Below are 72,089 nucleotides of genomic sequence, written 5' to 3'. Positions count from 1 at the left end.
GAATGGGCCACATGGGCACGTTGGGATGGATGTACACATGGATCGTATGCTATTGGTTGAGCCAAACCAGTCATGTATGCCCTTGGTCAACGCAGGTGTCCCCTCGGTCAAACGGTCAAGTTCCAAACGGTGGCATGGGAGCCGTGAGCAGCTGAGACACGGAACCATAGCTGGCACTTCCTCCACGCCACGAAGACAGCAAAAGACAGGATCCAAACATAGATTTACTTCCCATGATGACCGTTTCCTCCAAACGTGCACGGAGTTGCCTGCGTGTTGCTGCATAAGTTAATTAGTTAAGACTGCGTGTTGCTGCGTAGTTAATAAGTTAGGCTGTAGTTGCTTAGTTCACGCAGAGGGTAGTTTGCCCCTGTGCTTATAAATAAAGCGTGTGCCAACGCTTATAGATTAGCTTTTTGAATATTGTAAGTGTTGTGCTTATTTTGTTATCAAAACTCTGTTTTAGAAAGCTGTTTCTACAACACTTTTTCATTGTATTTTGACATGCTGGTTTTATAAAAGAAGACTGTTTCTGTTCACCTTTTCGTAGCTGATCTTTAGCTGGTTGCGTGGATGGAGGGCCCCCATCTATGACAGCCTATGTACATAGTGTTTGATTTCATTTTCCTGCCTTTCCTTATTTTCATTTTCACATGTACAATAATGTGTAGTTTGAATGCCAGCAATTTTTATTTCTTTCATCATGTATAATAGTGTACAGTTTGATTTCATGCCTTTACATTTCCAGCATTTATTTTAAACTGATCAGGATTGTTTTCTGCAGGTTTTAGCCCGGGATTGTGTGTCTTGTGTATTTGCTTTATCTCTGATGGTATTTTCAGTTGTCATATTCATAGTTGCTGCCTTTACTCTGTTTTTCTAGCTTAACTTCTAGCTTAGTTTCTCAAGCTGTATGCTATCACATTGATGGTCTCCTTATCATAAGTTGTTCATCTTTAAGAGATCAGAATACTAATAAATTACAGCTTGCTTTGATTAGCTTTTGGCTTATATCACTAACTCTTTCTTCACTTGTTACACATAACAATGTATGTTGGAAGCAGAATGCTGGAGAAAGGCACAGTGGTGTTATAATTTGTCATTTAGAGCTTTATCACTTTTTAGGCTTATCTCTAACTACTTCCTAATCGTGTTTTACATAATACTATATGTTGGAAGCAGAGAGTTAGGAAGAGATGAACATTATCATTGGTTTTTAAAGTGGTTTTCTTACCTTTTTATTTGCAGCCATTAGAAAGTGGTTCTTTGCTTTCAGTTCATTTCAAGTTATTTATTTCAAGCTCTTTCTTTGCAAAGTTTAGAAGGTAGTTAGAAACCACCAGCAACACACACTCACTCATTTAGAAATCACCTTACACACACTATCACTCATCTGTTTATAAAACCTCCATTCCATCTTAGGAAGATAGATTGACCACAAACAACACCCCCAAATGACAAAAAGATCTAAGAGGTTGCTTAAGTACATATAATACACCTTCACTTCATCAGCTTACAAGCCCCTCGTTGACAATTTATGATAGCAATTTAGACAACACTAAATTGACTAAACATCCTCCACACAAAGCAAACATCCTTGCAACATATGTAGAGCCTCATCTCCATCATGCTTCGACTTAGTGACTAACTGCCACCAAGCTCACAATACCAAGGTATGTACCTCAACGGTATGCTCTCCATCAGATGTCATCTCGATCCATGATTACTGACCTCCTGTCCTCATCATGTATCCTCATGTGAACTGCTCTCATGATACTCCAACATAATGCCAACACATCTCTGCCCACCGCATGCCCTCATGTCTCGAACTAGTCGGATGGCCAGTCCAACTGCCACGCTCAAACCATGAGAGTGAACATCCTCATGCCACCATCAATCGTTTCTCAAAACATCTTGTCACATCCTTGACTCATCAAGAATCTATCTCCATAATCCATGCTCAGGTCCATGGAATTCCATCCACCTCATCTGCAACATGTTGTCCATGATGTTTGGTGTCAATGTGCTATATGAAATCAGCCACATCTATCCCAACATCATCATGTGTGTGTGTCTCCTCCATATGAAGAGATCATCTCCTCAAACTGACTCTCGATGTGCCACATCTAGGTTCATGAAGCACTCCTTCATCATATCTACAATGTGTTATCCCTCAAGTCTGCCATCGAAACAAGTATGCACTTGTCTCATCTATCCATGTGCCAAAAGTAGTTGAGTCTCGGATCAACCCATGCCCAAGTCAAGGCATCATCATCATCGTAACTCCATCACTCCAAAGTGTCTCATATCGACCTTCTACATCAAGTCACTCTTCCAAGCCATGCCCATACCTGTACTTTGAAAGTATGCATCCCATACTGCATCAAAGTCTTCTGACCTCAGCTCCTCAATGCATCAAATCCTCTAAGTCCACCATGTATGAAATCCCCAAAAGTCATAACAATCTCATGTCATCATGAGTTCCATGGATCATCTCCAACCAACATCTCCATGTAATCTGCTCACAACTCCATCCAAGTCCATGGTCTTGTTGTACAAGAGTGCACAACCTCTTCATCAACTCATAAGTAGTAAGTCTCCATGTCACACCAGCAAATCCATCTACACAACATCCTTGTCTTGGCACTCCTCATTGGATGTCCATGACACCTCTATAAGTGCTCCCACACAATGTCCCTGCATAAGACTTCCATGCTCCATGCTTCCAACCTGATGTCCATGACTAAGTTGTCCATGTAGTCCCACCAAGTAGACTCATCACAACCATTGGTCATCCTCATCCAAGCTGCAATCTTCGGTCTAGTGAACTCGGTTACCCAACCATATCATCATGTCATATCGTGAGTCCCTTCCATCATAGCTCCTCCACCAAAGTGTCCACCAAGACTATCTCTTGGTCTCGGCCATGAGAAGTCCACCCAAGAGTGTGCCCTTCAATCTGTCCATGAGTCATGTTGGGCACTTAGCCATGTGGCTAAAGCATAACCCATTCATCCACAACGATCATCATGTTCCTCCCTTGTCAAGGGCCTTTGCACCTTGTACCATAAGGTCACAAACAACCCCAACAAGTCCTGCAACAATCGACAATCCTTGCTTCTCCATACAAGGTCCCATCGTAGACATCCATGGCAAGATCCTCCATAGCATAGGCAAACTGGCTTTGCCTCTCCCTACATACGGTCCATCCACCAAATGCCCAAATGAAACACAAGTATCAATACTTACTTCATCATCATCATGAGGCTCTTGCTCATTCTTCCATGTCCATAAACTACACGATCCTGGTCCAACTTGATCATCCTCAAGTTCATCCTCCATCATGGTCATGTCTGCAACATCTTCAACTGTCACGGCTTCTTCTTCCTTGTTAGCACAATCTGCATCTTCATCTTGCTCCATTGTCCAACCAAGTTGAAGAAGCTCTTCTTCAATATTCCTTTCCAAGACTTCAAGTTCTTTTCGGATCCGGGGCTTCTCTTCCTTCAACCTCTTCAACCTGTATAAGGTAAGCAAGATCTTCCCTTCACCTTCTCCCAAACTTGCCATGCCTTGTCGTTCAGCTTGGTCCAAGCACTAAGCTTCACCTCTGCTAAACCTGCTTCCACTGTCACGAGCAACCCTGCTCAAACCGAGTCTTGAAACTACCTTCAAATGCTTCAACACCTGAACCTTGTTCAAGTCTCAATATCACCTGTCATCAACTTCAAACCTTCACGAGAAAACCTTGCTCAACAGCTCCAACCGAGCTCTGATACCAACTGTCACGCCCCTACACATGCGGTAGTCTTCCAACCGCTTGTAGCAAGGTGCGGCACCACCGAACGCATTTTTTTCACCAATACTAACATTCGTGGACTATACCTACTTTCACATTAACATACTTAGCTTGTGTTTCGCAACTAAGTAAAAGCAATTATCCTTTATACTTAATGAAGCCCATACTCATTCATTATCATCATGCAATTAACCTAGAACAACAATTGCAACAAGTATAAAGGGGAGGGGCAAATCCCCGTAATGTGAGTCTGCGCGACAATATATTATATCAGTTTTTCAATAATACAATCATCAAGTATACTTGGCAAAACTCCAAGTCTATACTTAGAATGTTTTACAACCAAGGCATAGAACAGCCTTTTACAATCATGTGCACCCTTGCACAAAGAGAAGTGCTCACCTGAGCCACTTATACCTCTCTACCAAGTCCTGCACAAACAACCCGAACCTCGGCACGCTTGCCTACACTCCAACCGACATAAGAAAACCCAAATCTGCACCTTAACTAGCATGCGCATGAGATGTGCGTAGCTCTTCTTCCTCTTGCGTAGATCTTTACCCCTCTTATGCGTATAAGTGAATGAGATTCGATGCCTTACAAATGAGCTCATGCTCCTTTACTTATACACTCCTCACGTGGGATTACATGGGGTGTGTAGCCCCATGGCCGACCCCACAACCACTAACATAATACGCCCATATGCTCCATTAACAAGTTGGCTTCATCCACTTTTAACATCGCATATAAACCTCGCTTCAACACTTAGTCGAATTAAGTGTTTTCCATATTGTCGCATTCCGGCATATGTACCGTCGCACCTCGTCGCACGTTTCCTCCGCTCGCCCGCGCGCCCGCTCTCGTGCACGACTCGTCGGTGCCTGTCACACTTATCTCCTGAAGGCCTTACACCCGTCGTCCTCCCCCCCCCCCCCTGGCCCTCACCTCTCCCCTCCCCCCACGCACCCCCCTCCCCTACCTACACAGCCAACGACCTCTTGGGGCTGGGTGGGTAGGAGAGGGGGTGCGCGGGAGTTGAATGGGAGGAGGGGAGGGGAGAGGTGAGCACCGAGGGGTGAGGAGGCGATGAGTGGGGGAGCGAGGGTGAAGGCCGAGGGTGGGGAGAGGAGGGGAGAGGGGAGCGGGCCGGAGGGGGGTGAGGAAGGGTAGGGGATGGGGTTTTAATTGTGTTTTTTTTAATTGTTTTTTTTATTTACTTTTTAAAATTGTTATTTATTTATTTATTTTATTTTATTTTTAATGTTTTTTAATTGTTTTTTTCTTTTCATTTTTAAATTATTTATTTTTTAAATTTAATTGTAATTTTTTTTTAATTTGCTTTGTTTTTTTTTTTAAATATGTTTTGAATTATTATATTTTTTGTGGTTTTGTTTTTTTAATATATATATATATATATATATATATATATAATTTTTTTTTTAAATTTGGTTTCTTAATTTTTATATTTTTTTTCTTATTTTTTGTTTATTTTATTTTATGTTATTTCTTTATTTTTTTAATTTAATTAAAAAAAATAATTCTTAAATTTATCAAAATCAAGCTTTTGTGATCCATATCTTAATGTATAAAAAAAATTCAAAAGAAATCACATTGAAGATTTTGGTCAACGTGTTTCGAATCAACAAGTATGATTCATCTTCAAGACAAATATTTTTAAATTCTTTTGAATTTTTAGATATTTTTAATATGTTTCGAATTCTTGAATTTTTATTTTATTTTATTTTTTATTTTGTTTATTTAGATTATTTAATTTAAATATTTTTTAATTTTACTTAATTTTCTAATTTTAATTTTTTTCCTTAATTTTTTTTTTGTAATTATTTTAACTTTTCTTTTTTTTCTTTTTTAACTTAAAAAAAAATAAAAAAAAAATTATTTTTAGAATTTTTTTTGTGGTTCAATTTGTTTTCTTTAAATTATATATATATATATATATATATATATATATATATATATATATAATTTGTTTTTCTTTTTTTACATTTTTATAGGTTTTTTGTTTTTTATATATTTTTTGTATTTGATTTTTTTTTTTGGTCATGTTTTTTTTATTTTTATTACTAACATGAAAATCACCAAAATAAATAAATAAATAAATAAAAGTCCACACTTAATTGATTAGAAAATTTAAAGTGTAAAAACTAAGCCCTTTAAACAAAAAGGGTTGATGCTCATCAACATTTTTCAAAAACAAGATGAAAATCACTACAAAAGAAAATGTTCATACTCGATACAAAAAAAATAAATAAATAAAAAATAATAATAATAATAATAATAATAAATTAAAGTGTCAAAAATAAGCCCTCTAAAAAAATGTGTTGCATCAACACTTTTCAAAATTAGCATGAAAATCACTAACATTAAAAAAATTGTTCACACTTGATACATAAAAAAATTTAAAGTGGAAAAAATATGCTAAAAAAAAAGTATTCTGAATCACCATTTTTCAAAATCGAGAGATTTTTGCTACCTCAAAAAAACGGGTACTAGGTCATTTTCTCGTTTGGTCGGTAACTATGTTTATGAAGTTGGTTGGGAAATGCATAAATATGATGAGTCAGTAAAGTCATGATCACATGCATCAATTATTCCAGAACCCTTCACCGATTCCCAATTAAAATTTGAAAACACTTTTCAGATCTAGTCTTTGTCTTGTATGTGCTTGCAAGTCCCCAATTTTAAGTTTTTCCTAAGTGAGGGAGCCCTCTCTAGCTAGAAAAGGTCAGTTTCTAGTTAAAAGTGATTTGTGGTTACCTTTGGGTTCCTCTCCTCAACCTGGAGGAATTACAGAGTGATAACACCTTGAAAGATTGAAGTCTCTCCCAAAGAAGGAAGTTTTTGAATGGAGAGGGAACTTTGATAAAAGAAAGGGTATATACCTTGAAGAGAAAATGAAAATAAAGAATGAATGAAAGTACTACAGATGGATTTGCAAACAAAAGATTTGAGAAGTATTGAGGTTGTATTTGGTGCTACAGAAGAAGTTGAAGAAGAAGAAATATTTCGATAAGTTGTAATTGGATAACTTGATGATGATATAAGTAGCATCAGAATGATTAAGGACCCTGAAGGTTTGTGTTTAATTGTATATATAATTGAAGGTTTATTACTGATTGGGGTTGTGATTGTGAAGGATCTCTCTGTAAAAGGTTGAACGTTTTGAAGCATGCTTGGATTGGTGGATTTATGTATATGATTCAGTTGATTGGGAGAGATGAAACATCTTGTGGCAGCAAGATGCATGGGAGGACATCTAATCGGCCTATTTGTTGATATATAGATCCTGAAGTAAGGAGAATGGCATTGGTCTTGGAGCTTTGGCCTTGGATACACACCTATATCCCTGGGTTGGTGCTAAAGCTTAAAATCCTAATGGTACCTATAGTGGATAAATATTGAGTACACCTTAGTCCAACCCGATTAGAGTACCCTGGTCAAGTATCTAATCTATAACATTATATGTGTTGTGACTCTTCCTAGAGCATATCATTTTGAGATATTCCATGTACCTTTATATATATGTAATTATGAATACCCCCCTAGTTAAGAGGGAGTGTTAAAAAATGTAACTAGTGTTGATCTTCATAATTGTATTTGAGTCATAATGTAATGAATTTGTCAAAAGAAAGAAAAAAAAAATTTATTATAAAAGAAATTGACTTATTAAAGCATGGGTTTCATGCTTGGATCAATGATTTTTAGGTCAAATCCTCCATTGTAGTCTTCTAGGGTTTATGTCGAGAGTCCTTATCCTTGTCATCATGTAAAAGACCCTTATTGGGCTTCATCTATTAAGAAATAAATTTATTTTGATGTAAATTAGGTATTATAGGTATCCTCCACCAAGTTGGCCTCATCAATGGAATTCAACCTCACATATTCACTATATAAAGGAAGAAACTCAACATCATTTGGAGCACACATCACACAAGTTTGATATACAATAGCTAGAGGAAGAACAAAGTGCGAAATCCCTAAGAATAAGGAGGAAAACCTAGCGAAGAAGAAGTCTTTGTCAAGCAAAAGAAGTCAAAATTTCTCTCTCTACTACCACACGTGCAAAGTTTCTAGGTTGTTGGAAGGGCCAAAATTGCAAAACTGAAGTTGGGTTGAAATTTTGAAGTAGTTGGGGAAAATTTCTGAAGTAGCTGGGCTGAAATTCTGAAGAAGTCGGGTCGAAATTATGTCTTTGATGTAGTGTTGATGCAATATTGTTGCAATTGATCTTTAGAGTTTGGAAGGACAGTTTGAGGGCTGGCTTGGTGGAGTGAGAACAATATTTTGGTATAAGGTCTTGGTCTATCTCAATTTGAATTACTAGTGGAAGGGTTTGACTGGGTTTTCCCCTATAGAGGGGTTTTAGCTCTGGCTGAGTACCTATATCTGGTGCCATTGATCTTTATGGTTGATTGGATGATTGCTTGATGAAAAGAAGATAAGATAAGAACATAAATAAAAGTTAATAGACTACACGAATATCAAAAGTAATTATCAATATAAGAGAATCTTTCTACCTTTTTTATTTTCTAACAGCCTGTCCACGAAACACACTGTGGAGTCAAGAGGCTTTCCACACCTCCACCCTTCTTTCTTAAGAACATTCAATTGCATCATGGAGTCCAGAGCTGTTCCACAACTCTACCCTTCTTGCTTAAGAACATTCAGTTGAACTAGAGAGTCCAGAGGTGTTCCACACCTCCACCCTTCTTGCTTAAGAATATCTAATCACATGCTTGTTCAGGTGTTCTAAAGGTAATCTTCCTCCACCTAACAACCATGAAGGATTCTAGAGACAAAATCTCTGCCCTCACTTGTCCCAGGGATTCTAGAGGTGTTCCTTCACCCTGAGATAGAATCTCCACCTGGAATTGGGAATCTAGAATGTATTAAATGAAAGTGAATCTGAGCAACATGAGGCCTCCACCCACTATTTGATGATGGATTCCATAAATACAATTCTCCACCCTTAGTCAATACATAACCCTAATAGGGCTAGACAATCACTTGTTTTTCAATGCGATACAAGGGCTAAGTTTATTACACAATTTTATGTGGCATGAAAATTATTCCAGGTGTCCACACCACACCTACTGGGATGTGGCTAAGCCACAAACATGACTGCAAATTTTCTATCTTCTGGAAGATATGACCAACCAAGTGTTTATAAGGTCAAGAGGACACAATTATAAGGTCCTTGACTAGTGAATGGGTTAATACTACAATTTTCATGTCTCTTTGTAAGATAATGGGCTTGGAACAAACCAGTCCCATCAAGCATAAGTTACCTATAGAAGGCAAGTCTTGGTTTGAGGGCAATTAAAAAATGGATTAGCAATGCTTGCACAATTATTCCAATCAGTGCAAAACTCAAAATTCCCCTTTTTATTCCCCATACAGAGGCATAAGCTATAACAATTACAATATGCTGAAGAAAAATCGGCAATGCAGAATCAATAGAAGAATTTCATGCAACTACTTAAGTATTGAAACCAACACTGATCTTTAGTCCTGGTCTAGGTCTGGAACCATGACAATTATTTTGTCAAGCCCTAAAAATTTGAAGGTCTAAGGACCAAACAAGATGTAAAAACTTACATCGGGGTTTGAATGGTGCAAGGTGAAAGAAATGAGCATAAAAAACCTTGCATGACTAATGTAAAATACCTAGGTTGGAAGTAGGATATCTTAAAGGCCACACATGTTACAAGAGAAAGCATTTAACATACTGCCTTTGATTCTACAACTCTATAGGTTTTAACCCCGTACAAAAATTACCTGCATACGAATTTTAAGAACAAAAAATAAACAATGCGAGAGCATAACACATAAAGCACATATACATAGAGATTTTCCCTTGAATCCCAAAACTAGGACTACCAGCTTGATTTTTCATTATGTTCCTTTCAATGTTACAATACATATTTATACATGCCGAAGCATCCAATACATTGGACCAAAAAACATCGCGTCCAAAACCATGGACCGAAAACCGTCACATCCAAAACCATGTGTGAAAACCACGCACAAAACCATAGGTAGGTCTGCCCAACCTAATATAGGGTCCAAAAAAAATTTCCCCCACGTAGGCTAGTCGTGGAAAGAATATAACACAACCCAACAAACTCAACCTGTTGTCCTTGTGGTGCATACCCTATGATTTCAAGTGTGACTCACTCCTTGTAGCAATGTCCCGCTAAACGCCCTTCTTGCCCTTAATTTTCCTCTCCCTTGTATTGCTTATCCTCTATTAACCTCCTCTTTCCTTCCCTCTTTCTTATTGTTCTCTTTTCCATCTTTCTCCCTATCCCCTTAGCTTGACTTCCTCCCTTTTTCTATTGTTTGAATGTTGACTCCAGGTAGTTAGAGTTTAGCCTCACTAGAACAATAGATAATTCACACTTGTCTCTCCTAGCACAGTCATTGTTGATCGGCCTTGTAGGCCAATCAGTGTTGGGTCATTTGGCGTCCTTCCTCCTCCACTACCTTCCATTTGTCTCTTTCCCTGAATTGGTTCTAGAACCCGAAGAATGTAAGAGAACAAAATTCCCCACCATGTGCCAAATTCCTGCAATTACCTGGGTGCACTCCTCGCCCACGACCTCCTTCCCTCTACATCCTCGATTTTCTTTTGAATGATTGTTTATGCACAGACCTCAATGTTTAGTGTGCATACCTTGGACATAAGATCCTTTGAGTTGAATGGTAGATTACAATTTAACATAATCCAAAGTTTAAGCAATCATGGGAAATATCCATAAAAGCCCATACTCTATACAAGGTTTTTGCTAGTGTCTACACCTACCCATACTAGGGGAATCATTTTATGAATGTTAGTTTTTTTTAAAGGTGAATCTATGAATGGGGTTATATTGAATTCCACAAACCTATCTACTAAGCCTTTACTGCTACAAGCCTTTTAAAACACATCATTTGTACTAGATAGATAAAAGTTTTGGCTTATGCTACTTACTTAATTTGTGTAACATAAAAGAACACAAGGCATATGTACAATTATTATTTTCAACATGTACGTAAGGAAAACTAAGGCAATATTTACAATAACCATATAAATGACACCTTTACATTATATACAGGATTGTATCATAACCAAGACTATCAACACAATATTTGCATATTTTTCAAAATGGTCGCGGTCATTGCACAACATCATTTGCAAGAAATTGACAACTTTTTTAGATGCACATGGAGATTTTTTTAAGGGTTTCCATGAAGCATTTGGTTTCTTGTAACATAAATATAGCAAAGTTTTTTTCTCTGACTTTGCAAGACAAAATTGTGTTGAAACAACATGTCACACCCAAATCTAAGAAAGTTCTAACACATGAAACTAGATCTCCTTTTAATGTGATGTGTATAATTAAGCAAATTTTTCTTTAAAAAGATTGCACGAAAAACAAAAGCTTTTTCAAGTGATTGACATATGACAAAAAATTTATACCAAATATATTTTTAAATGTGATATAGTGTATTGAATGTCTCATCCTATCATGTGACACATTGGAGTTTCTCAAACTTTCATTCATGAAAACAAATGGAGAATTCCTAAACTTTCCTTCACATAATCACACTATTCTTAATCTACTTGACCAATTTAAGAAAAGACAAGCAAACAAACATTTGAACTTTTCACTTTATAATGGTTTACATTTTACACTTTAAAACAATTACTAATTTACTTTATCTACATTTTTATATATAATTACTACTTTTGACTTTTTCAAATTTAATATGTTATTAACTCTTATCATCTAAGTTTTATTTTTCGAAGGAAAAAACCATCATCTTTTTACTAATAATAAAAAGTTGTTACATATAGCATATGTTTGGATATTCCCATTACGTACCATTAGTCATGACCACAAAATATAAGTGTCACATCCAATGCATGTTAACATGTTTACACTTATGCACCAAATAAGTTGTCTTTTGCCCAATTCCTATAAAAGGAAAAATACTCATACAAATTGAGATCAGTCCCTGAATAAAGCACATCCAGATAATAAAAAATGTGTACCCCACATCACACTTACTAACAAAAATAAAACAATAAGTGATGGAGAAAACAGAGAGACCAAAACCAATAGCAAGAGAGACCATGTAATGTGGATTTTCCCCAACTAACTCTTATCAACTTTAATTTTTCATATTTACTATTTCCTTTTTATTTTATTAACTTCAACGACTTTTTTTTTAAGAAACGGACAATTAATTTATAGTATAAGCAAAATTTGGTTTTTAGGCCAAAACCTTCATAGAATTCAACTTGCTATGATGTTGTATTATTTATACACGTCTAGAAAAATTATTTTCTATACCTACGAAAACGTTTAACTAATATCCGATAAAAAAATTTCCATATACCTTGTAACAAACTCCTAACAACAATGTAAATTTTCAAAACATCAACAAAGGAAAGAGCAGAGTCCAAATTATTTGGTAGTTGAAGCTCCAACTTCAGGACCCATTTTCATTTGTTCGACAACGTTATCCTTATCCTTTGTTTCTCGATAAGCAACGTTCCATGCCTTCTTCCTTGGTGGCTCCTCACTGATGTCCGGGTCGTCCTAGTGGCCCTTTGGCCCTCTACAAAAGTTTACTTCCTTTTTTCTCAGCCTATTGTCCAAAACAACCAGTTCATGCTCCATGACAACATGCATTTTCTCAAATTTCAATTGTATCAATTCATATTTTTTGTCCAACAATGCCCAATTTTCCCTCCTTTCACTATCTTCCTTGTTGTTCCTTTATGTCATGGCGTTTATGATCTAAATGTGTAAACTTGGAGATTTTTAACAATTTGCAAGTTAAATTTGTATGTGTTTTGGGTAGAGGATCAATTTACTAAACACATAAACAAGTAAATTTTAACCACAATTTACAGCCAAACAGAGACAAAATAAGCATATTGAAACACATAACATGAAGCATGATAAAGGAGTTCACTCGCTTGGGCTACATCTCCTGGTCCAACTTCCAATGTTGGGCCTCTTTCATTAAAATGCTCAAAAGTATGTTTACATGCTTTTACATAGCTCAAATAGAAAAATTGATGTCTCCAATGGATCTAACATTGTCAAAAACCCCCATTTTGGTTCTTTTTTCACCTCATTTGGCCAAAAATTGAGTAAGTTATGATTGTTTCAAGTTTTTCCCAAATTCTACAGCTAATCCTCCTCCAATTTGGCCCGAACCTGGATTGAGCACCCCAAACCAGAACTGGTGCACAATTTTGTCCTACATTCCTGCCCGACGGGCGAAATTGTAGGATGCTTAGTCCTCCCATTAACCCCCAGTTCCAAAAATCTCGGTCATGTGGCATGCATATGACCGCATAAGGGGGCAGAAAATCTAGGGCCTAACTCCAAGCCCCTTTTCCGTTGTGGTAAGGTTGCATGGGCATACATGTATCCCGAGGTTGGTCCCCTAGGGGCTGGCCCCCTCCGCACCCGCGCTCCTGGTTTTATGGCCGCCATATGGCCTTGGGGCTGGCCCCTTTCCACAAGCCTTCGATTCTTTAAGCGTTGGGCTCTATCGATTTGGGTCGCAAGTTGTGGCCGTGGGCTAGGCTAAGGCCTAGAACCTTGGTCCCCCTCCTGTGGTCCCGTGGCGCTGGGGTGGCCAGGGGCTAGGGCTTAGCCCGACACCCTCCCCCCAATGGTGCATTACAAAAACCTTAAATATAGTTTGTCGCCCATAATAATCAAGAAACAACATAGGCAGGTCGGTGAAGGGCTTGGCTGGCATGTGGTAGGTCTCACGTTCGAACCTTGCAAAGGCAGTTCAACCTCAACCACAATTTTACATGGCCAATAGGAGGACACGTGGCAGTCAAGGATTGGCCAACGTGGCAGTTAGGGATTGGCCCACGTGGCAACTCTTGATTGGTCCACCCAATCACCCCTTGAACCAATAAAAAGCCACCGAATCGAACCAATAAAAACATGCCACTTGTCCTCATCCCATTGGTTGATGGGAGGCATAGTCACCCTACCCAATCATTTCCCAGTCAATGTATGGATTATTGACTAAGCATCCTTGCAAACTCAATTTTTTTAAATTTTAGTTGTTTAGCAAATCGATCAGAACATGATATCGGGAGCATACAATATTGGTTTTGAGTGAAACAAGTTGCGTTGGATTCATATTTTCAAGATCTATCCAATCATGCAAGTTTTGAGTATTTTTTAGCACTTTGAATTTTGAGCACTAAATTGATCCCTTGGATCACTCCTCCCCATTGGAAGCTTTTGGACCTCCAAAAGACTACTTTCAGTCAACAAATAGATGAGGGTACAATTCCCTCACCCTTCCCTTCTCAATCCACTTGGATTTGCTTGGATTTGTGCCTTTGAGACCAACACGAAGGTACTCCACATTCCCTCGTTTTGAAATTCTTGTCCTTCTGTCAAGGATGGTATCATGTCGCAATTCTTCAAGAAATTTTAGTGATAAATCTTCTATTGAAGGAATCTAAACATGCTCTCCTTGATCATCAATCAAAGGAGGCTCATATAGTCTCAAATTCTCAACATTAACAATTGCATACATTTGCATATAAGGAGGCAAATCCAAATGGAAGGCATTGTTACCAATCTTTTCTAGAATCTTAAAAGGTCCATACCTTATTGGTTTCATCTTTTTACCTTCTCCTTTAAGCCTCTCTTTGCTAATGTAAAGCCAAACTTCATCTCCAACTTGGAAACTATGGTCAACATGATGCTTATCATGCCTTGTCTTGTACTTGGCTTGGCTCTTTTCCAATTGTTCTTGAACCATTTGATGCACCAATTGAACTTGCTCAATGAACCACTTGGCCTTATCAATGTCACTATGACCATCAATAACAACATCCTTCCCAAAGATAAAATCTAAAGGATATTTTGGTAAGTAACCAAATCATGCCTCAAATGGAGATGTTTGAGTCGATGAATGCTTTGCCTGGTTATAAGCATGTTGAATGTAGTGTAAGTGTTCATCCCAAAACTTGGGATGTTTGTTGCAATACCCAAGAATAAGATGTATTACGTTTTTGTTCACCGCTTTTGTCTGACCATCGGTTTGTGGATGAAATGTTGTGCTCTTTTTCAACTTGGTGTCCATAATCTTGACCAAAAGCTCCTGACAAATCAAGAATCTCGATCATAAATAATGGATTTGGGCAACCCAATATGTACCCATACATGTTGGAAGAACATTTGTGTAGTATGTTCAGTTGTAACATGCTTCTTACAAGGCATCAAGATACACATCTTGCTAAAATGATCCACCACAACATAAAGGTAATCATGATTTCTTTTAGACATAGGTAGTCCTCCTACAAAGTCCATAGAGACACTTTCCCAAGGACGGAAGGAACTAGAAGTGGAGTATAAAATCCTAACTTTCTATTGCTAGGCTTATTCATAGCACATAAAGAACATCCTCTTACATTTCATGATACACTTTCATTCATTATAGGCAAATAACAATACCTCTATAATTGTGTCACTGTCTTGCCTACATCAAAATGGCTAGCAATAAGAGAAGTATGTGCTTCCCTTATGATGTTGACTCTTTCACCCTGTGGAATGCATAGATTGCCAAGATGATACAAAATTTTATCATGCATATGTTAATCCAATTCCTCTACTTGGTTTCCTTGACACAAAGTAGCATATACATCCTTAAAATCTTCATCTAAAGCATATTGTTCAACATAGCCCTCATGCATGATAGAATTATGCTTAAGAATAATTGAATCACTAAAAATTGGTCTAGAAAGCATATTAGCAACCTTGTTATAGATACCTTATACCTTATCACTAAGTGGAATTGTTGCAAGAAACCCATCCATTTAAAGTGCCTTGCTTGTTGTAGCTTAGTTTGTGATTGCAAGTATTGCAATGGTTGATGATCAGTGTGAATGATAGTTTCCTTTCCCATCAAATAGTGTTTCCAATTTTTCACACTTTGCACCAATGCATACAGTTCCTTGTCATAAGTAGGATAGTTAACTACTACACCATTAAAAGTTTTAGAATGGTAACATATGGGCTTACCATGTTGCATCAAGACTGCTCCCATGGCATAGTCACTTGCATCTATTTGTATCTCAAATGGTTGTCTTAAATCAGGAAGTGAAAGAACTGGAGTTGTACTGATTCTCTCCTTCAATGCATCAAAATATTTTTTTTGCTTGCCTCCCCATTAAAAAACTTGTTTAATGCTTGTCAAGGCATGTAATGGAGCTGAAATTGAAGAAAAGTTAGAAATAACTTATCTCCAATATTGGGTTGCTCCCAAAAAGATTCTCACCTCATTTACATTAGTGGGCTTAGGCCAATCAAAAATGACTTTGACCTTTGAGGGATCTATCTTCAATTCACCCCCTCCAACAATATGTCCCAAATAAACTAATGAGGTCTTTCCAAACTCACATTTAGACATCTTTAAAAACAAATTTTCTTTCTTCAAGACATCTAAGACTTATTTCACATGCTTGACATGTTCTTCACGAGACTTGCTAAATATCAATATGTCATCTAAGTATACAATTATAAAATCTTCAAGAAAAGGCCTTGAAACATCATTCATAACTCACATGAATGTTGCAGGAGCATTACAAAGCCCAAATGACATAACCAACCATTCAAACAAACCTTGCTTTGTTTTTAAAGTTGTCTTCCATGTGTCTCCTTCAGCAATTATAATTTGATAATAACCACTTCTCAAGTCCAACTTAGTGAAATACACAACATATTTCAATTAATCAAGCAAATCATCAATTCAAGGAAGAGGGTAACGATTCTTTACTGTTATCTTATTCAAGGCTCTGAAATCTACACACATGTGCCATGTACCATATTTATTTGGTACTAACACAATTGGTGACCCACATGGTGATGTGCTTGGTTTGATTACCCCTTTGTCAAGCAATTCTTGTATTTGTCTTTTAATCTCTTCATTCTCCATAAATGACATCCTGTACATGCCAATGTTTGGAAGAGGACAATCTTGCTGCAATTGGATCACATGTTGGATACCTCTTTTAGGAGGCAATCCTTTGGGCTCCTGAAACATCTCATCATATGTGTTAACAACCTCGTACAAATCATATTTTAACTTTGCATCGCATCCTTGGAAAGATTAATTTTCAATGTTCTCTTTGGGTTTGATCATCAAGAGTACAAAGTTCTTACTACTTCTTGTTATGTTCTCTAACAATGTACTCAACTCCATTTTTAAACAAGTGATATTTGTTCTCATGGCGATGAAATATGGCTCTTCTATCATATAGATATGGGCTTCCCAAAACAATACCAAAAATATCAAGTGGAATGACATCAAGTTCTACCTCATCTATAAAGTTTGCAGTGATGTCAAACCTTAATTTACAACTTTTTGTCACATGCAATTTTGCATTGTTACATATCCAACCTGAAGGATATGGTTTAGGATGAGGAGTTGTTTTGAAATTCAATTTCTTGACAGTATCTTCAAAAATTAGGTTTGCTTGTGAACCACTATCAAACAATGTATCTATCTTTGTATGTTTTGAAATGAATCTAATGTGGAAAATCTCTATTCTTTCTTTTTCATGTTGAGTTTCATTAAGGCTATTACTTGAAGAACTAGTACTTGCAATAGAGTCCTTACTTTTGAACCCCATGGCTATGATCTTTGTTTCATCCCCAGAGTCCAATCCTAAATCATGTTGTGTAGTTGTAGCAGCCTTTTGTTTCCTTTTGTTGTTAAACTTTTTAGGTCTCATTTCAAGATGAAGTTTCCAACAATGATCTTCATCATGTCCTTCTTTTGAACAATGTTTACAGGTGAGATTTTCTCCCTCTTTCTTGACTGAAGCATTTTTCTTGCCTTTGCCTTTGAATTTCCCCTTTCCTTTGTCACCATTCTTGAATGGATTTTTGTTGCCCTCTTGAGGAATATTCTTCCCTCTTGCTTCTAAATGAGTTGCATGTACACAAACTTCATCTAGTTTTGAAGGGTTAAACATGAGAATTGTGTGTCTCAAATAATTATGCAATCCTCTAATGTATTTGAGCAAAGTATCATGTGAGGACAAATCTATACCCAAAATCAAAGCTCTTTTTCTAAATTCTTGAGCATAAGATTGCACATTTTCCCCCTTAGCTTGTCTAAAGTTTTGCCCATCCATAATAGCTTTATGCATGCATGCTAATGGATAAAATTTCCTTCTTATTGCAACAACAAAAACAATCCAAGAGGATAAAACCTTACCATGTTTCTTCGTGTCCTCATGAGTTTTGGCTTCCCACCAAATTATTGTTGCACCTTCCAATCTAAGAGAAGCAAGATGAATCATGGTTTCATCATCTTTGATTCTTTATATCATGCAATACACTTCAATTTGATGAACCCAATTATACAATCTCTCTGCATTTACCTTTCCATTGTACATAGGCAATTCAAACTTAATATCCAGCTTAAGAAAAGGAGTTTTACAATGACCCCTTAGAGAAATTGGAGGTGTTTGTGAAAGGGTAGAAGAAGTCGAAGATGAGGATGAAGATGAGAATGAAGATGAGAATGAGGATGGAGGTGAAGGTGGTGGTTTGTCACCATTCCTTCCATTCCCTTTTTCTTGTCTCCTTTTCCTCCATCTCATTTTGGAGGCTTTGAGATCTCTCTATACAATCTAGAATTCCTCTCCTCATAAAGAACCTTAACCATCTCAGACATCTCAAAGAATTATTTTCTGAAAGTTTTCTCATCTTCAGACATCCCTTCATGACCTTCTTCACATGCCATGATTATTGAAGCTTGAGGTGTGTTTGTTCTCCTTGAAACAATTTGAGATCTTGGCTCCACAAGTTCTCCTTCTCCTCTTTTGAGCTTCAACCTTGTAAGCATAAAAAAAACACTTGCAAACAAATCAAACCTTCACAATAACTTGTTTCTTTGATACTAAAATGATTTGAATGTGTAAACTTGAATATTTTTAACAATTTTCAAGTTAAATTTATATGTGTTTTGGGTAGATGATCGATTTACTAAACACATAAAAAAGTAAACTTTAACCACAATTTATAGCCAAACATAGAAAAAATAGTCATATCTGAAACACATAACACAAAGAATGATAAAGGAGTTTAACCCTCTCCTAGGCTACATCTCCTGGTCCAACTTCCAATGCAGGGCCTCTTTCATTAAAATGATCAAAAGTATTTTTACGTGATTTTTAATTGCTCAAATAGAAAAATTAATGTATCCAATGGATCCAACACTGTCAAAAACCCCCATTTTGGTTCTTTCTGCACCTCATTTGGCCAAAAATTGAGTAAGTTATGATTGTTTCAAGTTTTTGCCAAATTATACAGCTAATCATCCTCCAATTTGGCCTGAACCTGGCTTGAGCGCCCCAAACCTGAAACCGGCACACAATTATGTCCTACACTCCCGCCCAACGGGCGAAATTGTAGGTGTTGGAAACAATGTCAATACTGAGAGGAGGGTGAATCAATGTTAATGCTAATTTTCATTTCTTTATACCAATTTACTTTTCTTATTCAAACTTGGCAACCATCCATCTACTCAGCAGCAACACATAATATGGTAGCAATATGAAATCAACATATAAGCACACACCATGAGCATCATACACATGAGACACAAGATTTTACATGGAAACCCTTTCGGGAAAAAACCACCAAAGCTTGTTGTTGTTATTGATGTAAAATAAGAGCACCTACTCTATTACATCAATCTGTTTTGTGAGCCACCACTCACAGGAAGCACCAACTCCCTTTGATTGTTTGCTAGCATCCACTAGCATGAAGCACCAACTCCATCTTTTTGTAGATCCCTGTCTAGCTTACGAAAAGCACCATGTGAAGAACCAACTTCACAGATTTGTTGCAAGCACCAACTTGCAGCTCCTTGGATTTATGCAAGCACCAAATTACATGAGGCACCAACCCCCAAGCCTTCTCAAGCACCCACTAGAGATGGAAGAATCAACTTCTTGTATGTAGGCTCCAACCGACACCCAAATAGGAATTGAATGTTCTCTATAATTTGGCAGCCACTCTGCCTGATGTAAGCTTTGTTCTCTTCACAGCCTTTGACCCACACAACACTCTTTGCACCTCTGCTTGCTCTGCTCACTCTGTATCAACACATTGATTTGCTCAATAGCAGTCACTAATCACAGTCCACACAACTCTCTTTTCTCTGCTCTTCATCTGCATACAATCAACTCTCAACCTCTTGCTCTCCACAACACAACCTCATCTCTTGGTCTTCTTTCTTTGCACAGTAACCTTTGACCTTTCTCATACAACACAGGCAACTACAACCTTGCTCACACAACATAGGAAACTTCAGCCTTGCTCACACAACACACAAGAAACTTTTTCCTTTCTCACACATTGCAACTCTTGGGGTCTCTTATCTCTGCGTAGGCACTCTTGGCCTTTCTTTGTAGAATAGGCTCTCTCTCAGCCTTACATAGTAGTGCACACTCTCAAAGCTTTTCCTCTTAGTTCTCTAGCAACTATGCTACTTCACCCCACATTTATCATTTGAGCTTTTGGGTTTGGTTCCTTTGTTGCCCCCCGATTGATGTTACCACATCGTCTCGTGTTCACATTGCGTGAGTGTACCTCGAGATGGCTCTTCCATTCTGCTGTTGCACCTGAATTGGTCTCTGCCACTGCATTAACCATGAAAATGGGCACCTAAAAGTTTCCTATACTAAGAATAAATTCTTAGTCCACCTACACACTCCAACCAGGCATAGTCCTCTCTATGAACAACATTCTTGTCACTAAGGCTCTTCATGCTTATTCATGGTTTCAAAGTACTTCGACATAGCTTCTCTATGGATTATTGTCCTCGTTCCCTTGTCTCAGAGTTTTCTGCTGATCCATCTGACTCCATGAACCAACTCTGTCAAGTTGCATCTGTTCTATGGTAGCCAACCCATTCATCCACTTAACTCACTGATACGTGCATCAGAGCACATGAATATCTTGTCTCACCTCAAGGCATACCCAAAACTTTTTCCTGAAGATCGTGGTCCTTGCTTCCTTGACCCAATGATATTAAACAATCACCACTAATCCCGAGACCAACTCCTTTTTTGCCACATTCAATCTCGTAGTTTTCGACCCATATGCTCTTTAAATCCCTGTATTTCCTTATCGGAGTGATTCCATGTTCACAGTGGTGCAGTATTCTAATCTTTCGATTGCCAACCTCTAATATGACGAGCTCCTTCCGCTTAGCCCTTCCTGCATTTCTCACCATATAACTGAGGGTCGTGACCTGCCGCTTAGCCTTGAGGTGCTAGAGCAATTTTTATCTTGTCAGGGGCTATTTTTCCTTTGTTAAGTGCTTAACGCCCTTAGTTCTTTAAGTTCTTCTTGACCATGCGCTAGCCAAATATCAGAGTCCCTCTCATCGGAAGTTTCGAATCAGTGATTTAACTTTCGAAATGCAATATTCCCACTTTTGATATAGCCCATAACTCTCGGTGCTCGACCCCAGCTCCACGCCTTTGGATCTTTGAGTCTTTGTCATCGTGGTGCTATCCCAATATCAGAGCCCCCCTATCCAAACTTTTTCAAGTATCAAGTATTACAAAGTGCCAACATCCTCAACCTTCGATATGACATCATCACTGCAACATGGCGACTCCTTAGAGGTGACACGTGTCACCCGGTTATGGTCCATTAAACCACCCAATATGGTTGAATATGTTTGCCACATGTCCTGTCGTACTGCCACATCATGCTGACGTCAGCTACCACTTGTCCCTTATCGACTCCAATCATATTGTGCCATGTATCCTTAGCGGAGCCAATCACATCCTTCCATGTGTCCTGCTAGTGGAGAGGGAGGAGGACCCGCCAATCCTTGGTTTTGCAATGAAATCCTTTGTTAATCCTTTATCAGAGTTCTCGATTACTTTTAACGATATCAGCATCACCCATATCACAACTTTTAAAAGGTTCTCACGTTCAAAAGTTTCGATTCTTTGATTAACGATATGCCTGATACACCGACCTCCAATTGCTGATATGCTGACATGTTGGTTTGTTGATCTCCGATATGTCGATGTGTTGGATTATCGATCTCCGATATGTCAATATGTTGGACTGTCGATCTTTCGATCCTCTGATGCATCGATACACAGACCTCCGATTTCCGATGCGCCGATACACTAACCTCCAATCTTCCGATCTCTGATATGCTAGATTGGGGATCTCCGATATGTCGACATTCCTTTCTGCCTAAGGCTTCAAATCCCTGAACTTCAGCATGCCATAACTTTTGAACCAGGAATCCATTTATGAACTTCCGCATATCGTTGAAAATCTCTTCTAGAGAAATTTCCAATGAAAAGGGTCTGATGTAGGCTTTGAGCCCATCTATTGCCTCTAAGATGGCTCCAAACTCTCTACTACTCTTTTGCTCCTTGACTCTCTAGACAACTGAAATCACACCCACCATGCTGGTCCTTTGCATGAAGCTTGTAGCTATCATGGACTTCCATTTGGTCCATCACTGTAATCATCATTTTATGGCTTCTTCAACAAGCCTCCTACTGTGATGATTTTCTACATGAAGTCTACAACTACTATGAGATTCCTCCTGGGCCATCGTTGCCAACATCTGCTACAACAAGTATCTAAGCTAGTATGGTTGACATCAATGCCCACACTCCCACCAACAGTTAGGCACTGCTCTTGCCAACAGTTAGGCAATGCCAACTGCCCAACACATCTTCCCAACATGACATCAATTCCAACACACTTGCAGATGCCTTCATTACACCACTGGCCATCCAAACAATGTAAACTATCCAACAATAGGATGGTTAGTCCACCCATTAAACCCCTAGTTCCGAAAATCTGGGTCACGTGGCATGCATATAACCGCATAAGGGACTGAGAATCTAGGGCCTAACTCTGAGCCCCTTTTCCACCGCGGTAAGATTGCATGGGCGCACATGTGTCTTGGGGATAGTCCCTTAGGGGCTAGCCCCCTCTGCACCCGCGCTTCTTGTTTTATGGCTGCCATATAGCCTTGGGACTAGCCCCTTTCCATAAGCCTTCGATTCTTTAAGCGTTGGGATCAATCGATTTGGGCAAAAGGTTGTGGCCGTGGGCCTGGCTAAGGTCTAGCTCCTTGGCCCCCCACCTGCGGTCCCATGGATTTGGGGTGGCGAGGGGCTAGGGCTTAGCCCAACCTCCTCCTCCCAATGACGCATTATAAAAACCTTAAATATAGTTTTTCACCCATAATAATCAAGCAACGACGTAGGGGGCTGGTGGAGGGCTTAGCTGGCATGTGATAGGTCTCACTTTCGAACCTTGCGGAGGAAGTTTGATCTCAACCATAATTTTACATGGCCAATAGGAGGCCACGTGGAAACCAGGGATTAGCCCATGTGACAAATCCTGATTGGTCAACCCAAACACCCCTTGAACCAATAAAAGGCCACTGAATCGAACCAATAAAATGCCATTCAATCGAACCAATAAAAGCATGCCACTTATCCTCATCCCATTGGTTGATGGGAGGCATAGTCACCCTGCCCAATCATTGCCCACTCAATGTACAAACTGCTGACTCGACATCCTTGCAAACTCATTTTTTTAAATTTTAGTTTTTTAGCAAATTGATCAAAACATGATATTGGGAGCATACGATATCGGTTTTTAGTGAAACGAGTTGTGTTGGATTCAACTCATTGAGATATATCCTATCGTATAGGTTTCAATCATTTTTGAGCATTTTGACTTTTAAGCACTAAATTGATCCAAGGGATCAGTTTCACACGTTCTCCATAGGCTCTGACAGTCTTTCCATTAGACTTTTCATCCTCTCATGTGCCTGCTCAAGGGAATTCAGGTCACTATATGCCATTGTATCTCTCAGTTGTAGCGAAACACTTTAGATAATACCTATTTCATCATACGTCCCCGCCTCTTTGCTTGGAACATGCAAACTTTGAACTAAGACATTCCTTTCTTTATCAACAACACTTAGATATTATGTCCAACTCCTTCCTCGAGTTCACCATTCTAGGTCAATAAATTCCATATCCTCCAGATCCCTGACACCGACATTACAGTTCTCCTCTGTTAAATCATATGGAAAACGAACTATATATATGTAATTAAATTTCCAATTCACTTGCTAGTTTAATGGATGAATGGGCATCGTCGAGATACACAATTATTGGGTTTTAATTATATTCCACCACTCAATTAGCCATCAAAATAATCCACGATCATGGATGCTATTTTGCTCAAGTTCATTGACAAAATAAATATTCCTACTATTAATGGCAAAGGTAAATGCAATGTGGGGCCTTGATCCTGCTCCATCCTTCCATAATCTAAGGTTGCTCCTTTATTCGCAAATGCGTCAGGCATGATGTTAAGTTGTTGATACACGTGATAAAATCTAGTCTCCTTGAAATGCCTAATTTGCAATACTATCTTTTGCAGAATAGGGGAGGGGGGGATGGAAAGGTTTTCCTTAGCTCGCCTTACTTGTGTTATCACTATCATTGAATCGCCAAAGACCAATAATCCGTGAATTCTTCTCACCATAACTATTTCAGTATCTTTCCATAAAGCCATGTATTTGCTTGATTGTTGGTTGAAGTACCCAATCCCACACAAATTGTGACTCTGTTTAATTATCTCAGCAAAAAAATAACCCCTCACATTCATGCCAATCCTAAACTTCAATGATTTTTTTATAAGCTTGGTAGGACTACATCTTCATCATGTCTAACTTCTCACCCCGATAGGGGGGGATAGCACAAGATTTGAACCTAAGACTTCTAATTCGGTGAGACTTCATTTCCACAACCATGGCCAATTGAGCTACCCCAAGTGGACTAAACTTTAATGATTTTTAATTACATTTATCTAACAAATAAATAAATTCCCTTTATTTTTCAGCTTAAGTGATTTTTAATTATTTTTAAAATTTTTAATTAATTTATTTAACAAGTAAATAAATTAAATTGAAAATTATTATATAAATATTTCGAATATATCAATGCATTTTCCCATTTCACATTACCCAATTTCCATTAAAATTTCAAAATATTATATTTTGACCTTTCTAACATAAATTTTATCTTTTACACCCAAAAACAAGTGTAAAATACATGCCTCTTATGCAAAAATTAATTGATAGTAGACGTTATTGTTAAAAATAAAATTAAGAATAGTACTATTGGTGTTCACTATTGAGATTTTAAGGCACTAGTGTATATTAGTATCTTGCTCATTTGTGCATTAATATAAACATAAGTATTACATACATTTTATCAATTTGAGCACACTATGGAAAAAACCTTTACTAGAATCTATCTAGATTTTTTAATTATAGTGAAAATGAGTACCAATGGTGGGTTTTTTTAAGATCATTTTGTCCAATCTTATAGCAATAGAAATATTTAAAAAACCTCTTAGAATGTGCTTTCATTGTAGTGTTTATTTGATATTTCTTATCTCACATAAAGTTTAGAAGGTAAATACATGAGATTGAAATTGAAAAAATGAACAACATAGCAATAATTATCATCCACTACACTTAATAACCAAGACTTTTGTGAAGGTCAACTATCTTGATACAACTTTAATTCAAACGTGTTTAACCATAGTGATTTCCCTGGAATAAAGTCCTCTTAATTTGTTACCCTATTTGCAAAAGGTTGATAAATATTTTACCTTGCTATGCCTAGACAATAAAGGCATTTCATATACAACTCTTCCATACTATAAAAATAAATAACTTTAATAACATACTTGCTAAACCAATAAACATTATAAATTAATATAAGTAATGTTTGTAGAAAATGAAAATTTTCATTTATTTATTTTTTAAATAAATGCATGTGTTTGTCTATGCAAACAAAATTCTCATTTATTTTAGATTATACATTATATTTATATATATGACTATTAACCCTCAAATTTTTAATAAACTTTTGTCTTCCAAACTTTCATTCTAATATTATTGGTTGAAATGTATGCAACATATGCTATGGTGAATCAATAACACTAGGGTTTGGTAAGCAATAATAAAGATTTAGGGTTCAAAATTCATGGAGGGTATGAGTAGCAATTAGATAAGAAAATTGTTGTATTCCATGTTCATGTGGCATAAAATTTATTGTTCTTCATAAATTAAAAAATATTTATAAATTGCTCTTTTTAATAAGTAAAAAATAATTTGGTTGATTTGTCTAACTTAAAGATATATTAAATTGAATAAATAAATAAAATAAACATTATACATAACAATACAGTAAATTGCAATGAAAAGATTAAATCAATAAAATATAAAAATAATGAAATTATACTTAAAAATTCATAAATATTAAATCACTAAAACCACAAAAATAATATATAACAAAAATATATCATTACACTTAAATTGAAATTGTCAAATACATAACATTTTAATAAAAACTAATAATTAATAAATAAATCATCCATTAATAATTATCAATTAAAATATCATTAAAATAATAAATATATCATTGTCATAGTGTGAAAAACTATTAAAACAATATTCTCCAATATTAAAAATACTCTCTAATAATATTGACTTTTTCCCAATTTAACATTGTTTATGAAAAATAATGCGTCTAAAGTCATTATTTATATTTATAAACTAGTACTCCCAAACAAATAACATTTTAGATTTTCAAATGTTTATAAATAAAAATGATCTAAAATATGTACATAATAAAACTAACTCAAATTTCTAATTTTCAAATTTCTAATTTTTATAAATGTAAATTTTCGAGTTAATATTTTATTAACAAATATTAAAATTTATAGTTTTTTTTTTTTTAATCAACTCTATAACCCACACTCCAAGTGATTTTGTGGTTCAATTTTCTATTTTTTATAAATGTAAATTCTCGAGTTAATATTTAGGTCGATAGGCCTTTTTATGCATCAACAATTGTCAACACTTTTATCTTGCTCCGTTGGATCAGGTGAGACACTTTCAACCGTTAATTTGAAGTGTGACTGCTTTTTCCAAATATCGATTGAGTTGCCTTACTGCTTTTTCCCATTCTTTTACGTCACTCTTGAAGATATTTTCATTGTTTTTCCCTGCAAGTTGTTGTTGCTATTCTTTTTCCCCGACTTTTGGCAAGCACGGTTCTTCTTCCCTGGCTTTTGGAAAACACTAATTAGTATTAAGCATCTCACAGAGTGCGTTCTCACTTTCATCTCATCATTTTCTTCAATACTCTGCATTGCATTGGCTTGCCTTGTTTCTTGTTCAAGTTTATTTTCTTTGTTGCATGGCCATGCATTTTGGATTTTACAGTGTTTTATTTTCGTTGTGTTTTTCTCTGTTTTGAATTTAATTTATGTTTAACTTGAGATGATCCAGCCGGCTTAATTGCCAGGGGATTTCACCAGACAACCGATTCTCCTGCAGATGAACTATATTCAAATATGTGCAATTAGCAAGCTCTGCTGGAATTGAACCCTGAAAATTGTTCTGGGAGAGATCTAATGAAGTCAAATAAGGTAGCCATTTTGAAAGATTTACAGGTATGGTCCCGGATAGATTGTTGTCCGACAGATCCATACCTATCATTCTTCCACAATACTCAAAGCCAGTTGGAAAACTGCCCTGAAGAGACATCCCATGAAGGTTGATGTTCAAAACCCTGTTTTCGTTTGGATGCCAACAATCTATCCCCAGAAAGTTACAGATAAGCCCAGGCGTATTATTATTGAAATTCCAGGTATAAAGATAGTCATGGGGGTCTTTTACCGTCTTCTTTATAGTTTGCAGGCATCTTATATCGTCTTCTGGAACAGGCGTGGGGACCGAAACGCCAGGTGAGATAGGCGGAGGGACCGAAACGCCAATGGCTCTGTCTACTGGCAATGGCCCAAGTAGCACAAGCACAACAACGCAAACTCTAGCCAAAATAGCAATTGCTGCCATTCTAAAAACCCTGTAATTCCTATTTCTTTGTCAGAAATAAATTTCAAATCTACATCCCTTGGATCCTGGCTTTCCAAGCATCAAAACCCGGCTCAGCAGCGAAAAACTAATTGAAATTTTATGATTTCAATTTTGTAAATATTTTTTTTTGAGTAACTAGGTTGATTTTAGATCCGGATCAGCTTGCCTATTAAATAGAAAAATGATATATTCACTAATAAAATGCTATATTACCAAAATTATGAGAAACTCTATGAAACTTGGAGAAGCATTAGTCTCTTTGCAACATCCGTATCAACACACTTCTGATTTTAATTATGAGAAACTCTATGAAACTTGGAGAAGCATTAGTCTCTTTGCAACATCTGTATCAACACACTTCTGATTTTAAGCTTCAGTATATTTCCAAAATAGAATATGAATGTAGCCTATTAAACTAGAATATGAATGTAGCATATTTCCACTTTTGGTAATGCTAAAGTTTACTGTAGCATATGAATGAGATGCATCCAAGCATTGAAATTTCAGAAGTTTGGTTTATTGTGCATATGAAATGGCATGTGTTCATGCTTTTGAAATTTTACTCAGAGAAAAGAAAAGATGGATTTGGTATTGCATATGAATGAGATGTATTCTTCATATATGCTTGGCCATTTATAGAGGTTTCTTGATTTTAGGTAATTAACTTACTCTAAAATGAAATAAAACATTCAATGTGTTCCTTGTAATATAGATATAAACAAAATCTCTAAAGAAAAGTAATTGCACAATGATCTAGTCCAAAAAAACAAGGTTTTCCGCAAACCAATTAACTCTTCTAAATAATTCAACAATTCCAATTTAATAATCCTATCGACCTTTCTTTATACTTTTGAGACAATTACTAATTTATTAAGAAATATTAAAATTTTCTATTTTTTTTTTTAAATAAATAAAATCAACTCAATAACGCACACTCCAAATAATTTGTGGTTTAAAAATAAATCAAAATAACTTTGAGTTAAAACACAGATATTTAATGATGTTAATTGTCGGAAATATATAAAATGGAAATGGTTCACGTTCACTTTTACTTTTGCATTGTATCCGTGGAAGTAATTAATGGAACATTTGAATTTTATTTTGGTTTTAGAAGGATTATTTTCGATTTACTATATTAAAGGCTAATCGCGATAGTTGGCATTATTAAAAAACGTTGTGTTCCAGCGTTAAGGTTCAAGATTTCCTGCACAATATTAAAAAAACGTGATGGTAGTTATTTTTTATTTTTTTAAAAAATAGTCATTTTTTTTAGTATAATCTAATAAGTAATAGAAATTTAAAAAAACTTATTTTTTTTATAAATATTTAATTTTTATTCCCATTCAAATTTTTGTGATCTATAATTTGTTAATAATATTTTATTTTATTATTATATTTAAAAAAAAAATCATATTGAAAATATTTAGTTTTTGAACGGGCCAGTATAATTAATCTTCGGAAATCATATTTAATTTTTTCAAAATAATAAACCATATTTGTTAGTTCAAAAAACGTTAACTTTACCTAAACTTTATACCATTTACATTAAAAAAAATTAAATTAAATTTACTTAAAAAGTCAATTTGTTAAAAAAAATTAAATTTACTTAAAAAGTCAATTTGTTAAGTTTTTGGTGGTTGTTGTTGTTTTTTTTTTAAACTAAAAATAATTACAATATACCTATACTCAGTTATAAAAATTATGGTTCTTTAACCACACTCACGGAAATTATGGAACTGACTTTAGTGAAGCATTTGCCTTCTACTTTTTAGGGTTCGTCGATCCCACACTAACCCTAGTTAGGGTTTGCAATTTCACGTTTATGTACACAATATATCTCTGATTCTCTTGTATCTGGTATTTCTACTCGCCACATCTGTTGGTGGAGGTGGATGGGCTGGAAGGGAAGAGTTCTCTGCGTCGCGACCACTCGGGTTCTTTTACCAGGTTTCAGCTAACCAGACGAGAAGAGCCACCTTCATTTTCATTTGGATAGATTACGAGTTTTGCCAACAAGCCCGAATCTTTGGAGGGAAAAGCTTGAGTGAATTGAAAACTGGCCTCTGTTTACGTGGTTATTTTCTCTCACACACGCTGAATCAAAATGGTGTGAAAATAAGCTCGTCTCGGGGAAACCCCGATCAGGATGAGTTCTTTATACACATAAGAAGACGATTAATATTTTTTTCTGATTTGGTCTTCCTATACACTATGAGATGCTGTCGGTTGATCCAGTGTCTGAAGAGGAAACCGAATATGTTATTGTCGTCTGGGCCACGGTGGTTAATGATCACTTAGGTTAATAATCACTTAAGATGTTCATAATCATCATGGCCTTGACAACAATAATACCTCGTCTTTGGTTACATGGAATTGGGAAAACTTGTGTCTTCGAGCAGAAGCAACTATTGCAACCGACTATGTACATCTGGGTATTTTCTCCACCTGACAACAAGCTGAATGAATATGGTGTCTATATACACTAATGTAGATCTATATTGTTCTAGGTTTATTGAGTACTTAGAGCCCATAAGAGTCAAAAATATTTTTGTTTTGTTTATATTTATATGTTTTTAGAACTTTTCTTTATTTTGATATGTTTGCTTATCTGATGTCTAGATGAAATATAGGTGGCTGTTATCACAGATTTATTAAATGCCCCGGTACCAAAATTACTTCAAGGCCCAAAATATCATTTTTCCTACTCGTTCCTTGCAGATCGTCTCTGATCTAAAGCTAAAAGGATCTTTACTAACCCTGGATTTAGTAGTATATCCGAATTATCATTCCCCCCCTCTTTACTTTATGGTGAAGCTACTGCTCAACCGAGTAATCCCGCTCATAGAGCCAAAGATAATATTGATAAATCCAAGGTTAAAATTTCATTTTCCCTCCTTTTACTTTGTGCTGAATCGACCACTCAACTGAGTATCCTGCTCATAGAGCTAAAGATAATATTGATAAATCCAAGGTTAAAATATATTTTCACCTTCTTTATCTTGTTGTGAATTGACCATTCAACTGAGTAGCCCCTCTCATAGATCCAAAGATAACATTGATAAATCTAAGATTAAAATGAGGCTATGTTATTTTGATAGATTCAAGGTTAAAATGTGTTGGCAAGTCCAAGTTTTAAATGTGACTGTGTTGTGTTGGATCTATCATTGTAGGTTGTTTAAAACCACTGAGTGCTAATCAGAATATACGGTAGCTTGATCTCTATGCAGAAAAATAGAATAGTAACAGAAGAAGTAGAACTGACAGAAAGAATGTGTCTTGTGTTTAATTACAAGAGATCTCCTGTATTTATGAATACAGTGAGAGGAGCCCAGCATTAAATATAGGTGGTTGGGTAGTTCACCTACCGAGCAGTGATATGTCAAATATGTACAGGATTAGACTTTCCCCAAATAAACTTAACTACATGGTGAATGTACACCAATGTCCCCTTGCCCCCTCATGTTAAATCTCAAAATGAGTCTGGGCTACAAGGTCATGATAGGTACTCTTGTACAAAGTATTTAGAACCGAAAACACAGGGTGGAGGAGTAAGACTACACCAACCCATGGACAATTTTTGTCACCCAAAGCAAGGTATGAAGCTGAACATACTGAGTCTATGTTGAGGGTTAGTTAAAATGTTAGCAACCTGCATCTCAGTGTGACAATACTACAGATAGATAATCCTATCATTAATCAACTGTTGGATGTGGACTTCTATATGTTTGGTATGTTGATGTTCCATTGAATGCCTGATAACTTGGATAGTGCTGATTATAACACCAGATTAGAGTAGGTTGCTCCTCCTGAAAATTGAACTTGGACAAAATTCGTTGAGTCTAAAATTCTAAATAGACGAAGTGACAACACTATCAACAACTCGGAACTCTACTTCCATAGGAGTAAGGGCATTGACAGCTTGCTTTTTGCTAGACCCAACAACAGGACCATGCTGATTTGTAAGGATGTTAATGTAGTTAACAATGGTATGTTCTATGCTTATAACAATTACTTCAATGTTCCATATAAGCCCAATTAACAATTCTGCTTAGATTTCCAATTGCAATAAGATTAACCATTAACACATTGATAATCACTGTAGATAGAACATAAATAATAAATGCCGAAGACACAACAAACCAAGAGAACACAAGAATTTGGCTTAATAATAGTAAAAATGACTTGCCAATATGATGATCCAATACCACTGCTCATACTCATATAGATGGCCCAGTCAAAGTCTGCAATTTCTGCACTCTGTCAACAATTGTCAAATTGACCTAACCAAAAAGTCAACAGTGGTCAACGCAACAATAAACGCGACCTTCTTGAGCTTGGTCAAGGTCAAAGTAATTTGGCCTTCCTTGAAGATTAACCAACAACAAAAATAGTCATCAAAGGAGCAGTCAAACTCGATAAACTAGAAAGTATGCTCTACGGTCAAGCAGTCAACACAAGCTTGTGGTCAACACAAGTCAACTTGCCAAGAAATCTCAGTTTTTGTGCCAATAAATACGACTTGCTGAGACAAAGAGAAACCCACCAAAAACATAGTCAAATGAAGTCAAACAAGGCCCGGTCAACGTTTCTCAAAATTGGTTGCAACTTGGTTAATGCAGAGAACATAAATGCTCAGTCAAACCTTCGCACATGTGGAGAAGAACAAGTTGCTTGTGATTTGTACGACCCAATCAAATGAAGAGAGAAAAGGAATGTTGAGTTGTGAATGTGCCAAACGAGGTTAGAGGTCTCTTCTATTTATATGTGTGTGTTGGAGCCCCAAGTCGACCTTGACAAATTGCACATGTGTGGCCTTTGTAGAAAATTAATGATCTACACCCTAACCCTAGTTTACAATTTCGCATGTGTTCATTTGACCCAACCCACATGTTTTGTCATGCTGATATAAATTTCAGAATGCATTATTTATAAACATCCAAAGAGTACTTCTACTATTTTTCACATTTCTTATCAGCTGAAATTAAAGCACAATTTACGTAAGCTTTCAATCATGAGAGACACATATCTTTGGTCAAGGTTAAAAACCCCAAACCCCACAACCTTTTGGGGAAAACTGGTCTTCAAAGGATGATTTTATTGCTTGAGAAAATTAGTCTAAGTATATAAAAATAACCACAGTACTCATCTCCTTTAGCTGGAGCATTAAATTCAATTTTTGGAAATTTCTGCCCATTGAAATAATTTCCAGATTTTACAAATTTCATGCCCAGAAATTTTGGCTCAATATCAATATTGAATCCGCCTCGATATTAGTGCAAACTCAACCTTGATTTCTGTGTTGTGAATGCCTCAAAATTTGTGGCTAAAGATGCCTCGTTTTTTGTGTTGGAGGTAATTGTTGCCCATTGATTTTCATGCTAGGAAACCTCCTCGAAATTATTGTTGCTTGTAGTAGCAAACTTGAAATATTTGCCTCGAAATTTGGGCCCAGTCAATCTAGGAACATTCCTTGAAATTTGTGCCCATGAACCTTGAAACTCGTGCCTTTGCCCTTGATTTTTGTGTTGTTGTTTGCCTCAAATTTTGTGTTGATTGTCCCTCGATTTCTGTCCTTGTCTCCTCAAAAATCATGTCTCCAATGGATGCCTCCTCTTAGAAACTTGAGCCCTCTTTCTCTTGCTGCAAACACTCTTTGAAGTTCTCCTTTTCTCCTCTCCTCTTGCTCTCTCAAGTGTCAAGTGAAGAATGAGCCTCCCTTTTCTCCTTTTGTCTGTTAGAAAAGATTGAATCCCTAACCCTATGATTCAATGGTTGAGATTTAATCTCCAAATCTCAAGATGTGTGGTTGAGATCACTTTTCCCAAATGACCCCCCTCACACATTGGCCCCGTTACTTAAAAGCCTCCTAATACCTTTTTCAACTTGTATATTTTTTCTATTTTTCTCATAAAGTGATTTTCTCAACTCACTTTAATATTAGAAAAGTGAACTATGTCCTTTACACATAAAGTCATTTTATAAAGTACAATTGACTTTAATATTAGAAAAGTGAACTATGTGCTTTACACATAAAGTCACTTTATAAAGTACAAGTGACTTTAATATTAGAAAAGTGAACTATGTACTTTACACATACATTCACTTATTAGAAAAAGTACATGGTACACCACTTTTAAGCATCTCTTCTACCCATGACATTAATATAACTCATAAATGTCACCAAGCCAAAAGTCATTAATGTGTCTACTAGGCTAAAACAGATAAATGCCTAGTAACACCTCTCCTTGGTATTATTTTCAACACGCTCTTATCAAGGAAGGTGTTGCTCACCACTCCTATCCTGTCTCTGAAAAAGTCATGCTTGCCTCTTGGCAAATACTTGGTGAGAATGTCTACTACTTGCTCATCACTGAATATTTACTCAAGCTTCATAGCCCCGTGTTGAACCCAATCTCTGATGAAGTGGTATCTGATCTCTATATGCTTTGACCGATAGTGAAATACTGGATTCTCAAAGAGTTTAATACAACTTTGATTGTCACAATAAATCGTAGTTGGTCTTAGCATCTAACCAAATAGTCCATGAAGCATCTTACGAAGCCATAATGCCTCGCATCCTGCCTGACTAGCTGTCATGTACTCTGCCTTTGTGCTGCTCAATGCCACTGACTTATGTTTCTTATTGAACCATGACACAATTGCGGAGCCCAATGAGAAATAACATCAAAAAGTGCTCTTTCGATTATTGACACTGAGAACACAATATAAGTCCGTGCAACCAATCAATCTGACCCCATCACATTTGCCATAGTCCATCCCATAATCCACTGTACCCTGCAAGTATCTCAACACATGTTTTGCAGCCACCCAATGTACTCTCCTGGGCTCCATCATAAACCGACTCAATGTATTGATTGCAAAACAAATATTTGGTCTAGTGTTGACCAGATACATCAATGAACCAATCAACTGACGATGCAAAGTGGGATTCACCAACTCGGAATCAACATCATGCAACTTCTTCTAGTTGGTGATCATAAGAGTACCCATAGGCTTGCAACCATCCATACGAAATCTCCTCAAGATATCTCATGCATACCTGCTATGGCCCATAAAGATGTGCCCATCCTCCTGCCAAACCTCCATTCCCCAGAAGTAATGCACCAGCCTCATATCAGTCATATCAAACTCTGAAACAAGATCTCTCTTACAATGATGGATGAGTCTGTCATCCCTTGTAATAAACAAGGTATCCACATATAGTACCAGTATGAGTGGATTGTCACCTACCAAAATAAAGTATAGGTTCGGATCTGCATCACTCTTCTGGAAACCCAGTTGTTGCAACGAGGCATCTATCCTCTCGTACCATGCCCTTGGTGCATGCTTTAGCCCATACAAGGCTTTCTTTAGCCAACACACATGAGACTCCATCCCATGCAACTCAAAGCCCTCAGGCTGCTCAATGTACACCTCCTCCAGTATAACACCATTGAGAAAGGTGGTCTTCACATCCGTCTGGTGAATCCTCCATCCTATCTCATCTCTATATATATCATTGCTATAATGGAAGTATAACGAGAAATTGGTGCAAAGGTCTCCTCATAATCAACTCCCTCTACCTGTGAGAACCTTTGCGCCACAAACCAAGCTTTGAAATTTTCAACCCTGCCATTTGCAACATGCTTGATCTTGTAGAGCCACCTGGAAGTCACAACCGACTTCCCATCAGGAAGTGGTGCTACCTCCCAGACATCATTCTTCATGATAGAGGTATACTACTCCACCATGGCATCCCTCCAAATCTGCTGTCTAGTGGCCTCCTCAATACTAGTTGGCTTCGTCTCTACAACATATGCCACTGACCACTTGGGTCTCCCCACTGTTTCTTGAGCCTCCTTCAGGTCTCTCAGAGCTATATTGGCTTCCTCTTCCCTATAGTAGTCTCTTGTAGAGGTATGGGAAAACCCTCATTTGTTGCCGCTCCTCCTGGCGAGGAAGGCTCTGAAATAACCAAAGGAGATCCTGAACTTTGAGAGATTATGCCCGGTGAACCTGCACTGTTATCAGACAAAGTTATGCTCTGTGAACCTATCACCCCTAAAGAAGGTGAACCTCTTGATCCTGATGTACTACTTGATGCTCCTGAAACTCGTGGTGTGGCCCTCTGCTGAGGAGCCTACTGCTCTGCCTGATCAATCTCCCGAGACCTCCTCAAAGCCCTCTTCTCCACAAATCTCACATTTCGCCTGAAGACAATCTTCCTCTGTGCAGGAATGTATATGTGGTAGGTTCTATTGGTCTCACTGTAACCCATCAATGTACCTCTCTTTGTTGTGGGTTCCAACTTCGTCCTCTTCTCCTCCCAGATGTGTGAATATGTAAGGTACCCAAATACCCTGATGTGCCCAGCTTTTGGCTTCTTACTAGTATATATCTCCTCAGGAGTCTTGCTCCCTAAGACTTTGTGTGGGCTCTTGTTCTGCAAGTAAACAATAGTGTTATCCACCTCGTCCCACAAGAAGAAAGGTAAACTATGATCATGCAACATTGCTCTAACTACACCCACAATGGTCTTGTTCTTCCTCTCTGCCACCCCATTCTTCTAAGGGTTATAAGGCACAATGAGCTCCCTCTTTATGCCGACACTCCCACAAAATTCTCTCATCTCTGTTGAAGTGTACTCACCCCCATTGTCTGTGATCTCAACGCCTTGATCTTCCTCCTTGTCTGGTTCCCCACAAGAGCCTTAAACTCTTGGAATCGCCGAAAGACCTCATCCTTGGTCTTCAAGAAGTAAATCTAGCTTCTCCTGGAGTGTTCATCAATTAAAATCACATAGTACTCGCTCAATGAGACATGGGACATAGGACCACATACATCATAATGAATCAAATCAAGAACACCTGCAACTCTGTTGTCACTGCTTTGGAAAGGTTTCTTGGTGTATTTTCCCAAGGCACACCCCCTGCACACATCATGATGATCATTGTTGAAGTTTGGCAACTCGGTAACCATCTCCCTCAACATCTTGAAACCTTCATGGTGCAAGTGGGCCATCCTCTTGTGCCACAACTCATATAACCATTTCTACTAGTTTGCGCCACCATAGCGCGAAGAGGTTGAAACATGATGTATAGTCTCCCACTGTGAGCTCCAATCACACGAGTAGACTCAATACTGGATCCTCTAGGATACAACAACACTTGTCCCTTCTAGAATAATACCTCATACCCCTTGCCCTCTAAGTTGGAAACTGATATCAAACTCTTCTTCAACGTTAGAACATAGAGAACATTTTTCACCTTCAGAGGAGGTAATGACTCCCTTTGAAATGATATTGACCACATACCTGTCGCCTTGACTTTGGAGTTGTTTCCAAGCACAACCTCCAAGTCAATGTCATCCTCCAAAATTTTCGTGAAGTGTTCTCTAACTCTGGTCATATGGCAGGATTCTCCACTGCCTATGAACCATGCACGGGAATATGGGACATGAGTGGTTAAACTCACCACCAAAGCACACTTTGAATCAAACATAGCTGCAAACTAATCCACATCTATTGTATTTCCAACTCCTTGTTTTTTCTTACCCTTCTTGTTGGGACATTGAACTCCATAGTGACCCATCTTCCCACAAGCAAGCATTTCACTTTTCTCATGTCCTTCTCCTTAGCCTTCTGCTTCCCCTTATCCTGCTTTGCTCCACTAGAAGACCCCTTCTTGATCTTCTTTGTCCTCTTGCCTTTTGCCACAAGAGCGACATTCTCCTCTTCATCTCCCCCACCACTTTTTTTGCCACTGTGTATGCTTCTGATCTCCTCCTGGAGGAAACTGTCCCACATCCTCCTCCAACCAGGAAAATCCTCTCTAGCCACCAAGATTTGGATAAAACTATCCCACTTCTCGGTGAACCCCTCTAAAGCAAAGTGTACCAACTGCTCCTTTGGAATAGTCTCTCCAGTAGCAGCTAACTCATCTTTCACTTGTGAGACTCTGGTGAGGAAAGATGTCACATTGTCGGTCTTGGTCATCTTGGTGTTGCGTATTTTTTGTCTCAACACCATTTTCATGTTCTCATTAGAACTCTGGTGCAAAGAGACCAAGGACTCCCACATTTTATATGCATATCTCATCCCTGAAACATGAGGGAACAAATGATCCTTGATGGCATCTAGAAGCATCCACTTTGCCTTCACATTTTTCTTAGTAAACTCTACCAATAGAGTAGGAGCAATGGGTGCTTGTACAATATCCCACGCTTCCACCTCCAATAAAAGCGTAATCCTCTCTTTCCATGGGCCAAAGTTTTTAGCCCCCATCAATTTGTCCTCTACTCTTAACCTAGTAGCCATGACCCCACAACCAACCAAATGAAGCAAATCTGGAAGCTAGAATCAATCTCCTCTGAATTGTTGAAATGTTTAGGTTCTGGCAAAGTTTCAAAGGTATGGTTCACTGTTTGAAGACTTTGGTAGCTTGTTGCCCTCTTTATAAGTTGACTGAAAATGAAGATATGAGCCTCAACTTGGCTCAACTAAGCTCTAATACCATGTAGAAAATTAATGATCTGCATGCTAACTCTAGTGTACAATTTTGCATGTGTTCATTTGACCCAACCAAGATGTTTTATCATGTTGATATAAACTTCAGAATGCATTATTTGTAAACATTCAAAGAGTACTTCTACTATTTTTCACATTTCCTATCAGCTAAAATTAACTAAATTTAGGCAAGCATTCAAGAATGAGAGACACTTATTTTTGGTTAAGGTGACCCCGAAAAAATCCCACATCCTTGTGGGGAAAACTGGTCTTCAAAGGATGATTTTATTGCTTGAGAAAATTAGTCTAAGTACATAAAAATAACCATAGTACTTATCTCCTCCAGCCGAAGCATTAAATTCAATTTTTGGAAATTTGTGCCCACTGAAATAATTTCCAAATTTTACAAATTTCATTCCCAAAAATTTTGCCTCGATATCAATGCTAACTCAACCTTGATTTTTATGTTGTGAATGCCTCAAAATTCGTGCATCAAGATGCCTCGATTTTTGTGTTGGAGGTTATTGTTGTCCCTTGATTTTCGGAAACCTCGAAATTTGCGTTCCTTGTAGCAACAAACCCAAAACCTCTGCCTCAAAATTTGGGCCCATTCAAGGTAGGAATAGTCCTCGAAATTCATGCACAGGAGCCTTGAAACTCGTGCCTTTGCCCTCAAATGCTATGTTGTTGTTTCCCTCAAATTCCATGTTCATTGTTCCCTCGATTTCTGTGTCTGTCTCCTCGAAAATCGTGTCTGCAGTGGTTGTCTCCTCCTAAAACCTTGAGCCCTCTTTCTCTTGCAACAAACCCTCCTTGAAGTTCTCCTTTTCTCCTCTCCTCTTGCTCTCTCAAGTGTCAAGTGAAGAATGAACCTCCATTTTCTCTTTTAGTCTTTTCGAAAAGCTTGAATCTCTAACTCTAGGATTCAATGGTTGAGATTTAATCTCCAAATCTCAAGATGTATGGTTGAGACCACTTTTTCCCAAATGACCCCCCTCACACATTGGCCCCATTACTTAAAATCCTCCTAGTACCTTTTTCAAGTTGTATACCTTTTCTATTTTTCTCATAAAATGATTTTCTCAACTCACTTTAATATTAGAAAAGTGAACAATGTACTTTACACATAAAGTCACTTTATAAAGTACAAATGATTTTAATATTAGCAAAAGTACATGGTACGCCACTTTTAAGTATTTCTTCCACTCAGTCGTTAATATAACTCATAAATGTCACCAAGACAAAAGTCATTAATGTGTCTACTAATGCCTAGTAACACATCTCCTTTGTTTTATTTTCAACAAGATTCACTTCAAAAACATATTTCTCCTTGTCCAATGTCAGTGATCCTTAGGTCGATTTTGGTACTCTTGAAAAGAGGAATTCATTCCAATAATCGTCTTCTTCAAATGAGCTACCCAAAGTGGAATTTGGCCCTAGTTCCACATTTTAACACTCCTTTTCAACTAGGGATAATTCCACCTGCCAATATCCATCCATCATCATGTACTATCAATGCATCTCGTCTCGGCTCTACTAAAGATTGATATAGATAATAAGGAGGATCGATCGAGAGTGAGTCAAAAGACCTTACCAGTCTCCATTAACAAAAGTCAATTCACATAACTAGGGGTAGAACCCCAATCGGACTTGATCTTGAGTGATCAAGTTGTTGAACATCATGCATCCTAGTCATAAGGAGTACATGAAGCGTCCATTTGTAGTGCTATGGTCTTTATCCTCTTTTCCCAACTCATTGGACAGATTAGAGGTACTTCCCAAGAGTCCCAGACTACATGGGTATGATGTATGCTGGGGCATCTGCAAGAGAAGGTGAACCACTCATCCTGCTCATTTGCCATAGGAGAAAGTGAACCACTCATCCTATGCGTATGTCATCAATCGTAGGGGAAGGTGAACCACTCACCTTGCACACATGTCAACCACCATAGCGAAAGGTGAACCACTCACCTTATGTGTCATTTGCCACTATATATGTATATATCACACTGGGGTATGCACTCACAGGGGAAGGATGAACCGCTTACCCCGTACACAACGAACTTACATGCGAAGGATGAACCACTGGCCTTATACACAACGAACCTACAAGGGAAGGGTGAACCACTCACCCTATAGTCGCACATAGCTCCAAAAATACCCTGGCCCCTCTAGGAGCTCTCAGAGCTCAATGTTTAATTGGAACCCTCATAAGAGGGTCTTTCCATGACTCCCAACCTCTCTCTGAAGGGAAGATAAACTTGACCTTACCAAGAGGCTTTTCAAGGATGTTAGTAACTTGCTCATCCATCCTGAAATGATGAAGTTTGATTGCTCCCTGTGGTACCATATCATTGGTCCCTTATGTCGATATGCTTGTAGTGGTCATGGAACATGGACAGTGAACCTATAGGGGAAGGATGAACCACTCACCCTATAGTTTCACATAGCTCCAAAAAGTACACCAAGTCCCCCAGGAGCTCCGAAAGCTCAATGTTCAACTGAGACCCTCATAGTAGGGTTGTTCCATGACTCCCAACCTCTCTCTGAAGGAAGATAAACTTGACCTTACCAAGAGGATTTGTAAGGATGTCAGTAACCTGCTCATCCATCTTGAAATGATGGAGATTGATTGCTCCTTGTTGTACCATAACAGTGTTACTTGATGTCAATATGCTTGGAGCGGTCATTGAACATGGATTCTTTGAAAGGAAAATCCCATTCTGATTATCGTAATATACAACGGTGGTTTCCAGCACGTGCTCAAATGGCTCACTAAAGAGCTTCCTCAATCAAATGGCTTCATAATAAGCCATGCTTGTTGTTTTATACATTCAGCCTCCATGGTGCTCCCAAAGCAACAGACTTTAGTCTTTGATTCATCCATGGAATAAAAGTGGATCCCAAGAGATATAGCACCTAGATGTTCTCTTTCCATTCACCACACTGCTAGGCTAGTGAACATTGGAATATCTGTTATGAAACCAGCTCACAAAAATATAGAAAAGAAAGATAAACACCTTAGACTTCAGCCACTTCGAGGGGGCAACCTCCTTTACATTACACAAATGAACAATTCTTGGACGATACAAATGACAAGACCTCCTTTCGATATATAGGAGTCTAAGGGGTCATAATATAATCAGAGCCGACATAACAATAATGTTAATTTTAGGTATGTTCTACGCTTAGAGCAATTTATTTCAATTTTCACAGTTAGCTCCATATCTTTTTCAGATTAGCAATCACATCAACATTAAAGTAAACTGCAGATAGAACATAAACATAAATCGTAGAAGACAAGCCAAGACAAGAGGACACAAGATGTGGTACTAGCCAAGGACAAACCCCAATTTGGGGAAACCCTTGATCAGTTCTTCTTATATGTTCTTCAATAGTTCAGCACAGAGAGAGAGAGAGAGATAGTACGTTTACAACAGAAGTCAACACTTTGACTTATGTAGATAAGAACATAGATCATCTCTAAGAAGATGATAAATGAGATCAATTGAAGACATGTTGCTTCAACTAATTCTTCGAGGTGACTCCTTCACCTATCGTTTTGTTGCGTTTCATCATCATGCTGCACTTCACCGCCCTGCACCATGCTGCACCCATCATCACTATGTTGCATCTCATCACGCTTCATTAATCATGACTGTACCCATCACTGTATTGCATTATGTGCCATTGCTGCACCATGTTGCCATCCTGACCTATGTGTTGGTTGCACCTTGCTTGCTTGTTGTCCCTTGCTTGCTTGTTGTCCCTTGCATGTTCGTTGTAACCAATGTTACTTGGGAGCGGGAGCGGGGAGCGGAAGCGAGAGTGGGAGCGACCATTTTCAGAAGCTCCGGTTTGGGAGCGAATCCCGGAGCGATTTTTTAAAAATATATATATTTTTTATATTTTTTAATTTTTGATACATATATGTCAACAAAAACATGTAGAATGATGAAATAGACATAAAAAACATAAAAAAACATAAATTGATCATTGAACCATATCACATCAATCATCTAGAAATTATAATCGTCATCAACCTTAGTAAAATTAAAATACATATTACAACTGAAACATATTGAGTCTTATAAATCATGATTCATCAAATTCAATATTAAAGTTTCAACTTCAAGCTTTCAGAATTGAAAATTCAATAACATTTATCATCATTGATCACCAAAGTAACAAGTTGTACTTGTAAGCCAAGTTTAACCATTACAAGAAGTAATATCAAAGATATTTCTAAGTCCTAACTTCTAACTGTTAACATGATATGAAATGTTAAAAATTTATAAAATGAAACATGAATAATGAGATGAAATGAAACAACTTTAGTCTTTCACAAAGCATCATATTCATAATTCACAATCATTACCAATGAGTTATAATTGCCAAGGCCCAACTTCAAACTTCAAATTTTCATTGTCACAGTGATATAATGTTTACAAAAAATATCATAATGTCATAATGATATGAAAGAGTCAAGAGTCAAGAGTCAAGGACTCAAAACTCAACACTGAACAGTTATGAAAACTAAAGTGACAAGTCTAATAGAAACTAAAAAAGACAAGTAAACTGTAAATCTACAAGTGGCCCTTGCCACGAGAGTCTCCAGGAGTATAAGTAGGTCGTGGTGGTCTTCTAGGAGTCTCCCGCCCAGATCGACGACCAGAACTAGAGCCTCCACGCGAGGGTGTCGATGGAGGTGGCGACAGCAATGGAACAAGACTCGGGCCCCGAGAACTGCTACTGGATGGTGGAGGTGGAGGTGGCATGGCTGCTGCAGCTGCTTCAGCTTCATCCCGTACAAGCTCCTCTTCTAGTTCTTCCATATGTACAATGCCATCCTCCAAATTGTCGTCCTCAGGGTGATTGTCCCAAATTTTATATGTGGGATCTTCATTAGCCCGATCACAGTAATGGCTCAACAACCTCAAGTTGTAGTGCACATAAACCAAGCTTTCTGCTCGGTTTTCGTTGAGCCTGTTTCTTTTCACATTATGTATATAACTGTAGGTGCTCCAACACCTCTCTGCAGAAGAAGAATTTACAACCTGTGAAAGAACTTTTATTGCCAATTTTCGCAAAAGTCCGTGGCCGCCATATGTTTCCCACCATGTGAGAGAATCAAATTTATCTTTGTCATCCATTGCATGGAAGTTACCATACAAACCACTGCAGTGAAGTATCTGCCTATTTCAAAGCGCACAGCTGCACATTCCTCCCTGTCAAGCACCAACTTTTCTAATGCTTCCAGATATCCTCTAGTTACCTCTCGATCTAAATGGGGTTTGGTCCTAACACCACCCCCTGCTGCAGGTTTGCCCAACCAAGAATCTGAGTAGTATTTTGGCGTAAGGATATACGCCAAGCAATGTAGTGGAAGGTTAAGCCTATTCGACCGTTCACACACACAATCGTGAATCAGTTTGTACAGGTCGGGATCTTTGTTATGAACAATGTCTTTTATTTCCCCCAACATGGTATCCATTTGCTCATACACCTCGCCAATCACTGGTTTGTCTGTATCTGCAAACCGAATCATGTTATAAATTGGCTTGGTGAAATCCAATACCTGTCTCACAGTTGTCCAAAACTGCCCATCAAGAGCGGCCTCCTCCACCGTTTCAAAACCTGCAATGTCAGCTACATTTGTAGCCCTTTCCCTTAACACCTGCCAATGTGGACTTGATACCATGCTAGCTAATGCCTCTCTTACCTTCAAAAGGCGCCTGAAGGTGAGGTAATAGCTACCAAATCTAGTCCTCGCAATCTTCAGCAACTCCAATCTCGAGTGACTGCGGAAAAGGCCATGGGTATTGCTATGATTTGTAATAAATTTTATCATTTTTTTCCTTTCTTGTACAAATCACCAATCCATTGGTATTGTTCATTTTTGTTTTAATATCATGCAACAGAAGGTTCAATGTGTGAACCAAACATCCAGACCAAAATATGTTCGGGTATTTATCCTCAATAATTGCTCCCGCTGCCTTACAATTAGGAGCATTATCAGTGATGACTTGGATGACATTGTATGGGCCAATACGCTCAATTGTTTCAAGCAATGCTTCTGCAATGTTGATAGCGGTCTTGAACTTGTCTGAGTAATCATGTGCAGCTAGAAAGATGGGACCACTAACAGACACGGCAAAAACACTTATCAATGGCTTGCCTTTTACATTTGTCCATCCATCAGATACAATGGACACCCCATTGTCAGTCCAAGAACTTGTCATTTTATTCAAAGAATGTGATATTTTTGCTTTTTCATGATCAAGGCCAACAGTTCTTGCCTTGTCATACCCAGGGCTCTTGTATCCTTTAGGGGCATCATTTATGGCAGAAACCATTTCGTGCCAATGCTTCTGCAATGTTGATAGCGGTCTTGAACTTGTCTGAGTAATCATGTGCAGCTAGAAAGATGGGACCACTAACAGACACGGCAAGAACACTTATCAATGGCTTGCCTTTTACATTTGTCCATCCATCAGATACAATGGACACCCCATTGTCAGTCCAAGAACTTGTCATTTTATTCAAAGAATGTGATATTTTTGCTTTTTCATGATCAAGGCCAACAGTTCTTGCCTTGTCATACCCAGGGCTCTTGTATCCTTTAGGGGCATCATTTATGGCAGAAACCATTTCGTGCCAATAAGGTGAGCGTAGAACATTGAATGGTATCCCACATGCATAGAGGAACCTGTAAACTTTTGAATCCACATCATTCCTACACCCCTCATCAAGGAAATCTGATATGGTTCTACGGCGTAAAGATGATGACCCTGTGCCTCCATGTCCATATCCACTGCCTTGGGAGGATGCTGAAGGAGTTCTTTGTGAGCTTGGTTCAAAGAAACCCCTTGATCTTTTTGCTCTGTATTGGGCGTCCTCCTCTTCCTTTATGTATTTGGCTCTATCTGTTGTTGACACCTTGTCACAAGTTTTGATTCCTATTTGTTTCTCTCCATCCCATGGCCTTTTCCCGCAGAGGTGTCTTCTAGCACGGGTGTATGAGCCTGTGTAGTCAGTGTTGCAATGGGGGCAATGAAATTTAGTGGTTCCACCCCCTCTCCCTGTTTCAGCCCTGTGAACATATTTCCACAATGGAGTTTGGTCTTGTTTAGTTTTTTGACCCTCATGTTCACCCTCCTCCACATCCTCCTCACTGGGGTTTTCACCCATTTGACTTCCTCTGGCTTCTTCATCCACCTCTTTAGTTTCAGGCCCCCTCCGTTTCCTACTCTCCACCACCATAATAACCAGAAAGGGGACCAGGAAGAGGAAAATGCCAATAAAAATCCTGAGGTCCATCGTGTTTGATGTTTGTAGGGTTTGAGTCTTGAATCTGCAAATTAATTTAGTTTATTGGGATTAATTCATTTAATTTAAATTAATGATCTTTAAACTCAAACAGGTAAATGAAACTAACCAAATTAACTACCTAACCAGCTAAACTAACTAAATGATTAAGTTACTTACCTCTGCAAGCTTCCTCCTCGCTCCTTGGCACTTGCTCCTCGCTCCTCAGCTCTGGCTCCTTGCTCCTCAGCTCTTGCTCCTTGCTCCTTTGCTCTTCCTCAGCTCTCAAGCTCAAGCTCAATCTCATTGAAATGATTTTTTTTTGGCCCATTGGGCTTATAAACCAAAAAAAAATTAGTTAAATTTTTTTGTTTTTTCGGGTCCGGCGGAATTTTTTTTCGCCGAACCGCTCCCGGTTCTTTAAAATTCGCTCCCGGAGCGTTTTTTAATGCCCGGGAGCGATCGCTCCCCGATCGCTCCCGGGCATTAAAAAGCGCTCCGGGAGCGCGGGAGCGATCGCTCCCTGCAGCGCTCCCTCACAGACCAGGGAGCGCAAATTTTTTTACGGGAGCGCGCTCCCGAAAATCGCTCCCGGATTTGGGGAGCGCGCTCCCGACCCGCTCCCGAGCCGCTCCGGCCCGGAGCGCGCTTCAGGAGCGGGTTCGAGGGGGGGGGGGCGCTCCCCCGCAACACTGGTTGTAACATTGCATGCTTGGTTTATTTGCTGCTAAGTACCCTACAACTGTCCCAATGTTAGTTAGTTGTCCCTTGCATGCTGCTCTCCTTCGGAGATAGATGCTCCGGCTATTTCGGTAGTTTTGGCAATTCCAGCTGTTCTTGGCAGTTCTAGCTTTTTCAGCGGTTTCGGGTTTTTCAGCAGTTCCGTCTTTTCCGGTAGTTCCGACTTTTTCGGCTTTTCTGACAGTTCCAGCTTTTCCCGCGGTTTTAGCTTTTCCAGCTCTTCCGACATTTTTGGCTTTTTAGGCTTTTCCAGCTTTTTCGCCATTTCCAGCGGTTCTAACTTTTTCGGCAGTTCCAATTTTTCCGACAGTTTCGGCTTTTCCGACATTTCCAACTTTTTCCAGCAGTTCTAGCTTTTCCGGCATTCTGCCCTCTGGATCAGGGCAACGTTATTCCTTAGGATCTCTCCTCCTACTAAAACCCAAAGACAAGTAGAGAGAGGAAGAGATCCCAAGTGTGTTGAAATGACTTGAAGGCCACCTCTATTTATACTAAAACGTTGAGCACATGTGGGGTTTATTTGGTTGCTGGTCGACCTTGACGAATTTTCTTATAACACAAATAAATTCATAACTCCATGAATACTTATTGGAATCAGATGATCTTTAGATCAATCCTACACTTCTCGATGAGAGGGATCCAAGAAAAATATCAGCTGCCATAAATAAGATGACCCACATGGAGTTTGGCCCTAGTTGCTAATTTTAACACTCCCTCTCAACTAAGGAGAACTCCATCCGTTGATCCATATGTCCGACTGTACTATCTCTGCCATCAGTGCCCTGCACTGCTCTGATTTGTTGAGCTCTGCTTTGCTTTGCTTTGCTCTGCTCCGCTTAACCATGAAGAAGAAGAATTGATCGAGAATGTCTCATACCATTCTCTACTGACCCGAAGTCAGTTTCATCTGAAGAGAGTGTGTCACATCACTCTTACTGACCTGAAGTCAGTTTTATTGAACCCAGATCAATATCACAAGAGAGTGTCTCAAACCACTCATACTGATCCCAGATCAATATCACAAGAGAGTGTCTCAAACCACTCATACTAATCCCAGATCAGTTTCATTGATCCCAGATCATTGTCACAAAAGAGTGTCTCAAACCACTCATATTGATCCCAGATCAGTTTCATTGATCCCAGATCTATGCCACAAGAGAGTGTCTCAAACCATTCATATTGATCCCAGATCAGTTTCATTGGTCCCAAATCAATGGAGGTCATGCTAGCATAGGGAGTATGGTAGATACAATGATGCGTCCATCGCTAGTACTACTATGGTCTCTATCCTCATTTCCCTGCTCATTGATCAGATGAGATGTGCTTGGGTAGGATGCCTCGACAGAAGAATTAATCATTTTGTCCACAAGAGAATGAATCATCCTGTTAGTGGATGCCACAGAGAACTAATCATCCTGGCCCACAGGAGAACTAATCATCCTGTTCCACAGTCGCCACGGAGAACAAATCATCCTGGCCCACAGGAGAACTAATCATCCTGTTCCACAGTTGCCACGGGAGAACTAATCATCTCGGCCCACAGAAGAACTAATCATCCTATTCATAGCACACCACCAGGGGAGGGTGAGTCGCCCTGTGGTCGTATGTTGCTCCAGTAAGTACCCCAGAGCTCCGAGAGCTCAATGCATGCAACATGCAGGACCCTTATAAGAAGGTATCTCAACGACTCCAAGTCGTTCGGGAAAGTCACAGATTTGACCTTTCCCCGTGGCTTTGACAAAATGTTTGTGACCTGTACATTAGTGTCAATGCGATGGAGCCTCCTCGCTCATTGACTTACCATATCGCAGATAAGGCAGTATCTGATGTCTATCTGTTGGAGCAATCATTGAATACGGGATTCCTCAATAATCGAATCCCCCCTCTGGTTGTCACAGAGAATCACAGTGGTATTCATCAGGTGTACAAACAGCTCACTTAAGAGCTTCTGCAACCATGCAGCTTCACATGAGATCATACTTGTAGCTATGTATTTGGTCTCGGCGGTGCTTATAGCAACCGACTTTTGCTTCCTGCTCATCCATGATATCGAAGCAGAATCCAAAGAGAGCCAACACTGAGAAGTGCTCTAGTGATCCTCCACATTGCCTGCCCAGTCAACTTTCAAATAATCATGCAGTTTCATATTTCCGGCAATGTATCTCAATCCATGAGAGATTGTGCCCCGAAGATATCTCAGAAGAGTCTTGGCACCAATCCAGTGAGGCTCAACCAAATATGAGCTCACCATGCTAACTGCAAAACATATGTTCGGACGGAAGTTCACCAAGAACATCAACGCGAATGAGTTTATGAAACTCAGAGGTATTTCCCAAATCTAGTCCGACATCATTACCATATAACTTCTGAAAGATAAGATCCTCGAGGTAGTCATAGGTTTGCAATTTATCATTCCAAATCCGGAATCCAACTCCTCCTTATTTTTGCAAATGAGAGGGTCTACACGTGTTAGAAATAGGTAGTCCTCATAAGGTGCCAGTATGAGAGGTATATCATCCACAACCTTTAGGTAATGGTTTGGATCGGTTTCACTCCTAGTGAATCTCAGCTTCATTGATAGCTATCAATCCTCTCATACTACGCCCGGGGTGTTTTGCTTCAAGCCATAAAGGGCTTTCTTCCACCTGTATACATGATATTCCCGATCATGAATCTCAAACTCCTCGGGTTGTTCCAAACTTGTGGACTTGCTGCATGAGGGGAATGATCCCCTTATAACATTTTCCTTCGGTACATCTCCGATATGTACTGTCACGCTCTTCTTGAATTCAGGGATCCCTATCACCATTTGACTCACATCGGGTAGGGCCCCATAGGTAGACCTCCGGTGTTATAGATGCGATATGTCAATTGACATGATCCCTAATGGACCATCCCGCAACTTGATACAAATTGCCAACCCTGAACCCATGAGAAAACACATCTTTGAAAATTACATTTTTTAACACGTACCTTTCCATCGATGAATGCCACCTTGAAACCTTTGACTTCCATTTCTGAGATGGACAACATGGTCTTCTTGCGATCAGGTACATAAAAGAGATTATATAAATGAATCGCGTTACCCTTATTCAATTGAGAGTTAACATTCCCTACACCCTTTCCGGGATAGGTGGCATCGACTCCAGGTATAATCCCACGGTTGTTTCCGTCTCTACCAAATTCGAGAGAGGACCCATCTATTCGATGAAGTGCCTTGAAGCACTACAATCTATAAGCTAGATTCCCAAAGAATCTGAAGGAGAGGGCCAATACAAGATAACGCTTCTTTATCTTATCAAAAACAACATTTGATTCTTCATACCTGCTGTTCCTTGATTCCATTTCCTTTATGACCTGCATTACCTGTCATTCCTTTGATCAATGAAGATGTCCCTGGAATGATTGTTATCATCATCAAGTGATGTGTCCTTGCCGTTCAGACACTCCTTCGCATAATGGTCGAACTAGTTATCTGCCTTTCCTTCCACTTTGGGATCTGGTCTTCCAATGAAGTGATCTTTAGGTAAGCCATATTCCGCTGCAGCATTCTGATAATATTCTTTGCTTCGACTTCAACCTTGGTGAGTTTGAAGAGGGATGAGGAATCCACTGATCCTTTTGTCCTTTCCCAACTGTCTTCGGTGATTGCTCTTTCACTCTTGCTTGGGCATTGTCTTCATCTCAACTCTGATACCATGTTAATTTTAGGTATGTTCTACGCTTAGAGCAATTTATTTCAATTTTCACAGTTAGCTCCATATCTTTTCCAGATTAGCAATCACATCAACGTTAAAGTAAACTACAGATAGAACATAAACATAAATCGCAGAAGACAAGCCAAGACAAGATGACACATGATGTGGCACTAGCCAGGGACAAACCCCAATGTGGGGAAACCCTTGATCAATAGTTTAGCAGAAAGAGAGATAGTATGTTTACAACAGAAGTCAACACTTTGACTTATCTAGATAAGAGCATAGATCATCTCTAAGAAGATGATACATGAGATCAGTTGAAGACATGCTGCTTCAACTAATTCTCCAAGGTGACTCCTTCACCTATCGTTGTGCTGCATTTCGTCATCATGCTGCACCTCACCGCGCTGCACCATGCTGCACCCATCATCACTATGTTGCATCTCATCACGCTTCATTAATCATGACTGTACCCATCACTGTATTGCATTATGTGCCATTGCTGCACCATGTTGCCATCCTGACCTATGTGTTGGTTGCACCTTGCTTGTTTGTTGTCCCTTGCTTGCTTGTTGTCCCTAGCATGCTTGTTGTCCTTAGCATGCTCGCTGTAACATTGCATGCTAGTTGTCCCTTACATGCTTAGTGTATTTGTTGCTAAGTACCATACAATTGTCCCAATGTTAGTTAGCTGTCCGTTGCATGCTGCTCTCCTTTGGAGACAGATGCTCTGGCTGTTTTGGCAGTTCCTAGTAGTACCCGATAGTTTTGGCTGGTTCCGGCTTTTCCGGCAGTGCTGACTTTTCCGGCAGTTCCGTATTTTTCGGCTTTTCCGGCAGTTTCGTCTTTTTCGGCTTTTCCAACAGTTCCGCCTTTTTCGACTTTTCTGGCAGTTTCGACAATTCTGGTAGTTCCGACAATTTCGGCTTTTTCGGTAGTGCCAACTTTTTCGGCTTTTCTGGCAGTTTCGGCAGTTCCGGCTTTTTTGGTAGTTCCAGCTTTTCCGGCATTTCTGGCTTTTCCGGTAGTTCTAGCTTTTTCGGATTTTCCGGCAGTTTCAGCTTTTCCGGTATTTCCGGCTTCTTCGACAGTTTCAGCTTTTCCGGTATTTCCGGCTTCTTCGACAGTTCCGGCTTTTCCTGCAGTTTCGACTTTTCCGATAGTGCCAGCTTTTTGCCCTCTGGATCAGGGCAACGTTATTCCTTAGGATCTCTTTTATTAAAACCCAAAGACAAGTAGAGAGAGGAAGAGATCCCAAGTGTGTTGAAATGACTTGAAGGCCACCTCTATTTATATTAAAACGTTGAGCACCTGTAGGTTTATTTGGTTGATGGCCGACCTTGATGAATTGTCTTATAACGCAAATAAATTCATAACTCCATGAATACTTATCGGAATCGGATGATCTTTAGATCAATCCTACACCTCTCGATGAGAGGGATTCAAGAAAAATATCAGCTGCCATAAATAAGATAACCCACATGGAGTTTGGCCCTAGTTGCCAATTTTAACAAATAGTAATGTAAGGGAACAATAATAACAATAGTGGGCTTCTATGGGGCACCATAATAACAATATGGGGACTACATGGGCACAACAAATATAATAGGGGGGTTGTACTAATAACAACAAGGGGTTACACTAGTAGTATAGGGACCTAACATGCCCCTCTCCTTCAAAAAGTGTTGTCCTCAACGCTTGAGTAGTTCTTGATGTTTCTGTATAAATTCTTGTCCTCCCATGTGGAATCTTCAACGGATAAGTTCTTCTACTTGATGAGATACTCTGAAATTGATCTATTTTGTCTCTATTGATTTCTCAGTTCTGTCACTGCTTTAGGTTCCAATATGATTTTTCCTTCCTTGTCAAGCTCTCGAAATACTGTTTGAATTGGGATCTTCTACAACTTTTGAATGAGTTCCCACTCCTTTGGGCATATGGATATCTGTAAGGCCTGATGTTTGGAGGAACACTTCTTGGAATCAAATGAATAGCATGATCATGATCACGAATAGGTGGGAGGCCTTTGGGAGTCAAATAACTTGGAATGATTGTCCAAAACGTTTTGGAGATCTAGAGAAATACACAATTTCGATGTGGGATCCTCTAGTGAACATAATTGTGCAATTACGCCCCGTTGTTCTTTAATTAGAAGCTCTATTAGAGTTGATTATCTTTCCCGGTTTAACTTCGAAACGCCTCAATTCAATTTCCTTTCCTTCCCAAAAAAATTCAAAAAAAGTTTTTGAAAATTAAAAGCTATCGTACCCAAAGATTGTAGCCATTGGACTCCTAGTAAAACATTAGCACCACCCATTGGAATGGAAAGCATCGAGCTACTCAATGCATATTCTCCCATGGATAGCTTGATATTATGACACTTTCCAGAGCAATTTATGGTTCCTCCAATTGCAACCATCACTTGACACTCTGGTGTTGGATATAGGAAGCAATTCAAATCCTTGGCTATCTTGCAATGAATAAAATTATGGGTACTGCCCGAATCATCAACACTATTACCTTTTTTTTTCTTGATATGTCCTTTTATCTTGATAGTTTGAGGATTGGTAATTTCTTCCAATGCATTACAAGATATGGTCGGATTCATTTCCTAATGCGCGATGTGATCTTTCACTTCTTGAACATTTTTCTTCTTGATATGTCCTATATTGATAGTTTGAGGAGTGGTAATTCCAGCCAATGCATTACAAGATATGGTCTGATTCATTTCTTCTTTCTCGATGTGATCTTTCACTTCTTGAACCTTTTTCTTCTTGGTATGTCCTTCTATCTTGAGAGTTTGAGGAGTGGTAATTCTTTCCAATGATTTACAAGATATGGTCAGATTCATTTCTTCTTTCTCTGGAGTGGGTTCCTAGTGTATATCCTCTTCTTTTGATGTTTCTTGATCCTTTTCTTCCTCCTCTTCATAATCTATGTAAAATAATTTCTTCTCAGCACACTTATGACCTTTAGTGTATTTGCTATCACAATTGTAACAAAGCCCTTTTTCTCTTTTTTTCTTCCAATTGTTGCGGTGTAAACCTTGTAAGTCGTGGAAGGCTAGGAGAAAAAACACTTCCATAATTATAGTCGTGAGTGGTGGGATTCCTTATTTCCAATGAATCAAGTTCCCAAAGACGAACCTCGTGTTGAATGTTGTCTTTTAAAGTCCCTATGAAGACATCAACCATTTTTTTCTCTGGAATATCATTTACCCTTGTATTCAATTTTTGGAAGCCCTCAATGTGCTCTTCCATTGAACCCTTTTGTTTGAGATTTATCAATTGGCTAAAGAAGGTGTTGCTCTTTGTATCCTCATAATGTGCTATCATTTCTTCCGTGAAAATTGACCAAGTGACAAGTGCTTTATGAGAACAAAGCCCTTTATACCATAAAAATTGATTCGGTTCTAAATATTAAGATGCAATATGTACATTTTGTAACAGTTGCACCTCATGTAGATCAAAATATTTCTCCATTTGTAGTATCCAATTCACTGGATCCTTGCCATCAAACTTCCTCATGTCACTTTTTCTTGATTTTAGGAGCTCGATCTTGAAACCACTGTAGCTCTGTAATTTCGGATCTTGAAGTTCTGAAATTTCTTCTGAGTCCTCTTTCCAATGCCACCAGTCTGATCAAAATTAGATTTTTCAAGAAAGAGTTATTCCCAATCTCCTAAGATGACCTGATTATATAATGTTTCAGTAGAGCGAACTTGTATGACATGCCACGTGTCACTGTTTCGACCTTCGGATATAAAAAATATACACAGAAAACTACAGTTCGTCCTCTTTCTGTAAGTTCTTACGGAATTTCAATTTGATGCTCAAAGAGAAAGTTATGATGATTTTCCCAAGGTCACCTGTTTAGAATGTAATTCGAGATTCTACGAAAACCCTAACTTTCTCAGATTATATCTCCGAAAATATAGCGAAAAAAGATCTGAAATTCGGACCCGAGTTCACCAATATTGTGGCTCAAATGGGTTTTAATTTCAGAGTCTTACCCTTCGTAGAAAAAAATTATAGTGAAAATTCCATGATGACCATTTGAGACGAAACTAGTTTGAACTTGGGTCCGAATTTCAGATCTTGTCTTGCTCTGATACTAAATCTTACGAAACCAGCTCACAAAAATATAGAAAAGAAAGGTAAACGCCTTAGACTTCAACGTCTTTGAGGGGGCAACCTCTTTTACATTACACAAATGAACAATTCTTGGATGATGCAAATGACAAGACCTCCTTTTTATATATGAGAGTCTAAGGGGTCATAATATAATCAGAGCCGACATAACAATAATAATGTAAGGGAACAATAATAACAATAATGGGCTTCCGGCTTCTATGGGGCACAATAATTACAATATGGGGACTACATGGGCACAACAATATAATAAGGGGGTTGTACTAATAACAATAAGGGGTTACATTAGTAATATAGGGACCTAACAATATCCATGGAATCTTAAATTTTCGGCAGTGTAACTCAGACCATAGTTAATCATATCACAGAGTTATCTCAATAAGCAATTATCAATATATGTGGCTTAACCATAAATTGTCTCGGGAGTCTTCGTAGCAAAGCATATGTCTGATCAGGTGTTTAACAAGAACACTAGGCCCCCGCGAGTTGTCTATATCTGGATCAACAACCTCTCCATTTTATTAGACCTTTAAGCTTAGGAAGTAGTGCATCAAGGCTAGGTCTTCATCTTAACTTTAAAATTCAACTCCCTCTTACATTGATGAATGAGAGGATCATCATCGGTTAGACAGATATCATCAATAAATGCATCTTCACAAACCAATCATCATAGCTTGACCATAGCTCCCTCTAAATATCGGGAAAGTGACCTTGCCGAAAACATAACCACCGAGCTATCTGCAACATGCTACCTTTCCTATCATTAATCCTTTGGTCCATGTGCCAAAGTTATCCAATCATAACCATATAGTTTCCATGCAACTTCTCAAGTAATAGAGATATATCGAATCATCATTAGAGTCGTCAAATCATAATCAATTGTCATGTCTTGCCTTCATCAATTTCCTTTGATATGGTCTTCCTTCTTGTAATAATCATCGGGCAAGAAGAGTCATCAAGCCATTTTGCCAAGGATTTTATACCTCCATCTGAAGACTTACTTCAGTTGTTCATCTAGCCTTCAACAATGTGCTATGCGACAACTTTATCAACAAACTTCTAGGAAGCTTGCAGCTTCAAATCAAAGAGAAAAACTCTGAAGAGTCATCATGGTCCTTCTTCAACGAGAGTGAAGAAGAGTACAATAATAATAGTAAAATTGACTTGCCAATATGATGATCAAATACCACTTCTCATATTCAAATAGATAGTCAAGTCAAAGTCTGCAATTTCTTCACTCTGTCAACAACAGTGACACTGCCCTAACCAGAAAGTCAATAATGTCAACACAGTAGTAAATGTGACCTTCTTGAGCTTGGTCAAGGTCAAAGTAGTTCGGCCTTCCTTGAAGATTAACCAACAACAAAAATAGTCATCAAAGGAGCAGTGAAATTCGGTCAACTAGAAAGTCTGCTCTATAGTCAAATAGGCAACACAAGCCTGCGGCCAACACAAGTCAACCTACCCAAAAATCTCGGTTTATGTGCCAATAAATGTGGCCTGTTGAAAGAACCCACCAAAAACACAGTCAAATGAAGTCAAACAAGGTCCCATCAATGTTGGTCAAAGATGGTTTCAACTTGGTCAATGCATAGATCAAAAATGCCTAGTCAAACCTTCACATGTGTGGAGAAGAACAAGCTGCTTGTGATTTGAATTTTGTACTACCCAATCAAATGAAGAGAGAACGAATTTTGAGTTGTGAATGTGCCAAATGAGGTTGGAGGTCTCTTCTATTTATGTGTTGGAGGAGGGTTAATTTTTCCAACTTGAGCCCAAGTCGACCTTGACAAATTGCACATGTGTGGGCTTCACTTCAAAAACATATTTCTCCTTGTCCAAATTAGTGATCCTTAGGTCGATTTTGGTCCTCTTGAAAAGAGGAATTCATTCCAATAACCATCTTTTTTAAATGAGCAACCCAAAGTGGAATATGGCCCTAGTTGCACATTTTAATCAAGGTACAATTAAGAAAATCATAACTTTTTCCCAGACAATTACTCGTAATGATACAATTTATCTTTTTAGCGCATTCTAGATCATTAAGCAATTACAATTTGGAATATTTCAATCATAAATGTAGTAGGGCAATAGACATCAAAGTAAAAATAAAGATGCACAAGAGACACAAAAATGTATCCAGGGGAAAACCCAACAATCTCTTCTTAGGAGAAATTGTTCAATTCAATCAAATGTACAATTGCAATTTCCAGTGAAAACATAGTCAAATTTGACCCCATCACTTTCCAAGACAAACTTGGTCAAAGGAGAGGGAAAATCAATTTTTGTTCAGCAAGTCAAATTTAGTCAATAAGCTGAATTTTGGCCTCTATTTCTCTTGGTCAACTGCAATCAAAGAGGCCGAATTTTGGCTTTGCATCTCCCTCGGAAAACTCAAGCAAATTGTCACAATTGACTTGTGATCAACCTTGGTCAAATAGATTTGGTCAACGTCTAGATTGTTGCCTAGAAATTTGGACAACATTAAGTCAAACATGCTCATAATATTGTCCAATAACTAGTCAAAGATTCAAGTCAAAGCAACCCAAAAAATGTGAAGTCAACGCTAGTCAAACAGATATGAAGATGGTCAACTTCAAGTGTCCTCCTCCTTGGTACATGTGAACAAAAGTATTCTTGTTGGATGGATCTGAGTTTATGCGAGATGCCAAGTGAGGAGGTCTGAATGTCAATATATAGGGGTCCAACCATGTGGGTTTTGACCAAGGGCCAAACCCCTTCAAGAGGTGGGGTCGACTTGTCAAGTTGGGGCCGACATGAAAAATAAAATAATAGTTTATTTATCTTTTATTTTATTGACTTAAATACCGATTGCAGCTACATAATTTCAACACTCACTCTTATCCAGGGAGGTTATTTTCCTTGACTTCTACAAATGTACATTTGTTGAATAAAATTTTCTCCATTCCAAGGAAAGATTGAATGAACTCAACTATGTTGATGAATCCATCCACCCCATGTTCTATACTAGAACCATGTGGAAAACATCCCCACATTAGCATCAAATAAAGGAACTAGTCACCCACTAGTCTTGGGGTCACCAATCTACCAAGTCATCACATGGAGTCTAAGTCACCTGACACGGGGATTTGGGGTTCATAGGATTCAGGGATTCGAGTGTCGGATTCGGACACGTTGACCCCCCGGAATAGGACAAGTAGGATTCGTTATATATATATATATATATATATATATATATTAAAAATTAGATATTTCTTATGCAAAGTCTAATTAATGATGCAAATTCATTGATTTCAAACATAGATCTTCATCTATAGCATGCATAGTACATACAAAATTCAAATACATGTCAATGATCACATAAATCATGATTCATAATTCATAAATGAAAGACAACTTACAACTGCAAGATAGTAAGATAAAGACACTGACAACTGTAGTTTTCTCATTAAGTCATCAAATCAAAATGTGTTACATAGGTAGTGCTGGTGCAATGCCAATGGCAAATAGAAATAGAAAATATAAAACAACTACAGGTATACAAGCCTCAAGGCAATAGGTAGTCATCAATACTCAGAGACATCATCAGAATCAACATCACTGTCCTCATCATCATGGTCACCACTGCTCTCCTCTACATCCTCCTCCTCCCCTGTATCCATAGTCGCCTCTGCATCTGTTGGTGTGGAGGATGACCCCTCTAAGTCATCAAATCTAACAGGCTCCAGCACTGGATCATTGAGATCCATGTTGGCCAATGCCAACTCAGCATTGCTGTCTAGACCCATATCATCAGGAAAGACATCCCACATCTTTGTCTTTCCCCTCAACCACTCTTCCCTTTGCCTGTAAATAAGACAAAGGTTGGTGTGCACATACACCATTGTCTCTGCCCTGGACTGCTCAGCGCTGCTCTTCTTCACACTATACAAATTCCCATATGTGCTCCAATTCCTCTTGAAACAAGAGGATGAAGTCACCTGAGAGAGGAGCCTCATGGCTAACTGCTGAATAAGAGGGCTTGTCGCCCCATGATTTGCCCACCAAGAATAGGGCTTCTTAGCCCCCCTCGTCTCTAATCACATGATATCCTGCAAATCGACCAGTGCCAATGGAAAACTCTGCAAAGGCATCCTCCACCTCATCAAGCAATGCTCTATCCTGAAAAACCCGCTTGAATTTATCTTTCCTCCCTTGTGAGATTTCACCATATCCATGTGAGGGAATCTGCGGGAAGATCCACCATTCAGCCACTCATGGCTGTAGTATTTTGGGTTCAATGAGTGAGCCAAACAATGTAAAGGTGTACAATTCTTGTCCCATCTGTTGACAAGAATATCGTGTATAGTATCACAGAAGGCCTCTGGTGATGTCTCATATTCGGGGCACTCACTCTATAGAATAATGCTTTTCACAGACTCAATCATGGAATCCCATCCCTCATAAACCTCTCCTAGGACGGGTTTGTCTGTATCTGCAAATCGAAGCAAAAAAATGATAGGGTCCATGATCCAAATATTTAGATCTACCCTCTCCCACCAAGCATCATCTAGCATTGTGTCCTTCACTCTTTTAGAGGCTACTTGATCTGTCTTTCTCCAAAAAGACCAAAAATCAGAAATAACCATGGACCCAAGAGTGGTCTTGACCTCCCTCAACCTCTTCAACATCATGAATGAAGAGGCAAACCATGTATCAACTTCAACAATGATTGATTGGTGTACTCCTTGTAAATAGTGAGGGCATTTGTATGATATTGCACAAAGTTACGGATATGTCGTGCATCCTCAATAATGTTACCAATCCAAAGCACATAAGCAATGGATTTCAGTGCTAAGTTCAATGAATGGACAATGCAAGGTGTCCAAAACACTTGTGGATATTTAGCTTCCACAATCATGCCAACAGCCTTGCAAATAGGTGCATTATCTGTAATGATTTTCACACAAGAATCAACACCTACATCTTCAATAAATTTAATAAATAACTCACCAATAAATTGTGCATCCTTGTATTCTCCAAGTGTATCCACTGCTTTCAAGAAAACTGGACCATTCAAGGAAGACACCACGAAGTTGATGATTGAGTGTCGTGTTGGATCTGTCCATCCATTAGAAACAATGCTAACCTCAGATGTTGGCCATGATGCTACAATAGGCTCAAGCATTTTTTGCACCTCTTTTTTTGCCTTCATCAACAATGTGGTTCTAAGCTTCGCTGAACCAGGAGGCACATACCATGATGGAGACCCGTGAGTTAGAGCTCAACACATCTCAATAAATAAAGGTGATGAGCTTGCAACATTAAATGATATGAAGTTTGGATAGAAAAAGAAGGCAATGGTGAGATCAAGCTCTTCCCATTTCTCTTTTTGAAAAATCTTGTCCATTGGACCAAGTGTAATTGCTCTTCTTTTTGCTGCTTATCCCCCAATAGAACTCGCAAATGGAAATTTGGTGGTGCCTTTCCTCAAAAATGGAAGGGGGTCTTCATTCTTGGTTTTTCTTGATTTTGTAGCCACATTTTCCATACCAACAATGGACTCCTTTTCCATTTCTTTCCTCTTTTGTAAAGGAACAACTTTACAAATTCGAATCCCACAACTCGGTAAAGCCAACAAATGGCCTTTCACACGGAAATATGTGCTTTTGAAAGCAGTGTGACAAAAGTTGCATCTCTATTGCACATTGCCTCCTCCCTTCCCCTTGGTGTTTTTCCCATCCTCTCTTGTGACATATTTCCACAAGGGATATTTCTCAATGTTGTCTTTAGGTCCTCCTCTTCCCTCAACATTACTTGTAGCAGACTCTGATGATATTGGGGGAGGAAGGGCATCTCCAATGGAGACATTCTTCCCCTTCCTTTGCCCCCTAACTGCTGCCTTTGATTGAGCCATGAATACTGTAAAAAAAAAATGAACAAAACATGCACAAATTTGTAACAGAAAATCATATACAAATTGTTGTAATAGAATAAGAAATGCAAAAAAAGGGAGTTGAAATGCACTTACCTGGTGCTTGAATCTCCTTGCTGAACGCTCTACTCCCTTAGCTCCTTGCTCCAAACCCTTAGCTCCTTGCCCACAGCGCAAACTATGCAAAATGAAATGAGAAATAAGGTGAATGATAAAAAGAACGTGTTTTTAACCCGCGGAAGTCATATTCTTGGGATTCGAATCCCAATCTCCTTGCCGAATGCTCTATTCTCTTAGCTCCTTGCTCCAAACCCTTAGCTCCTTGCACACAGCTCAAACTATGCAAAATGAAATGAGAAATACGGTGAATGATAAAAAGAACGACGTGTTTTTAACCCGCAGAAGTCATATTCTTGGGATTCGAATCCCAGAATCGAGATTCGATGTGCCCGTACGGGATTCATATGAATCCTGTACGAACACGTTGAATCCTGTTCTGGGATTCGAATTCCTGGCGAATCGTATCCGATTCGCAGGATTTGGATTCGACAGGGTGTTTGGGCGAATTCGGTTACTTAGCTTGGAGTCATGTCAAGTGTCCCATGTGACCCATGGTGAAACCCTTGGGTCACCAATCTACCAAGTCATCACTTGGAGTTTTATTAGGAACCAACCTAACCCATGGTGAAACCTGGGGCCCATTTACCATTCCCACATTTGTCACGTCATTGAATAGTAAAATACTTGCTTGATGTTATAAGGCACTTGCTTAACCCACTAGCCAAACCCCATGGCTATATGGTCATAACCCACTGATGGGGAAACACTCAGAAGCCTTGATGCTAACTGGGCCAATCTCCCCAACCGTAAACCATGGCTTCCCAGTCAATACCCGTGACTTAAGGGAGGTTATCTGCCCCTTGATGCTACAAAATCAACAAAGGGAAGCAATCTCAATCACTGCAAGCTTGTCCTAGAAGTATGTCAACTTCATCCAGGGACAGAGGCTTCGTGAGAATGTCAGCATCCAGCTCGATTATAGAAATACATAGGAGCCTCACTACTCCATGTGCTTTGACCTGTCACCACGGTCAACTCGCACACTTGATCAAATAATCCAACAAATAGCTTATGAAACCACACTGCTTCACGACCCACTAAACAAGCTACAATATACTATGCTTTAGAAGTGCTATCACCTTCCTGCTCATCATATCAGACCCCAAGCTGAAGCATCATCTTGATATAGTTTTCTTGTCTTGAGCCCAATCTGAATCTGTGAATTCTTATAGCTGTATTCGACATATCTCAATCCACATCCAATTGTACCATGTCGATACTTCAGCACATGTTTTTCCACATGCCTTGGTTCAACCATAAACTGACCAGCTTGAATCCATCACCACAATTGCTTTCCAGTTACCTTGACTCAATGCTCCCTTTAATGTTGAAACAAATTCTGCTAAGACAAATTGGGCTTCTCCCTCTGCCACTCAGCTTCATTGGATTGGATACCTTGGGAATGATGACCATGGACTTGTTGTCCATCATCCCAAATCTCTGAAGGATTGTAATAATACACTTCCTTTTGACCAAGGAAGATCTCACCCAGCTTCTACCACACTTAGTCTCAAGAAGTAATATATCCAACCAAGATCCTTCATCTCGATCCTAGAGATCAACTCCCTTTGTCATGATTGTTCCCTTTATCATGAAAGCAAATCTTCTTGCAACTATTGCTCCCTTTGAACTAGGAGCTCTTCTGGTCATTAGATATGATTATAGATGTCAACGCAGTTTCTCCCAACACAAATCACTGATCCTGGGAGAGTCCTCTTGCCACAAATTTTGCCTTGTTCTTCCAATACTTCCATTTGCTGCCAAAGCCTTGGAAACCTTCATAATGTACTTGCAATCCTCACTAGGAGGCCATGGAAGAACAATTATAACCTGATAAAATAAACAAAGACAAAAGACTAACAAATCAAAACAATAATAATCAAGGAAGAGAGATATAGAGTATTTATCTTTCGAGAATTGTAGGGAATTATCAATTCCCTCTTGCTTCTTGCCTACTTGCAGAAATCACTAAAATCTATTTGCAATCTTATCAACCTAGTAAAACATATCCTTGTTCTTATAAGCTACTAATGCTTTTGTAGTGTCATTTTTGGATTTCTTTTTATGTGGATGCTCATTATCATCACTGTTTGTTGTTGAAGCCCGTTGCTTGCCCTTTATCTTCCTATTATTAGTTTCTTCAGGAAATTTGTCTTGACAGTGGCCATTCTTGTGGCAACAAAAACATTGAATCTTCAGCATATCCTCCTTTCCTTGAAAGGGATGAGGTCTTCTTCCTGCACTCATTTGAAATCTTCTAAAATTTCTCCTTCCTCTGCAATTCTTAGAGTGGGCTGCAAATGCTTGAGAATCACCATCTTGAATTCTTGGAATCTTTCCCTTTGAGACAAGTCTAGTTTCCTCTTGAGTACATGGGGTTCATAATTCCTCAAAACTTGGAATATCCTTTTTTCCACAAATACTAGATGCAAACAAATCCCAGGAGTCCAGCAATCCATTAAGTGTCGTAGTCACAAGTTTTGTATCAAAAATAACTCCACCAATAGCATGTAGTTGGTCTCTTAATTGAGAGATCTTCATGAAATATGAAGCTACAATGTCATCCTTTTTCATTTCAACATCACGAATGTTATGAAACTAGCTCACAAAAAGATAGAAAATATAGATCAACACCTTAGAAATAAGTCTCTTTGAGGGGGAAACCTCCTTTACATTACACAAATAAACAATTCTTAGATGATTAAAATGACAAAACCTCTTTTCTATATATAGGAGTCTAAGGGGTCACAATATAACCAAAGTCGACCTAACAATAATAATATAAAGGCACAAAAATAACAATAGTGAGATTCTATGGGGCACAACAATAACAATATGGGGACAATAGGGGCACAACAATAACAATAAGGGATACAACGACAATAGTAATAGGGGAATCACTAGTATTATAGGGACCTAACATGCCCCTCTCCTTCAAAAAAATGTTGTCCTCAACGCTTGAGTAGTTCCGGATGCTTCTGTATAAAATTCTCATCCTCTCATGTGGAATCTTCAACAGGTAAGTTCTTCCACTTGATGAGATACTCTAAAATTGATTGATTTCGTAGCTGTTGAGTTTTTGTTTCTTTGACTGCTTTAGGTTCCAATATGATTTTTCCTTCCTAATCAAGTTCTGGCAATATTGTTTGAACTGGAAGTCTGTCACCTATGACCTTCTTTAAGCATGAAACATGGAAAACTAGGTGCACTCGGGAAGTTGCAGGAAGCTCCAATTTGTATGCCATAGTACCTATCTTTTTCAACACCTTGTACGAACCATAATGCTTTGGTGATAATTTATTATCCTTCTTAGCTTGCCTGAGCGACATTTGTTTATATGGTTGTAGCCATAGGAATACCCAATCACCTACATCAAAACTTCTTTCACTTTAGTGTTGATCTGCCTGCTGTTTCATTCTATTTTGCGCCAAGGTGAGGTTATCCTTTAAGAGTTGGAGAACTTGTTGCTGATCCTCGATGTGATCTTCCACTGCTTGAACCTTAGAATTTTCTCTTAAATATGATGTGATGTATGGTGGATGATATCCATAAAGTGCCATAAATGGGGTCATTTTTGTTGTAGTATGGAAGGAAGTGTTATACCACCATTTAGCTAGAGGCAACCATTTGACCCATTGTGTCTGTTTATCAGATACAAAGCAGTGAAGATATCCTTCCAAACATTTGTTTACTATTTCAGTTTTTGTTAAGTTTAGGTATGTTCTATGCTAGAGCAATTTATTTAAATTTTCGCTGTTAGCAATCACATCAGCATTACGATAAACTGCAGATAGAACATAAATATAAAACGCAGAAGACAAGCCAAGACAAGAGGACACAAGATATGGCGCGAGCCAGGGACAAACCCCACAATGTGTGGGGAAACCCTTTGATCAATTCTTCTTTTATCTTCAAAGTTCAGCAGAGAAAGAGAGAGAGTACATTTACAACAGAAGTCAACACTTTGACTTATCTAGATCTGAGCAAAGATCATTTAGTATAACAATGAGATCAGTTGAAGACATTCTACTTCAACTGAGTCTCCAAGGTGACTCCTTCACCTATCATCGTTTTGCATCTCGTCCTTTGCTGCACCTTACCGTGTAGCACCATCATGTTGCTCATGATCTCATATGTTGCCCATACATCATGTTGTCCATGATCTACATCATACTTCCCATATACCTCATGATGTCCATATTCATCATCCAACCCATATATCTCATGATGCTGTCCATGTTCATCATACTGCCCATTATCATGTTGCCCTTTATTAATGTGCATCATTCTTTAGTTCATATACATGTCAGCACCTACAGCTACGTGCCATTAACATGGATCCTCCACGCTGTAATTGTTTGGCAGTGGCTAGGTCCAACCTTCTAACTGATCCATCAATCTGTGATCTGCGGATTATAATAATCTGAGTTGTAGTCTGTAATGTGATCTATCAACCTTGAATGCAGGTCTGCTGTACCTGAGATTAGATCAGTGCATATACGAATACCTTATCTTTTGACTGTGGCTACCACACCTGAAATTTCTGTGCGAATGGAAGGAAGTGTTATACCACCATTTAGCTAGAGGCAACCATTTGACCCATTGTGTCTGTTTATCAGATACAAAGCAGTGAAGATATCCTTCCAAACATTTGTTTACTATTTCAGTTTTCCCATCAGATTGAGGATGTTAAGATGGGCTATGAGCTAACTGAGTACCAAGACAAGAAAATAATTCTGTCCAAAAATTTCTAGTGAAAATGTGATCTGTGTAGCTTACAATAGTCTTTGGGTTTCCATGTAGCTTTTGAATTGTTTCCAGAAATGCAGTAGAAACTGTACTCGTTTTAAATGGATGAGATAATGCACAAAAGTGTGCATACTTGGTAAGTCTTTCAACTACCACCATGATAACACTCTTTCCTTCGGACTTGGGTAAACCTATGATAAAATCCATTGAAACCTCCTCTTAATGTTGGCTTGGAATGGATGAAGGTTGTAATAGTCCTGGGGTCTTAATTGATTCAAGTTTATTTTGTTGGCAAACCAAACATTCCACCACAAACTTTTGAATATCCGATTTAAGGCCATCCCAAAAAAATCCTTCTTAACCCTGTGGTACGTTTTTAGAAATCTTGAGTGCCCTCCTAAGGGAGAGGTGTGCAATTCCCTAAGAATCTTTTGTTTGAGTTCGAAATTCTTACATAGGTATAACTGATCCTTGTACCATAACGAATCAATTTTCTAGTTAAATGTATCAGATGTACTAGGATCTTGTTGTATCGTTTGAATGAGTGCCCACACTTCCTCGTCATTCTTCCATTCATCCCTTGCTTTGTTTATCCAATCTGGTTGGATAATAGAAATGGTGCAAAGAAATGCTTCCACATCCTCATCCTTTCTTAAGATTGCATCTGCCACAACATTTTGCTTCCCTTTTTTGTAGATGATTTCAAAGTCTTAATCCAATATCTTTGTGACCCATTTTTGCTGCTCTTTTGAAGATAATCTTTGTTCTAAAAAGTATTTAAGACTATCATGATCTGTTTTTACTTTGAAGTGTCTTCCCGGACACGATAAAAATCGTATTCGACACGTATTAGGGCCGTTTTCGTGTCCAATACGTAAAATACGGGACATGGGACCCTGGAGGACGTGTCCTGTGACTTAGCTTGCAACCTATTTCTACTGCTTCGCCTTCCTTCCCTTTTCTAGACATTAGCTAGCATAATGTCTCACCCATTAGGTAGGGTCGCCATTTTTTAAGTGCATGTAGTATTGTCAACATTTCCTTCTCATAAATAGCTTTGTGTAAATACTTTCCTTTGATTGGACGAGTTTTGAAAGCAATGGGTCTTTCTTCTTGCATTAAAACAACACCAATTCCATTTCTGGAGGCATCACATTCCACAATAAAGGTTTTTGTGAAGTCTGGTGTAACTAGGATTGGTGCTTGGCACATTGCCTCTTTAAGATGTTCAAAGGCCTTCGTTGCTTTTGGAGTCCATGAAAATGCATCTTTCTTCAATAATGTTGTTAAAGGTGTTGCTATTCTCCCATAATTCTTAACAAACTTGCAATAATACCCTGTCAACCCGAGAAATTCTCGTAGATGCTTTATGGATGTGGGGATTTTCCATTCCTTAATGATTTTAATTTTGTTAGGGTCTACCTTAACACCTTCATGAGATACAATATGACATAGGTATTCCACCTTTTGTACTCCAAAGAAACATTTGGAGATTTTTGCATATAATTGTTTCTCCTCCAATAGTTTGAGCACCATGTCAACATGTTGGACATGATCCTTCCAAGACTTGCTGTAGATTAGTATATCATCAAAAAATACTAACACAAATTTTCTAAGGAAGGGTTTGAAAATGGAATTCATCAATCCTTGAAATGTAGAAGGTGCATTAGTAAGGCCAAAAGGCATGACCAAAAATTCATAATGACCCTCATGAGTTCTAAATGCTGTTTTTGGAATGTCTTCAGTCTTCATTTTGATTTGATGATATCCTGAATAAAGATCCAACTTGGTGAAGTAAATTGTTCCATTCAATTCATCCAATAATTCATCAATGATAGGAATGAGAAATTTATCTTTAATAGTGAGCTTGTTGAGCTCCCTATAATCTGGACACTTGTGCCATGATCCATCCTTCTTATGAACCAATACTACTGGAGTAGAGAAAGAACTTTGACTAGGTTGAATTATACTAGCCTTTAGCATTTCTGCAACCATACGTTCAATTTCACTCTTTTGGACATAGGGATATTTGTAAGGCCTGATGTTTGAAGGAACACTTCCTGGAATCAAATTAATAGCATGATCATGATTACGAATAGGTGGGAGGCCTTTTGGGAGTCTCAAATACCTTGGAATGATTGTCCAAGACTTTTTGGAGATTTGGAGAAATGGATGATTTCGATGTGGGAACCTCTAATGAACATAATTTTGCAATTATGCCTCGTTGATCTTTCTTTAGAAGCTTTGTCATTCTGTTAGAGCTGATTATCTTTCTCGGTTTCTCTGCGATACCCCTTAATTCAACTTCCTTTCCTTTTGAAGAGAATTTCATGAAAAGTTCTTGAAAATTAAAAGCTATTGTACCCAAGAATTGTAGCCATTGGACTCCTAGTACAACATTAGCACCACCCATTGGAATGGGAAGCATTGGGCTATTCAATACATATTCTCCCATGGATAGCCTAATATTATGGCATTTTTTTGAGCAATTTATGGTTCCTCCACTTGCAACTATCACTTGACACTCTGGTGCTGCATATAGGAAGCAATTCAATTCCTTGGCTATTTTACAATGAATAAAGTTATGGGTTCTTCCGGAATCAATCAACACTATTACCTTTTTCTTCTTGATATGCCCTTCTATCTTGATAGTTTGAGGAGTGGTAATTCCAGCCAATGCATTACAAGATAGTGTATTTGCTATCACAACTGTAACAAAAAGTCTTTTTGCTCTTTTTTCTTCCAATTGTTGTGGTGTCAACCTTGTAGGTTGTGGATGGCTAGGGACAAAAACACTTCCATCTTTATGATTGTGGGTGGTAGGCTTCCTTGTTGCCATAATTTTGCTTTCCATTTTTCTTGCCAACCTGAATGCCTTCTCCAATGAATCTGGTTCTTAAAGGCGAACCTCATGTTGGATGTGATCTTTTAAAGTCCCTATGAACACATCAATCCTATGCTCCTCTGAAATACCTTTTACTCTTATATTCAATTTTTGTAAGTTTTCAATGTGCTCCATCATTGAACCCTTTTGTTTGAGATTTATCAATTGGCTAAAAAAAGTGTTGCTTTTTGTATCCTCATAATGTGCTATCATTTCATCCGTAAAAATATCCCAAGTGACAATTTGTTTACGAGAGCAAAGCGATCGATACCATACAAACTGATTTGGTTTCAAATATAAAGTTGCAATGCGTACCTTTTGTGTGTTTTGCACATTATGGAGATCGAAAAATTTCTCCATCTGTAGTATCCATGTTCTGGGATCTTTGCCATCAAACTTCCTCATATCGATCCTTGGAACATGGTGGTTCTTCGATCCAACATTAGAGTCTATGAAATCATGATTAACATTTATTTTGTTCTCATCATGAGTTTCCTTTACTACCCTTTTGCCATTAGTAAGCATTTCTTGTAGAAACTTTGTCAAATATGTCTTCAAATCTTCCATGCCTTTCTTTAAATCATCCATCTTAGTTTCCATGCCGTCTATCTTAGCTTCCATGTCATTCATCTTAGCTTCTACGCCTTTCTCTAAACCTTCCATCTTAGCTTTTGTTACTTTTTGTGCGAGTGAAATTTGTTGCACTTGGTCTCGTAATTTTGATATATGTTATTTTTCAAACTCATTTTCTGACCAATGTTATTGATGGTATTTAATCCAACCAGGGCATCATACATCTTCTTTGAAGAGTCCAAACCTGAAACATATGGAATAAGATGATCTCTGATAGATTCAACAATAATCCTCATGCTTGTGATTTCATTCTTCTTTTACATTTATTTTCCTTCATTATCTTGTGGTTTAGTAACATTGCCTTTTGCATGCTCCAAAACATCATTATGTGCAATAATAAGATCAATTATTGTCTTCCATGCCTGTAAGTTTGTAGCACCTTCCAACTTGTTTTCTATCTTAGTATAGGATCCCATGGTCATAGATCTGGTCAAATAATCAGATTGCAGAAGTAGATATCTTCAAGAGTGATCTTAGTGTCCTCTTTCCCTTCACCAAAGCTTTGATACCATGTTGATTTAAAGGTTTAATGAAGACAAACACAATTTATTGTGCCGAGGGGCGCTCTCCAGCCTAGTATGGTAGAGATGTTTTAATGTAATGTTTAACATTTTGACTCAAGTCAAATTACATAAAAATAAAAATTAAATAAAAAAATTAACGTAATGTAATTTAAACATTTTAGCTTGGTTAAAATAAAATAAAAATAACCGTATAAAAATAAAAATAAAAATGGCCCATGGTATTTACTATTGACTCGTGGTATTCATGTGGAATATAGCCTATTTGAAAGGGTAAATTAAACCAATCTATATCCGGTCAAATTGTCACAATTGATCTGTGGTCAACCCTGGTCAAATATCTCCGGTCAACATCCATATTTCTGCCCAAAAATTTGGTCAACATTAGCCAAAGATGCTCAAAATATTCAACCCAATAAACGTTCAAAGATTCAAGTAAAAGCAGCCCATAAAATTCCAAATCAATGTTGGTCAAACATATATGAAGATGGTCAAACTTCGTTATTCAAGTGTCCTTCTTCACGTGTGTGAACATAAGTATCCTTGTTGGACATAAATGAGTTTATGAGAGATGCCAAATGAGGAGGTCCAAATGTTAATATATAGGATTCAACCATGTGGGTTTTGACTGGGTCAAAACCCTTCAAGAGGTGGGGCTGACCTGTCAAGTTGGCGCTGACATGAACAGTAAAATAATATTTTATTTCTCTTTGACTCTGTTGACTTAAATACTAACGACAACTACATAATTTCAACGGATGAGCCAAGATGAATGATATAGACAGAGGTGGATGCCCAATTAGAGTTAGTATAATCCACCAAATTTGCATTAACATCAGAAGAATACTAAATGAAACTTTCTAATGAATCTCATGTGGTTCCTTCATGACTGGCAGACCAACGGAACTGCATAGGAGATATCTGGATGATTGTGAGTCAAGTACAAAAGGCTGCCAATGAGCTGGTTTTACAACATAGCATCAACCAAAGGAGTGGAGACACATGGTTGACAATTTGACCCTTGACAAAAAGGGTGTTGATGTACAATTGCAATCCAATATGTGAAATCTTCTCAAGAGATCCAAGGCATACTTGAGTCGTGAGATACCTATCATATATGCAAACTAAACAAGCTACTGATACAACATAGCATTCAACCAGAGGAGTGGAAACACTTGGGTGACCACTTGAACCTGGACAAAAAGGGGTTGGGTGTAGATTTTCAATCCAATATGTGAAATCTACGCAAGAGATCCAAGGCATGTTTGAGTTTGTGAGATGCCTATCCTAGATGCAGACAAAGTGATCTGTATTTCAAGAAAGTAGTGAAGGAGCCTCAAGTCTTTCATGTCAAAGTGTTGGTGGAGAGCAGACTTCATATGATTAATTAAGGTATGGAAAGGGCCTACAACATACTATACCCTACTTCCCACAACAAAATGGTGTTGTTGAAAGGAAGAATCATACCTTGAAGATGGCAAATTGTATGATCCATTCTAGAGGTCTTGGCAGGCAGTTTTGGGCTGATGCCATCAATTGTGTCAAATATGTTCAAAATTGCACTCCTCACAAAAATTTCCAAGGGGTGACCCCAGAAGAAGCTTGGAGTGGATGGAAACCCTCTTTTGTCTATCTCAGTTTTTGGGTGGAGTGTTGTGCCCAAATCCCCAAAGGTAAATGCAAGGCAATGGACATACAATGTATGTTTTGCATATGTTTGCTACCCAGGATTACTTGATCCAGATACGCATGAGTTAATCATTAGAAATTATCAATTTGTTGAGCTGCCCCCTTAGCATCTTGGATCTTCATATGATTTTCCTTCGTTTGAGTTGAATTCAGATCTTGGATCTTCATATGATTTTCCTTCTTTTGAGATGAATTCTTCAGCTAATGATTGTGGTCTTGAAGCATTGGGATGAAGTTCTTCCACCTCTTTATAAGTAGGGTGACACTGTACATGGTTTAAGTTCACTTAGGTATTATATTAAATGCTTGGTTGGTATATCTGCCAATGACCTCCTTAATTGCTAGACTCTTCCCAATCTTCTATAAATAGAGGGTCGTGCTTTGTATTCCAGATACAACAGATTTTATAAAGTGATTCTCTTGTTATTTAAATTGGTTTTGGGCCTCTATTTTTTTTTCTGATTTCCGTGGCCTCCACATTTAAAACACAGATTGTTGACCAGGATCATGTGTTAGCTTGAACTCCATACAAACTAAGAACAGCAACAGAAGAAGCAGAACTGACAGAAAGACTATATATACATGTAAATGCAAGTTGTTTAATTATAAGATCTCATGTATCTATGACATATACTGAGGGGAGCCCAGCATTAAATATAGGTGGTTGGGTAGTTCGCCTACCAAGCTGTAATAAGTAAATTAAGCACAGTGATTAGACCAGTGTTATCGGAACTGGACTTGAACTGGCAGAACCGGCTAGTCCGACTGGTTTGGAGGTCAAGTCAGTCTGATTCAAGGGTTGGAACCAGAAATGGCTGGTTTGATATTGAATTGGCCATTTTTCACTGAACTGGTTGGTTCCATACAATTTGACCAAAGATGTTCCTAACACAATTGTTTTTTTTAAACAAAATTTTTTGAATGGGGCAGCCTAATAGTCAAACTTATGGCCCTACTATTAATATGCGATTCACATTCTTTTTTGTCTTTTATTTTCATCATTTTACTTAAATTTGTAATATTACCATGAAATGACTTAGGATGTTTGAGAGTGGTTCCGACTTCATTGGATTTCATATGGAGAAGGTAGAATTTTAGATCTAACTCAAAATCGAATAGACTTAATAGTTTTTCAGGATTGGGGGGATTGCAATGTTTCCATTGGATTTTGTCATTTACGAGGGTATGGAACTAGTATTTAATCAAGAGCACCAATTCCTCTATGTACCTTGATGTTAGTGGCATTGGTTGTGGAACTCCTACATCATGACCCTACTAAAAATGTACCATCACTCAAATAAAACCTTGACTAGACATACTACGTTTTTTCTATCTTACTTTAATGCTTGGAGGGTGATAT

The sequence above is a fragment of the Pinus tabuliformis genome, chromosome 2_1 (assembly GCF_031772625.1).
Source record: "Pinus tabuliformis cultivar Carrire ecotype Pingquan chromosome 2_1, CPIR1, whole genome shotgun sequence".
In the NCBI taxonomy this organism is placed as follows: Eukaryota; Viridiplantae; Streptophyta; class Pinopsida; order Pinales; family Pinaceae; genus Pinus; species Pinus tabuliformis.
The sequence above is the reverse complement of the archived record's forward strand: the minus strand, read 5'-3'. Positions refer to the sequence as shown.